Source organism: Protopterus annectens, chromosome 3.part1 (assembly GCF_019279795.1).
Source record: "Protopterus annectens isolate FY-2018-M chromosome 3.part1, PAN1.0, whole genome shotgun sequence".
NCBI lineage: Eukaryota > Metazoa > Chordata > Ceratodontiformes > Protopteridae > Protopterus > Protopterus annectens.
In genome coordinates, this window is record NC_056732.1 from 286,683,270 (window position 1) to 286,755,358 (window position 72,089).

The following is a 72,089-nucleotide window of genomic DNA, read 5'->3' on the forward strand; positions in this document are numbered from 1 at the left end:
TGACCATGGACAATAAAATCCTGAAACCTGTCCTTACCAGTATGGGACAGCTTTGTTCCTCAACAATTCCCTGGTCAGCCTAGACCACAATTCAGTCATATTCACCTTAACATTGAAGACAGAAATATCTAATAATATGTCAGTATTCAGAGATTTTACTAAGTCTAATGTACTAAAACTGAGTAATGATGTGAATAAATTCAGAATTCCCTTCCAACTGATGACCCCACTTATGCACAATCTTTTGCCTCCAGATTCTATGCATTTGTAGTTAGTTGCAGAGATGCATCTTCCCCCCTCCAAAGTAAATACAAAGCCAAATTTCAGAACAACCCCCTGTAATGGAGCCCAAATAGAAATCAGTTATGTAATAAAATAAAAAAAATGCATTGCAAGTAAAACTACATTTATCTCTCAAGAAGAGAAAATGCTCTTGCTAAATTTAACAGAGAACCCCGACCTTGATCAAATCAACCAAAGTTAGGTGTGATGTAGAAACAGCCACCTAGGTAAAGGATAACCACTGATTCTTTAACTGTGTTAGAAACTTCAGAAGCAATGTATAAAACTGTGCAGGATGAACTGAAAATGATATTACATACTTAGACTGAGAGGACATAGCCAATCCCCTAAGGGACAAATTTAGTTCAAACTTCACCTCCTTCTCCCTTCCTTTATCTCTGGATCACTTATCCTCCTCTAAACATTCCTTAGAAATCTCCTAAAACAAGTCCTCAAGGCATCATCCAAGACTAAGAGCACCATTTCCATTGGGGCTTGATAACATACTCAGCTGCCTACTGATCAGGACTTGTCAGACCCCCTACAGAATCTATTCAGTATTACTCTCCAAATGGGCTTTGTGCTGATAAATGGTGGACAGCAACAGTCATCCCCGTGCACAAAGGTTGGTGCCAACAAACCCATGTAATTATAGACCCACAAGCCTGACCATCACTATCTGTAAATTATGAACTTCATCATTATGGAATTATTAAATAAGGATATGGAAAACCAAAAAGTTCTCATCCCAAGACTATTCAGATTCATTAAGGAGAGATGCTGCCTACTTATCATGGTTGACTTTTATAAGAAGGTTACTGAAGCAATAGTTGAGGGAAAATCAGTATGTACCATATATCTGGACTTCACAAAGGTATTCAGCGCAGTCTTACATTCAAGCATCATATATAAAACCTCTCCCAATTAAATATATATCCCTATGTAACTCACTGGATAGCAAATTAACTCACAAACACAGCACAGGAAATTATGATGGGTTGTTCTACCTCTTTCAAAAGATTTATCGCTAGTGGTGTATCCCAGGGTTCAGTCCTTGGGCCATCCTCTTTGGTATTTACTTCTCTTAGGTCAAAACAAATGCTAAAAGTTTGTGGCTAACCAAGTTTGCAGATGATTACCAACATGTGCTGTCATAAACTTTTCGAAGGATACCAAGATCCTCCATGGGGACCTTACTCAAACAAATAGCTACTGTCAAAATTATGGAATAAAACTAAATGCCAAGAAATGTATAACAGTATTCTTTAGCAAGCATGACTTCCTTTGTAACAATCACATTGACAACATACCCTTGAAAGTTGATCCTATAGTTTGGAATATGGGAATCTATGTCCACAATGAACTGCCCTTTAATTATCACATATCCATTATTGTAAGGAAGTCCTTTTTCATCACACAACTTACATCTAAATGTATGGTGGCTATGTCCAGGTTTGCAATCATTTTACTGCAAAACATGAAGCAACACTTCAAGGTGCTAGGAACTTGAAAAAGCAAGTGTAAAATAAATGTAATTAGTGTAGTTTCTTTTAATATCCGCTTTTGAAAAATTTCATCAGAACACATACATACATTGAAACATACTCAATTTATACATCTAAGGATAATATAACAACCAATGAAAAACTCTGTTTTTAATAAGAACAATAAAACAATTAAAACTCCACCTAAAATTAATAAGTAATTATAGGACACTTCAATTTCCTGTTTTTCAAAAACACTTAATATTTATATGTTCATTTAAACCCGGAGAAGCATCAACCTTTAATTTTATTTGCCAAAAAACTCTCTTTTTTTCCACTTGATTTTTAGTTTTTGAAATCACCTCCCCTCTTATCAGGCAAGACCTGTTTCAGTACTGCGAAGGGAAAACTTCTTATATTTTGAACACACAATAGTATGCTTATACAAAGCATTATTATTGTCCTTGGTCTTAATAGCATACAAATGTTCTTTTATCCTATCATGAAGACACAGTGTAAGTAAAATGGACATAGTAAGCTTCATGGCCAGTTTAAATGGTGCTTCCACATTTTTTAAGTTTACTATAGAAGAATTTGGGCAAGAGGTGTCCTTTTTAGATGTAAATTTACATGGAATGATTGCATGCATGCATTCTAAAGTGAGATACATAGGAAAAATACATTTTCCAATAGTTATCTTCACTTTACAAGCAACCAGCCTTATCAAATGAAAAAGAACATTCCCAGAGACCAGTTTATCAGAGCGTCTCAGATGATTAGTGATGACAAGGTTTTCGAACAGGAAATTAAATTTATAACAGAGTTATTTATATATAGAGGTTATAACCCAACAGATTTGATTTGGACATCACAAGAGATGCTCGTTAAAAGGCACGCCACCTTTAAACCGATTCTTCTTGGTGGGTTGGAGAGCAAAAACTACTATGGAAACAGGGTAAGGTTTTATGAGGACAATTTCAACCATAATTATAATCAAGGTGTAGAATTTCTCCCTCGATGTACACTGGACATGTCAATGGATACTGATAGTATTAGACATCTGATAGAGAATAACTGGAAAATTATTAAGGGAAACAAAGACTTTGTTAAGGTTTTGGCGGAGCATCCTTTGTTTGTGTATAAAAAAGATGTTTGTCCTAAATATTTATTGGAGAAAGATGACACTAGGACAACACACTCTGTTATAGATAAGGGCAAATGAATGTACAAATATTCTAATTGTTATGTTTGTAGATTTATTTATGATGGTCCTTCTTTATTTCTGTCTGATCTAACATGCAAAGTTCAACCCAATGGTAGGTTTCATTGTGGATCCGAGGGTATAGTGTACATTGGGATTTGTTCAGGATGTGGTTGTTTTTATGTAGGTATGACCACTAGGTGTCTTCATGATAGGATAAAAGAACATTTGTATGCTATTAAGACCAAGGACAATAATAATGTTTTGTATAAGCATACCATTTTGTGCTCAAAATAAAAGAAGTTTTACTTCACAGTACTGGAACAGGTCTTGTCTGGTAAGACGGGAGGTGATTTTAAAAATCAAGTGGAAAAAAAGGGATTTTTTGGAAAATAAAATTAAAGGCTGATGCTTCTCTGGGTTTAAATGAACATATAAATATTAAGTGTTTTTTGAAAGAAAGGAAATCGAAGTGTCCTATAATTGCTTATTAATTTTAGGTGGAGTTTTAATTGTTTGATTGTTCTTATTAAAAACAGAGATTTTCATTGGTTGTTATATTATCCTTAGATGTATAAACTGAGCATGTTTCAATGTATGTATGTGTTCTGATGAAGTTTTTCGAAAGCGGATGTTAAAAGAAACTACACTAATTAGGTTTATTTTCTACTTATATTTTTGAGTTCCTAGTGCCTTGAAGTGTTGTTTCATTTTTTATTTGTTGATTTTACACTTTTGCCTCAGTTTTGGTTTATTTGTTTGTTTAATCATTTTACTGTACAAAACCAATTTAGAAAAGCAATTCACTGGGCCCACACCATAAGCTCCATAACTCCACAGGAATAACAGGACCAAAATTCTTGTGAACACACTTTGTTCCAAACACACAAGTTAAGCGCTTTGATCTCCCAAACCAAAACAGAGACTTCTTCAGACCTAAGTTATTCTTTCCATAAGCACCTCTTATGTAATAAGTGTCATTTACATTCTAGTTAATTAATTAGACAATTTACAAATTAAAAATTCTATAGTTAAATTGATCCACACTGCTCCATAAACTGACAACTTAAAACATTTATGTTAGAAGTATAAAATGTTGAAGCTTTAAGAAAAATACTATATTACATCCAGAGCTCTTTTTTTAACACTGGTGCCAAAGGAATGTTCTCATTAATACCTGGTGGTGTGTTAGAGTTTAATTTTATTATCCAAAAAAGTTCTCTTAACTCCAACCGGAGCTCCCACCACCCACCTCGGCTATTTAATGGAGCTTGTTCTAAGATCCCAAATTTAAATCTAGTGAAGTCCTGACACTGTAAGGAGTGTTTATATAATGAATTATTCACATTACCCCTTGATATTGCATACCAATGTTTGTAGATCCTTGTTCTAAGTTTTCTGTCTGTCTTAACTATATAACTGTCACACGTTTGGCAGATTGAAATGTAAACTATATCTTTGGTATCGCAATTTCCTTTGTGCAAATTAACCTTGTATCCATTTTCCTTTAATACTATAGGTTCATAGGTAGGTACTAGGCTATCAGCCCTGAGGCCTATACAAGCCCAGCCAAAAATGTACCCTGGCTTTTGCCACCCAAGAAAATTATTTTCCTGTGCCACTGTCTAGCAGAGCCACAGAGGTGATCCTCAAGGTGAATTTCCTATTTCCCATCCAATCATCAAGATTTTTCTTGAAGAGTGCTAATGAGGATCTTTGTTTGATATAGATATGTATTTTTTTCCAGATTATGGGAAGTCTCTTGGACAGAAATCTATCCCTCCAGCATATATTATTAGATTCAAGTATGTAGGGGCATTGCCTGCATATCCTACACTTGGTAGTACCTTTATCAAGTAAAGAAATTATTTTGACAGGGTATTCAAATATTGATTTTAAATTCCTCCCCATCTTGTAAACAAAGTAGTCTCATTCCCTAGAGTTGTTAGGACATCAGAATTGTCCTTAACAATTGTCCATTTTCTAGGTATAATTTCTCTCACCTTCTTTTCCCAATATCAAATGGTATTATTGTACTGTCACTGTGTTGGGAATTGTTCCTTGCCTCGTTTATAGTACCACCACATTTAGGTTCACCTGATAAGGGCTTAAATTTAGCTCTCCAACCATCCAAAATTTGAGCCGTTATGGTTTCTAATACTTTGTTGGAGTACCCTCTTTTTTAAACATGTTTGTAATAATTTCCATCTCTTGGTAGAAACTGTTGGTGTCTGAACACATGCGTGCTGCCCTAACAAGTTGCCCCTTAAAAATGTTATGCTTGGTGAATTTAGGGGTGACAGCTTTTGTAATCTAGGTAATCATTAGAAAATGTGTGTTTCCTGAATATTTTTGAAGTAGAACAACCTGCTGCCTGGTTCTTTGAGATTGCTGCATCCAGGTAGTTAATGATTATATCAGAGGTTGTGGAAGTAAATTTAAAATACAAACATATATTGTTGAAGTACTCTACAAACACTATGGGTTGGTTATCTGACCACTTCCATTTGATAAACACATCATCCAAAAATCGTAGATATGTGAACCATTTTGTAAGGAATTCAGATTTTAATAGATGTTTACCTTTCCATGCGTATAGGATCATGTTGGTGTATAATGGGGAACAACTTGCCCCCATTGCCACACCTTTCAACTGTTTGTAATATTCACCTTCAAAAGTAAAGAAATTATTTTTGAGAATAAATTCCATCCCCATCATGACAAAATTTAGCAATGTTTCATTGAAATTTGTCAAAGTCCTTGATGCCTCATAAAATAGTACAAGGCACTCTTCATGTGGAATGGATGTAAATAGGTCCACTACACTGACTGTAGAGAAACAACAATCACTAGAATACCACATTTGGTTGATTTTAGTCAAAAAATCCCCGGAATCCTTTAACAAATAATGTTCAGGATCAAGTACCCCTTTGAATAACCTGTCAATAAAGACACCTAGGGGGTGTATTGGACTCCCACTTGCTGAAATAATAATCTTAAATGGTGGTTCTTCTAAATTCTTATGGATTTTCGGTATTCTAAATGCTACTGGAATAAATGGATGTTCTACTCTTAGAAAGTTGTAAAGTTCTTCTGAGATAACCCCTTGCATAAGTGCATCTTCTATAAGAAAATGTATTTTTCTATAAGCAATAAAAACCTAATTTCTTGAGGAAGTTTGATATTTTAACTCATCTGCAAATACGCAAGAAAGAGAATTGGCATAGTGTAACGTTTCAAAAATAACAATTCCACCACCCTTGTCAGGCTTCATAATCCTGATGGTGTCAATACTTCTTAAATTTTGCATGAAATTGTGTTTATTTCTTGTTAAATTAAATGATTTTTTTATCTTAATATAATGTTTATTAGAGAATGTTGAGTGCAGCTCAGCTGTGCACACATTCTCGAAAGCCTGAATCATATGATGAAGGGGGCGGGGGTTAAAACAACTCTTCCTTTTAAGCTCCTTGTTAGTTGTGTGGAATCCTCTATCAGCAAATTGTCATGTAAACATTAATTTAAAATATAACTTCTGAGTGAATAACTTAAGTTCAATAATAGTATCCACTGTGCTTACCTTAAATGAGGGTACACATTTAAATCCTTTAGTAAATAATGTAACAAAAATCATATCAGTTTCTAAGGAAGCGTAGTTAAAAATGTAAGAGTTACTGTATTTATCTCTTATTTAGCTGATCAATGGGTATAATGCCCCTTTCAGTATGTACCTGCCCAAATACTTAACCCAACTGGAATAACCACAACACTTTTTCATAAAAAAATTCAAGAGCCTAAATCATAAAAACTATACAGACCATTTCAAAGTTCTGTCACTCTTCTGAGTATCACACAGGTTGCTAAGAGGTGATCTGCACCTTGCGTATAGAGCCTCAACAGACCCTATACCATCAGACCTACTACACTTTCACAAGTCCAATGATAGTAAACACCCAGTCAAGGGATTTAATCTCTTTTGCAACATTAACAGGACATGTTAGAGAAATAGGTATGTATGACAGAAAATACCACTGCTATGAAACTATCTTCCACTACCATAAAACAAAGTATTTCTCTTATTCTATTTAATCATAGCTTGGAGAACTAGATGGGAAGTTGTAAATTCAGCACCCCTCCTCAAGTATAGTATACTTGCCCCTCACAGGAAGAGATAGCACTGAAATGTCTCAACATATCTTTCTTCTTTCCACCTTATTCATGCACAACATCTAAAGGCTGAACAAGTGCCATAAGGATTTAAGGTTGTGCTTACATTTTTCATGGATCAGTAGTGTATTATGTACCCATGAAGCTATAACCTGTAAGTTCTGCAAAACTAGGAACATCTAATAGGCGTGTGTGCATATAGGGGAGTTGTGATGCTTTGCCCTCTGTGCATTTTTTTTTTGTTTTGTTTTGCTTTTTGTTTTTTGTTTTCTTTGGTACTTCAGACTTTAGCTGCATTTGTGGCTTGTTACTTCTCCATTTCATGTCTAGCCAATCCTCTTTTATTCTTTCATTGGTACCCTAAAACAGAGCTGGCTACTCAAAGCCTTACCCCAATCATTCTAATAACTGTCACTTTAATAGATTTGATTTCAAATTTACTGCACATGATTTTATCTTTTTTTATTTTTGATTTTATCATTTCATTTCTTCTGATTTTATTATTTACTGCTTTTATTATTATTTGACATTTTTGTAGCTATTACCTGCATTATCATTGTACCTGCAATTAGGATTTTTATTTATATAATACAATTGTTTATTTTAACCTAAATCCATAAAGATCAGCCACTTATCTCAGCCTTACCAGGCTAACTATTGACATAAATACAGTTAGATAGTCATACCAAGCTTCCACCAGGGACTCTCTGCAGCAAGTTCTTCACAAAATCACACATATTACAAATACACACACACAAAATAATAATAACTGGTGACATTAATATTGACTGGAAAAGACAGCAAAACCTGCAGCTAAACAATCTAGCCTGCAAGCTCAGCTTAAATCAACTAGACTCACGTGGAACTAGACCCACCCGTCACAAAAGCAGATCCTCAACGATCGATGTTACACTTACCAACATGCCTGACAAAATGTAAACACTGAATATACATTTATTTATTTATTTTAGTTATTGGTTTATTTATTGTTTATGTTGACTGGGAAAATTTAACTGGACAAAAATCCCTTTTCACCATAGGCCCAGAAGGAGAGAAGTCCTCCAAAAATATGCACAGAGTAAACATGACGCAAGCACTAATCAGATTCTATTTTAATTCTTCTCAAACCATAACTCCTACCAACTCACTGCTTAAATTCATAGAGATCTTCCCTCATTATGCCAAGGTAATTAACAAAGCTTAAGTCCAAGAACTACAAGATAAAAATGATTGTGCCTACAAGCCCATGTTCCAAACCATTCTTTCAAAACCCCTACATCTAGGCAACCAGTACTTATCCAGACCCCTTGTCTTCATTTTCAGCCTATCATTAGTTCCATGAAGTCCATTTCACTCAGCTTTCAACCTACTCACATTACATCTATACTCAAGGTTCCCTCACCCACAAAAGTCTCTGACTACCTTCCTATATCCTATCTAGGTCACCTAGCCAAGATGCTGGAAACAATAACACATAATCAAGTAACTGAATATGTAAACAAATATGATATTCTTTCAAACAAGCAGCATGGCTTCAGGCCCAAATACAGTAGTCTGACATCAGTTTTCTCCTTCATAAATCCCATAAACAAGATTGCAGACAAAGGACTACTCATGGATGCAATATTCTTGGACATGCTAATAAACGTGCTAAAATATATTGGTTTCTCCAGTAAGGTAATATTATGGTTTACTGGCCACCTGTTAGAAAGATGTTTCAGGTAATCTGGAACCATGTTCCTTGAAGGGTGTCCCTTGCTGTTCAGTCCTAGGATCTCTCTTGTTTTCCCTATTCATACATGATTTACCTTGGGACATTCTACAACTGCATTGCTTGCTGTATATAGATGATACTGAAATCAATAAGGCTGTTAGTAATACCATCTCCATCATCACTGAACTACAGCATGACTTCCAACTGTTATGGAACCCCGCATGGCAAAAACAACATAATAATTAGCACTTCAAAGATTAACGTCATGCTTGTTTGACATTGTTAGACAGTTAACAAAAGAAAAGAAAAACAGTAAACTGCTTATAATTGATCCTCTGTGCTCCCCACTAACAGCAAACACTTCACAGATGTACCTGGGTCTGTTACTGGAGCACATTCTGACATTCACAGAACATACAGAGGTACTGGTTAATAAAGTTAGCCACAACTCAAGATGGCATAAAGAATTTCAAATCTACTAACCACAGAAAGCAGGTGCACTATTCAAACTAATGCTCTAATACATTAGGCTGGAATATGCCTCTAGTCACCTGGGGATCAAAAGACTGAAAACAAACTACCCTAATTCATAAATCTCAATAACCCCTGGGTACATCACTGCATTACTATTTTCAAATGCAAGTGGCTACCAGTGCAAAGACATGCCTCTCTACTGGTAAATACCCTTACATATAAACTATTAAATGAGGGTCACTGTCTACCCCTTATAGAAGGATATTTGACAGTTTACAGGTTTTCTTAGAAACAGTAGCTCAGTACTTCTAAAGAGATCACCATTTATACTAACCTACACAGAAAGAGCATTCTCTAAAATCAATCCCACAAACTAGAACTCTCCCCTTCCCAACATTAGAGAATTAAACAATCTAAAATACTTTAAAACCAAATTCAAAGCACAAGATATCAAGCAGAACAAATGTTATTGCTTCCAAAAGGATGTTTCATATATTACCATCTTCAGCCTCTCCTGTCCCCTTGCAAGCTATTCCCACCACTGACTTAGTTAAATTAATGTCTATGAGATTTTATCTGACTTCAGTACTACACGACATAACAAACTGCCACATAAGACCTTCCTTGCATATACTATTCTATAATATCATGGCATTCAAACCAGCTTACTAATGTATGATACTAAAATGAGAAATAACAATGAATCATATTATACTGCAGGGGATACAACTTCAGGAGAACTTTAATATTTCTTTCTGTGCATTACTGTATTGTCTTTCCTCTGTTTTATACTATTTATTATATCCTTACTGTATGCTCTGCAAGGTACTCACTGTCTATTAACTCCTTGAAGTAAAGGCACTGAATTTTTTTCTCGTCTTGTCTTATACCTCAACAACTTACATTAACTTGTAATACTTGTCTTATAGTTCAAAAGATTTATGTAAACTTTGTCTTGCCTGTTGAGACCCAGGTTGTGGCTGAAAATGAACTTAGGACCAAATCACTTACTTTGTTAACAAAAATTAATTAAATAAGTAAATAAAGAAATATATATTTTTGCTTCCCTCAGTTCTAGCTGGCGATTGACAAGGGGCATAGGACAAGCATTTATCACCATCAACATAAAGATCTTATTGGTTATATGAATGTCAGTTTCCAGTTCAAATTAGTGCTCACTGCAGGGCAAAATAGTTAGTGAGATGTAAGTCCTATGACAAGTATTCAATGTTCTCCTGCACATCCAGGCTGTATGCTATGTTTCAATGCCAAGTAGTGAGGAGCATGTCTGCTTGACCTGGTCCAGTGGTTTGGCATAATGATTAAGGTCTTATAAGGTAGACAGTTTGAATCTGCCCTTGGGATATTGGCTAAATTTAAAATGGCCCTTCATAGGTTCATAGGTTCATAGGTAGGTACTAGGCTATTGGCCCTAGGGCCTATATAAGCCTAGCCAAAAAAGTACTCTGGCTTTCGCCACCCAAGAAACTTATTTTCCTGTGCCCCTGTCAAGCAGAGCCACAGAAGTGATCCCTGGGGTGAATTTCCTATTTCCCATCCAATCATCAAGATTTTTCTTGAGGAGTGCTAATGAGGAGCTCTGTTTGACATAGATAGGTAGTCTGTTCCAGAGTATGGGAAGTCTCTGGGACAGGAATCTATCCCTCCAGCATGTTCTGTTTATTGTGGTGACAAGGTTTAGGTCCCTAGAGTGTGTAGCTTGGATTTAACCTAGTATTTACCTATAAACCAAACTATGACAGAGACCTAATATTTATCATCAAAACCTGCCTGTGTGTGAACTGTTAACCCATTCTTGGGGCTAGTTTTTCTTCAAAGCATTTAGTTGTATTGCACTCCAGATCTGAGATTGAGGGAGTTTACAGCTGGGGTTTCCATCTCCTTTGCAGATACAATTACTATGGGAGAACACTTTTGGTATCTCGCTTTCATATCCCCACCAGGCCATGCAAGGATGTTACTTCAGACACTTCATGTATTTCCTTGTCTTCTTTGTGCTGTCATTGTTCCATAGAGGTGATTCTGGGTAATATGAGCAGTTTGTTTATTCTGTAAGGATTTGGCTTTGCTCATGTGATTATCCTCACGGCTATCATTCACAGATATGTATTGGGCTTGGAGTTCCAGAAGGATGTAACAGTTAGAGACTTGCAGTTGGAGCCATTTCTATGGTCATATTGCAGTCTCCTCTGCATTTGTGCAGCTCTACCTAGGATGGCACTCCCAGACTAGAGTCTGTTAATTTGTAGAAACGTCAATCACATAACAGCTGTTTTTTTGGCTTCTGCCATCCATCAGCGTTTGCAGGAGTTCTTTGCACAAGATGTCAATGAGGCTGTCGATGTCTAGACATAGTCTCTTAATCTGCTAGCATGAAGTTGTGTACACACAGTTTACCTTTTGTCACATGAGCCATGGTAGGATCTTGAGCTTAATGATCTGATGGGAATGTGACAGAAATTAGAGCACTGGTATCATACTCGCCTGCTGGAGAACATGCTTGCATTTAATGAACACTCTTGCGTTTTTATGCAGAGGTTACTAGGAAAAAAATCTGAGTACCTTATAAGGTCCATAAGCATTGTCTAGTTAAGTAACTTGCTTAAGGTCACACAGCAGGTAAATAAAGGTTGAGGGAATCAAACCCTGCACCCCAAGAAATACCTCTCTAATAGCTCATCGCTTTACTCATCAAAAAACTTGTCTTTCTTGAAAAATCTCAGAAGCAATCGAATGATCAGTAGCTCTCTTTTGGGTGATTATTCGGCATAGTGATTTTTCTGCCTTTGTTATTAGGCGGTGTCTGTCTGCTGAGGAATGAGAGATCCATGTCCAAACAGAGCTGTTACATATTGCCTAGATGTTTTAGGCACTGTCCTTTATCTGACTGCCCACCCCACTTCTTGAAAACAGATATTTCCTTTCAGATTTAAGAGGCTACTCCTGTTCTCAGGAAGACAGGGTTGGATGTTTTTGGATAAGTACAGACCTATTTCCAATCTACCTTTTTTCAAAGATATTGTCAAGATGTTGGTCTGTGCACAACTGGACTCTTATTTGTATGCTAGTGAAATCCATGATCTATTCTAGTCTGGAATTCAGTGTTGGCATAGTTCTGAGACTGCTGTTATAAGAGTAGTTAATAATTTCCTAGTGACAGGAGATCAACAATGTCACTCCATCCTAGCCCTTTTAGATCTCTCCTTTGCATCTGACATGGTGAATCACACTGTTTTGTGAGATAATCAGATCCAATATTGAGGTATCTTGGGTGTTGTAAGTCACTGGTTTGCTTCCTATTTCAGTAGTCTTAAACAGCAGTTTATTTTGTGAAGTCCTACCCCAAAAACATGCATGGTACACCAGGGTTCTGTTCTATGTCAGTTTTTTATTTACTCTGTCTGTTTCTGTTAGGGGATGTAATTCATAACAGAGGAATAAATCTCTACTCCTATGCTGACAATATACAGCTACAATTCTCCTTCCCACAAGACTCCACTGCACACTAAACAACATTTCCCCAGACTTAGGAAGCATATAAAATTAAATTATTGTTAGTTGCCTCAAACGTGATTCAAGCGATCTGACTGCAATGCCTGTCCATGCCACCACGTATAATTCTTAGATCCCAGTGCTGCCACCAGACATTACTAATACTTGGGGCTGGTTGGAGTTTTTTATAAAGGTGCAGAATCTAGGTGTGATATTTCATGAGCGGCTTACTTTTAAGGACCAGGTTTCTTCTATTAAAAAAAAAAACATCTTTGTTACCATCTGACAAACATCACACTGATTAAACATCCTATTCAGTTGGTTGACTTACTGATGGTTATGCATGCACTGCTGCCATTGCACTTCAACTGGGGCTACTGGACACTAAGCTGGACCAATTACAAGTGGTACAGAACTCTGACATTTGGCGTCTTACATGGGGATTTAGATATCATCACACTGAACCAGTGCTGCAGAGCCTACACTGGTTATCTCTTTGGTATTATATTATCTACAAAACCCTTATTTTTATTTACTTATCCCTTCACAACTTACCCTTATCTCAGGAAACATCTGTTCTAGTACCAGCCTGCTCGGATCTTACATTCATCTACCCCTGGATAGTTTGAGGTTGCCAGCATCAACCTGATACCTTAGGGCTACTTTCATCTGTGGATTAGAGGACAATGTCTTAGGAACCATCTGCCAGATTGGCTCAGATCAGTCCTGACAGGTGACAACTTCATGCATTTGCTCACAACTTTCCTCCTTGATTTGGTATATAAGGTTAGCACTATTCTCTATAAGTTTGTTTGTTTACTGCATTGTGCTATAAGAGTACTTTGATATAACCACTTAAGTATAGGTCCTGCGCATAAAGTTGCTGTTTATTCTACGTGTTTACTATTTATTGATTTAACATTTGTTTACAGGGAAAGTCTGATTGGAACAGAGCTTTTTTTCAGTGGAATCCTGGGGAGAAATGCTCCAGACACATGTTTTTGGAATGTGGGAGGAGACCCACACAAACACACAGAGGACATGCAGACTCTGCACAGAAGGCACCCTGGCTGAGAAATGAAGCGAAGAACCCCTTGCTGTGAGGCGACAATGCTAAACATTGCACCACTGTGCTGCCTAGCAAAGTAAAACACTAATCTACCTTCAACAGCTTTTGTAAATATATATATATATATATATATATATATATATATATATATATATATATATGTAGATACAGGAATATACATTTATGTGTATGCGTAGATAGGTAGATAGATAAATCTATCTATATCTGTCTAAACGTACATATATATAAATATAGCTATAAGTTGCATTTGCATCTCAGCATGTTTAGTTTTCACTGTTTTCTTTTCTTAATCTGAATGTTTCAGTTGAGCTGAGCCAGAAAATGGCCTTTTGAAATCAGCACTCTACCCTGGTCAACAAATGAAAATACATAATGTTGTTGTTGTTGTTGTGTCTTTCAGCTTATCCCGGTTAGGGGACGCCACAGCGGAACTCCAGTCCGCTAATGTTTGGTAGTGGATGTTTACGTGCCGAGTTACCAGCCCTGATGCACAACCTTCAACGAAGGCATGCCCATTCACGCATGCCTCCACACAGAAGATGCTCTAGCTGAGAATCGAACGCGACAACGTCTTGCTGTGAGGCAACAACGCTACCGCAGCACATAATAAATAAACAAATAAATAAATAAAACCTGAGCTAAATTTAAACATAAGTAAATGTATATCACATGTATGACTCTCATCTGCCATGATTTATGCTTAGCACTATGATTTTTGGCCCTCAGATTTAACTTTACTCCTGCTAGATTTATGATGTTCCTCATAAAGTCTGACCTGTTTATGAGCACATAATTTATTAGTTACATAAACTAAGCCTATACAAAGATTATATTCCAACAGCTACATAGGGCTTATTATCTAAAGACCTTCTGCTTTGAAAAATAACATTGTGTTCCTCTTTCTGACCATCTGCTGTGATTATTACTGGCTAGTGCTATGATTTTTAATGCTTGGAGGTTGACAGGTATGATTTGGAATATGTTCCCCTTTCCTTACTGCAGAGTCTCACAAATACGTACTCATATACTTGGAAAATGTAACTTCCTTGCATATTAGATATGTAGATACAACATACTGGCTAATTTATTTTGATTTTGCTGGGTTACACACTGTTTCATGTATGTTGTGTTTTGGTTCATGATATGCCACTACCAGATTAATATGACATGAAGTAAATGTTTCTCGTATTAGCCGTTACCCTCTTTCACTGCTCCCGGAAACTGTATTGTGCATGTATACTACATGATTTCTTGGAGCTTTTCTTTCCAGATTTCTCCCCAAAATGTGTGTCTTTCTCTCTAATAATTCAACAAAAAAAAAACACAAAAAAGAAAATGCTTACAAATCAGAGAAGTACACAGGCTCACTATTTTCTTTTAAACAAATTAAACATACAAGAAGATGTGTCAAAAAGGTGGTTCTTAAATGATGAGGTAAATGAAACATTTTAATATTAGGCTCTTACTACCTGACTGCTGTTGCTTTGTGATTATGACACTTTTTAGCATTTTTCTCCTTAAAGGGTTAATATCATACACTCACTGAATGCAGTAGATCTCATTTAACAAATGCATGGTGATCTCTTTTCATAGTCAGTAAAATACATTTTTGAAGGGAAAGATGAATGTAAGAGATCTGAAAGATGTCAAATATCAGCTCTAAATGCAACTTAGATATTAAACTAAATGCAAATGCAAAAGAGATGTAGGTTAAACTGCCTAAGATGCCAGCTACCATCCATTTACAACAGACTTCCTGCCAGCTACCAAGAAATTACAATAGACTTCCTGCCAGCTACCAAGAAATTACAATAGACTTCCTGCCAGCTATCAATCAATTACAATAGGCTTACTCGGCAGCCATCCTGTCCCACATTTATTAATATCCTGTGATCACAGCACAACTACTCCATGCAAATACATATTCACCTGTACACAGAGCACTTATTTACTGAAATATAAGATACAAATGCAGGAGTTATGTTATAAAAATACTTCACTGCATATTATGCTTCTATATTTCTCTGCATATTATTTGGCTTTATAGCCATAAACTATCCAGATTATGAAAGGGCCTAGCACAAGCCATAAAGTTTGTTCTAAAAAGGCTCTTTTCCTGCAACGCAGTATTACATGATTCAGGGACATGTTAGCTATGATGAGTAAGGACCTCATTATCTGCAATTTGCAAGTCTCTGAATCACAGTTACTACCACAATTTGCAAATCATTGCTGATCTGCACTTTGTGGTAGTTAACTGCTGTGGCAGCATCATGTAGCCATAGGCATCCTCCCCTCAGTCAGTGTCCCTGCACACAAGTGCACAGCCAAACACACACACGCGCACACACACACACACACACACACACACACACACACACACACACACACACACACACACACACGCACACACACGCACACACACACACACACGCACACACACACGCACACACACACACACACACACACACACACACACACACACACACACACACACACACACACACACACACACACAAAACAGTCCCTGCACCCGTGTTCTCTGTTATCTTAACAATCCTTGAACTAGTGTAAGTGCCATTAATGCACAAGAGTTTACAGTACTCCCTGGTGGCAAGTGCTGTCCCAATCCTCAATCCCAACATTAGTGTCAGTGGTGTTATTGGAGAAGTGTAATATCACTGCTGGCTAGAGCTTATCCCACCACCAATCCCTATACAGGTGTAACTGTTGTTACTGGAGAGGTGTAATATCACTACTGGCTAAAGCTTATCCCAACACCAATCCTTACACCAGTCTAAGTGTTGTTACTGGAGAGGTGTAATATCACTGCTGGCTAAAACTTATCCCACCACCGATCCCTATACCAATGTAAGTGTTGTTACTGGAGAGGTGTAATATTGCTGCTGGCTAAAGCTTATCCCACCACCAATCCCTATACCAGTGTAAATGTTGTTACTGGAGATGTGTAATATCGCTGCTGGCTAAAGCTTATCCCACCACCAATCCCTATACCAGTGTAAGTGTTGTTACTGGAGACATGTAATATCACTGCTGGCTAGCGCTTATCCCACTACCGATCCCTATAGACGTATAAGTGTTGTTACTGGAGAGGTGTAATATCACTGCTGGCTAAAGCTTATTCCACCACCGATCCCTATACCAGTGTAAGTGTTGTTACTGGAGAGGTGTAATATCGCTGCTGGCTAAAGCTTATCCCACCACCGATCCCTATACCAGTGTAAGTGTTGTTACTGGAGAGGTGTAATATCGCTGCTGGCTAAAGCTTATCCCACCACCGATCCCTATACCAGTGTAAGGGTTGTTACTGGAGAGGTGTAATATCGCTGCTGACTAAGGCTTATTCCACCACCGATCTCTGTACCAGTGTAAGTGTTGTTACTGGAGAGATGTAATATCGTTGCTGGCTAAAGCTTATCCCACCATCGATCCCTATGCCAGTGTAAGTGTTGTTACTGGAGAGGTGTAACATCGGGGTCTATATTAGAACATCAAAGTTTCAAAACTTCGAATGTTCTAATATCGACCCCTATTCAGTGAAAGCTGAAAATATCGAAGCAACAGAAAACCAAATTTTTTCCTAGGGAAAGAATTTGGTTATCCGTTTCAATTGCTTTGGTATTTTCAGCGCTGTGGTGGAAAGTTACGGGTCGGGTTCAGGTAAGTGTGCGATTGGGTGCAGGTTAGGTTAGTTAGGGTTAGGTATGTGTGCGATTGTGTGGACGTGAGGGTTAGGGTGGGTTAGGTGAGTTAGGGTTAGGGCGCAGGTGAGGTGAGTGTGCGATAGTGACGGACCTTAGAGTTAGGGTTTGGGTTAATGTAAGTGGATAGTTAGTGGTGTGTGTATGGTTTAGTGTAGGGTTAGGTTTAAGATTTTAGGTGTATGTGTGTGGATTGCTGTTTGTTTGGTTTGCTTGTGTTGTGTGTATGTGTTTTGGAACAGCAAATTTTTCCCTAGGAAAAAATGTGCTGTTCTGTATGCTCGATATTTTCAGCTTTCACTGAATAGGGGTTGATATTAGAACATTCAAAGTTTTGAAACTTCGATGTTCTAATATAAACCCTAATATTGCTGCTGGCTAGAGCTTGTCCCACCACCGATCTGCATACTAGTGTAAGTGTCTTTATGGAACAGGTATAGTATGCCAGATCTTTAAGGCTTTCCCTCACCCCAATCCCCTTACTGCTGTTGGTGCCATTAAGGCAAAATTGTAGTTTCCCTGCTAGCTAGAGGTTCACCTTACCCCCAGTCCTATTACTATTTAAATTCAATTAGATGAACATGGCTGTTTTGCAGCATTCATTACCATAATATGTTGAGGACAGCTATGCTAGTCTAAACATCTGAGCAATTTCCTGAATCATTCACTATGTAGATGGCATCCTGGAGATGGCTCTGTGGAGATAATACATGGATAATTAGCATATGCCTCTCCCTCAGACGGTCTCATTAACATAATACATGGCTGTGGAGCCAGCCCTATATGGTACTGCACTTCTTTGTGCTAGATCACCATACTGGTCCATGGCAGGACTGTCTCTGAATTCAAAAAGATTATTGTGATGTGTGTATGAAGGTGTACACATTGAGGTACCTTTATGAATCCACCCGTTTGTCTTGCTACTTTGATATAAAACATTGTATGTTACATATTATATAGGATTTATGTTATAATCACATTTTATAATATTATTTTGTTTACAATTTATCCTACCTTGACATGGATGAAAAGGGTCACTTGTCTAGTCTACCTTACTGGTTGATGAATCTAAAATAAATATGACATATTTGGTAGAAGTTGTTTGAATTTTCTGTGCATAAAACAGATTAGATAGAATCGACAGTCACAAACCTCAATATCTGAATTATTTGTAGTATCAGTAGTATTATTTGTAGTATTATTTGTAGTATGAGGCAGTTATTTGAATGTGTTAGCCACTAAAATTTATCGTGACAGTTTTTTCTCTGAGAGTGTAGTTTACCAAAATTAAACTTTAGTTGTGGTCCTAAATAAGTAAATCTGTATATTTTTCCATTTCTTTTTATACTGGGTTGGGGTGAGTCTTGTTCATCAAAAATGTGCATCATCACTGACTACCAAGAGCATTTTCAAGGCTGCTACCTTTTCAGAATAAACAATGCTCTTAACAGTGGTAATATTAGTGACAAAAGCTGATTTATATCTAGCATCAAATAACTTGATGTTTCCATACATATAATTTAGCTGAAGGTTGCCAATAGTACTGCTCAAAAATATTTAGGGCTGAGTAAGATGAGATGGAATTAGAAAAGGATGGATTCTTCTTCTGTCAGAAAAAAAATATAAGCTAGACCAGTAGGAAAACCAATTCAAATGTTACTCCTTCTAAGCCTCACCTATATTTACTTTCTTACCCAACCTACTCTCATCGACCACTCTACTCACTTACACACAACCTTTCACCTCCACACATCAAAATCCTACTATAATAACCAAATCTCTCCTAACCTTTATCCCCTCAGCAACAACCTATGTTTTCACTACAGACTAACCCTTCTTCATAAAACAATTACACACTCTCCATTCTCCATATCTCCCTCTAATCTTTCTACTTACTCCACTCAAACAAAACAACCCAAATACCTCTACTACCTAACTCAACTTCTTACTGCATTACTTTTATCCGGCGATATACACCCTAACCCAGGTCCAAACCACTCCTCCTCAAATTCTAAATCTATCCTAGTGAACAAAATCCCTAACCTTCATGCATGAGTACTCCATAACAAACCTGACATCCTAGCCATTTCTGAAACCTGGCTAAAACCCCATATAAAGAATGCCGAAATATTACCAGCAAACTACTCAATCATTAGATCAGACAGAACCCACAAAAAGGGTGGTGGAGTAGCTCTACTCTATTCCTCCTCCCTATGCTTAACACCTTATAACAAAGTCATTCCCCAGTTCTCTAATGCAGAACTAATATTAGCTCATCTCCAGCTGAATAAACACAAATCTATATATATAGCCTCTCTCTACATTCCCCCTGGAGATAATATCACAATACTTGAAAACATCCTCTCCTGGCTATCAACTAACATCTGTAATGAAGCTATAATCATAGGAGATACCAATATTAATTGGTCTTCCATACAGTCACCTACACACCCCCTCAACATCAACCTTTACAACTATTCTCAACTAATCAACTCAATAACTAGACTATCCAAAGACTTCTCAAATGGCAATATCTTAGACTGGATTCTAGTCTCCCATCCCCATAACTACACTGACAGTGGAACCCTTCCTGACCCCCTCAGTGATCATCTTCCCATCTTCACTAGACGTCTACCAACTCTCTTACAAGTTACTCATAACTACATAACTACCAGATGCCATAAAAACTTTAACCCTGAAGCTTTCTCCAGCTCCCTTAAATCTATTAACTGGATTCGCTTAAAAACCCTACCACTTGAAAATGCAGTAACTCACTTCAATACTATCTTCCTAGACATCCTAAATAATCATGCTCCCTTAATAACCAAAAGAATAAAAAGGAAAACCACCCCTGGTTAACAAAAAATACACTTACTACCATGCGACTTAGAGATAAAACATGGGCACAATACAAGCAAAACAAATCCACATCTAACATCAATAAATACAAAGCTATTCATAACTCAGTAAAAAAGCTCATCTCAAAAGACCGCCAAAACTACTTTATCCAACTTCAAAACAATCATAAAACAAACCTACAAAAATTCTGGACAGGTATAACTTCACTCTTAAAACCTAGCACTATAGAAAACCCAAACCCCAGCCCAGATATATAAAACACGGATCTTGCTACCCAATTCAATTATTTCTTCATAGACTCCATTTCTAAACATACTTCTTCTTTTACACTTAATAATCCAACCCCTACCCCCTCTACTCACAATCAATCTCCCCCTCCAACTCCTTTCTCTCATTCATCCCCATCCCAACTCCCTCCATTTTTGATTAAACCTACTCCTACAGAAACTAAAACCATGTACCAATGCCCCTGACAACATTCCCTCATACTACCTCAGTATAGCTGCTGATGCCATTGCCCTCCCTATCAGTATCCTCATCAATCGCTCTATCCAAGAAGGTTTAGTTCCCGAAACCTGGAAAAAAGCTTACATCATCCCTCTACACAAAGGAGGAAATAATACTCTCATCTCCAATTTCCGTCCCATAGCCATCCTCTCACCCATTTCTAAAGTCCTTGAGAAATGTATCCACATTCAACTCCTTCCCCATCTCTTGGACAACAATCGACTAACCCCTACCCAACACGGATTCAGACCCCATCATAGTACTATGACAGCCCTTCTATCCTTCCTTGAAACTGTGAATAAAGCTAGAGATTCTGGACTCATTGTATCTACCATTCTTCTCGATCTTTCCAAGGCCTTTGATACTATCTCCCATAACCTACTTCTTACTAAACTATCTAATCTAAACCTTTCTCTCTCTTCACTCAACTGGTTTAACAGCTATCTCTCCAATAGACAACAAGCAGTCAAGTGGAAAAAAGCTACCTCCTCCTTTCTGAATACCCCAACAGGTGTTCCACAAGGTTCTGTTCTGGGCCCCCTTCTCTTTAATATTTTCATCAATGACTTTTTCCACGCTATCCCTCAGGCTAACATTATACAATATGCAGATGATTCCACAATCATCTGCGCTGCCTCATCTATCCCAACTCTTTTAAAGCTAACCCAGGAAGCCTTCTCCACCACTGAAAAGTGGTTGAAAGACAACCATCTAGCTCTTAATGCTGCTAAAACCAAACTCATGATATTTACTCCTTCAAAAACCACTAACATTGATCATAAATCATTCTCCATCTCCAGCCAAAATAACATCCCCCTTGAGCTTGTATCAGAAACCAAACTATTAGGAGTTCAAATTGATGACAAGCTTAAATTCAATTCCCATCTACTACAAAACATAAAGAAAACCCACCAAAAACTTGGCATGCTCTACCGTCACAATCGATTCCTCAGCTCAGCTACTAAGATTACTCTCTCAACAACATTTCTCCTACCCTCCCTTCTCTATGGGGCACCTCTTCTTTCTAACCTACAATCCTCCCTCAAAAGCAAACTATCCTCTTGTTACAATAAAATTGCCAAATTCGCCACTTGCAACAAATCATCAACCCACCATTGTGAACCACTCCACAAACTGAACTGGTTAGAACTACCCAACTACCTCTCCTACACCCAACTCACATATGCTCATAAACTGATTTTCCAGCCATCCCTCTGCCCCGCACTCTCTTCTACCTTTAAAATGTACCACACTCAACGACATCTAAGATCAAACAATCAAAACCTCATAGAAATTCACAGACCCCTCCACCCTCCTGGACAAAACCTCCTGTCCTTCTCACTAGCATGCTTATGGAACTCCCTTCCTCCCTCCATTCGTACCATTACAAGCCTCCCATCCTTTAAAAAATCACTCCACTCCCATCTAACCTCCACATGGGCATGCTCCTGCTCTCACCCCTCATAACCTACTCTTTACTCTACTACTTTTCTCTTCTGTCATAACCTACTCTTTACACTACTACTTTTCTCTTCTGTCACTCAAAATCCCAGGTAGCATTACTCATTGGCTACCAGCATACGAACTGACTCTCCTCAAAAAAAAAAAAATATATATATATATATATATATATAGCATAGCCCATATAACCTGTGTTTTTTAGCTCTCTCTACATGTTTAATCACATGCATTGTACAAAGTTTAACTCAAATGTAATGTATATGTATATCCTCATCCTTGTGTAATCTGTATGTGGAGCTTTTCTCCCCAGGACTCCATTGAAAATGGGTTCTTTGGGCCCAATGGACTATCCTGGTTAAACAAATGCAAATAAATAAATAAATAAACTAGACATATGGGTTAAGAAAAGAGACACTTTTCCAAGCATTTCCTCCTTTATCGCTCTAAAGTATGCTGCAGTAAAGCAAGCAAAACAGTAGCTAAATCTTGCATCCATCTCCACTCACACTATAACATTGCCTTTTGGAGAGAAAAAGTAGATGTTGTCATCCTCTGGGAGGAAAAAATGCTGACTTATTTTTTCTCATGTTCTTGCTGACCATCAGCTGAACATTAGCAGTGCACCCTCCCAAATACATGTTCTTCTTTGTTTGGTTGATTTTTACCACTATAGTGGTCTGCCAGCTTAGACCAGCTGTGGCAGAGCAGGTTAATATTTTACATTAGTCTATAAGAGACAGACAGGAGATGAGTGGGTCATCTGATGCCAGCATCATCTTGCAGAGGATTTTCCTTTTAAGTCTTACCTCCTATTGATGTGTTGGTATGCATTACAGGAGGGGCTTGCAATAGCATTATGAAGGAAATTCATAGGTTCATAGGTTCATAGGTAGGTACTAGGCTATCGGCCCAAGAGCCTATGTAAGCCTAGCCAACAAGGTTCCCTGGCTTACGCCATCCAAGAAAGTTATTTTCCTGTGCCACTGTTGAGCAGACACATAGAAGTGATCCCCGGGGTGTATTTCCTATTTCCCATCCACTCATCAAGATTTTTCTTGAAGAGTGCTAATGAAGAACTTTGCTTGACATAGATGGGTAGCCTGTTCCCGAGTATGGGAAGTCTCTGGGACAGGAATCTATCCCTCCAGCATGTCCTGTTTATTGTGGTGACAAGGTTTAGGTCCCTAGAGCGTGTAGCTTGGAGGGATTGGGATTTCTTTAGGGGTAGCATGTCCAGCAGCTCTGGGTTTGACATAGTTTATATGTTAGGCTGAGATCACCTCAGAGTAGGTGATATGCTATGGAGTAAAGCTGAAGTTTTTTGAGGCGGTCAGTGTAGGGCATTTGTTTGAGGCCAGTAATCCTCTTTGTGAGGTACTTCTGTGGCCTTTCCAGCTGCTGCAGATGTCTTGTGAGGTACATTCCAAAAGGGGCATTGTACTTTATAATGGGTCTAATGAGTGTCGAGTAGAGGGGAACAATGACCTCTTTTTTTCCTGGATGAGAACCCTTTTATGATGAGGTGTGCCATGTAGAAGGACTTCCTGACTACTGTGTCAATGTGACTATCAAAGGAGAGACTACTATCCACCTGGATCCCAAGGTCTTTTATCATGCATTTGGTGTTAAGTAGATTGCTGCCTATGTGGTATTTCATGGGTACAGAGTTTTTACCAAAGGGGATGACACTGCACTTTTTGGCATTGAACTTAAAGCCATGGCTCTGACACCAGGCATCTGTCTCAGCGAGGCCCTTCTGTAGGATGACCACATCATTTGGGGACTTGACTATGGCTCCTAGTTTGCAGTCATCTCTTAACTTCATTAGCCAGAGGCCTTCTGTGCTAGCCTGTACTTCAGAGAAGTAGATACCAAACAGGAGAGGTCCCAGGACAGAACCCTGTGGTACTCCACTTGTCACTGCTTTGAGGTCAGATTCGGAGTCTACAACTTTTACAGTGTGGGTTCTGTCAGTGAGCCACTTGGCAACCCATCTTGTGACATAGGGATTTATACCTAGTTTAGTGAGTTTAGCTATAATTCCAGAATGGGGGATGGTGTTGAAAGCTGTGTGAACCACCTTACCCTCATCCACAGCTTTTGTGACTGCCTCAAAGAAGTCGATCAGGTTCAGGAGGCATGATCTGCCTTTCACAAACCCGAACTGGGTGGGATCCAGAGTTTGGAGGTTACCAATGTCTTTGTTTATGAGTTCCATGATGATACGTTCCATGGCCTTGCAGACCAGACTCGTCAGGCTAATAGGTTGATAGTTCCTGGGATCAATGGTGGCTCCCCCTTTGTGGAGTTGGATAACTGTTGCTGTGCACCATTCAGTGGGCACAAAGCCTGATGTGAGGTTATTATTGAACATGGTGCTTAAGTGGGGAGCCAGTTCATTCTGAAGTTCATGTAAAATGCAGCCTGGGATGTTGTCCAGTCCCATGGATGCTGTGTTTTTGGCTTTAGAGAGTGCAGCTTTTACCTGCGTAGTTGTGATTACAGGGACTCTGCATTATTCCTCTATAGATATGGGCCCTTTAGGGGGTGAGAGGGGGTTAAAGTTAGCACTGAACCTATCTGCCAGGATGTTGGTAATATCAGTTGGTTCTGTAATTTTCTTGCCGTTGTGCTGTAACTCAGAGCAGATCTGGGTGTTGCCATTGAGATTCTTGACATAGCTATAGAATGCTTTGTGATTGTCCTTGGAATTAGCGGCAATTCTGTTTTCATAGCTAGCTTTGGAGGATCTTATAAGGGATCTCAGCTTCTTACTGAGGCTGACCAGGGAGCTCCTCCACTCATGAGATTTTACTTTCTTTTGCAACAGTTTCTTCCTTCTGTTGTACAGTTTGTTTATGGCAGGGGACCACCAGATTGACTTCCTTTTTATGGAGGATAGTGTCTTGGTTCTGTCTGGGATAGCATGACCCATGCACTCGTGTAAGTGCTTATAGAGTGCATTTGTGTAGGATTCAGCAGTTGTAACTGTATTGTCCATCTGCATGGGTATCATGAAGTTCACCACTTCTGTCTTAAGAAGCATGAAGTTGGCTTTGGAGAAATTTTTTACTGTGGTTTCCTTAATGGGGGTGGGGCCGGGATGTAGATATCAAGGGTGATTAGCTTATGGTCAGATCGGACCAATGAGGAGTTGACTTCAGGTGTGGAACACCGGTCACTCATGTTGGTAATGACTAGGTCTAGGATATTGTTGCCCCTGGTGGGGGTGTGGATGAGTTGATCCAGGGCATTGGAGTTTATGAATTCCAGAAAGCGTTGAGCTAAAGAGTTGTTACACAAGTAGTTTTCCCAGTTAATGATGGGGTAGTTGAAGTCGAACATTATTAGGGTGTTTGGTTGAACCCTAATATTTTCCAGTACATCAAGAAAAGAGAAGTGGGAATCCTGGTGCATGGTGGGGGATCTGTAGCAAGCTAAAATTTGGATTGCAGTTTTGCCCAGAGTTATTTTCACTTGGATAACCTCGGATGCATTATGCTGAGCAGCTAGCCTGGAGGTGTGGATATCCTTAATGAATATGGACACACCTCCGCCTTTGGTGTTTCGGTCCAGGTTACATGGCTGAGAAGTGTGGTATGAGTTATAGCCTGGTAGTGCAGGGGTGCTCTCTGGAGCCTTGAACCAGGTCTCAGTCACTGCACAGATATCGATGTTCTCCATTTTAAGGAGTGCCTCGAGTGAGTGCATTTTGAGATTTAGACTTCTAGCATTGAGTTGCATTACCCTCAGTTTTTGGTTGCCTGTTCCTGTTATGGTGGTGAATTTGTTATATGAACCTTGCCTAAAAAAGGCACTATAGGGGCAGCAAGAGCCTTAGCCAGTGTCTGTAATCCCAGGGGCAACAGGTGCAGGCCTTCTGTGGCAAAGCATCATGGTCTGTCGACCATGTCATCCCAAGCAGACAGATACTGGATCTCCTTAGAATGACACCAGAAGCTTAGTCAATTGTTGAAGTCAGTCATTTTGTCCTTGTACTGCAGTATCATTCTGGGAGATGGCAGAATGCTACTCAGGGCTAGGGTCATACCTGCCTGGGCTACAAGATTGGAGAGCTCTTCCATGTCTCTTTTCATGTAGTCCAGGGAGGTACATCTCAGATCATTCACACCAACATGGACAATGACAGAGTCCTATTTGCACTTGTTGTGGAGTAACCTGAGTGTGCTAGATTTGTGGTGATACCTCTTCAAATACTCACCCATGTACTCTGAAACACTGAGCTCCTGGCACAGCAATGATATCACCACCACCACGGTCAGTGATTTTACCCATGTAATCCTAGCATACATCAATACTCGTCCCCCTAGAAGAGATGAGCAGAGGTCCCCTCATCATTCCTTTACCATTCCCTCTACCTCCAGCAGGTGCTTGAGCTCTAATCAAACTAAGGCCACTTGGGTCATCATCAAGACTTCATCCTTCAATAGCAACAGAGCTAGACATGTTCTGTTGTATAGCATTTCAACACTGGTTTATAGAAACTTATCCGAGAAAAAAAAAAACACTTTTACAGAACTTCAAATTTTGCTCTGAGTTTAGCAATTTAATATATTATTGTATTGATATGAAACCAGTCAAGTAATCTCAAAGTAACTCATCTCAACCCATCTTTTATTACAGTATTTTATCACAAAACATTTTAAAAATAAATAAAGTTCAAATAAGCAGATGTCAAGCAAAACATAAGAGGACAATGAAAGTAGGGAGGGAAGGGCAAGTGAATTAAACTCAAAGGATTTTATGCATTCATGCCAAAAGTAGAGCCACACTGGAAATTATTTCTCCAGTATTCAGTTATAGTGTGTTTTTAAGTAGTCTTAATGAACTTATGACTAGATAGTAGATGTAAACAAGCCCCCTTGACTTTTTTTTCTGATACATTAACTTATAATATGAAAGTTGAGTATATTTAGAATTACCAAATGGATATCAACATGCTAGTAAAAGCCTTATTAAAACATTACTAAAGATCCTTTTGGAACATTGTGTATAATGGATGTAAGCCAAAACAAAATCTTGGAAAATATTCAGTTTTTGTTATTGCTATTCTTAGATAAAAATACAATTTCATTTAATTCCATAACTGTAAGAATATTTAGCCGTTTCAAAATATTATTTTTGGTGGTTAGATTCTTTAGTCATTGAAAAGTTTATACCTAGATATCTGTTAGTATGAATAATCATTATATGTTCAAGTTTAGTTGAATCTGAGGAAAGAACAAATATTTACAAATATGTAAGGCATAAATAGAAACACTGAAATTTCTTTGGATGTGTGAAATATCCTGGGAATGTCAATATTAGGACAAATAAGATATACATTCACACTATATGAAAATGCTGTGAGAGGAATGTCAGTGCTGAGAGGACAAAGAACTATGAAAAAGACAAAAAAGGTATTTCTGTATAAAAAATGAAAAGATAGGGTGACAAATGCCTAGTAACATTTTGATCTGTATAGGAAAAGATAAAACTGAATTTATCATAAGCTGAGTGAAAGGATTTAGGTAGAAAAATAGTAATGTAATTGATAAATTTATCAGATAATCCAAATTTGGACAAGGTTGCAAAAATACAGTCCAGACTTATTTTATCAAAAGCTTTTGTTGCATCTATAGTCAATGCATATATGTTTGCTTCATACTTTGTACTTAATATTTCTAATGATTCAAAGTTATTGCTAAGTCATATGACTCTCTTATCTTAAAAATGGATTGAATATGCCAGCTTATAGTTGGCAAGCTCTTCTTTAATCCATTTTCAAAGAACATAGTGTAAAGTTTTATATCTATATTAATCAGAGCAATGGGCCTGTAGCCTGAAATTTATGTTCTGTTTGCTTGATTTTTAGGTATGAGAATTGCCATTGCTCTATTAAAATAAAGTTCGGATATGCCTTTGCAACTGATATAATTAAATAGAGATAAAGGATTTTAAAGGTCTGTTTCTCAAAACATTTAGAAAATTCTGAAGTAGAGTCATCTGGACCAGGTGATTTCCCATTTTAAGCTTTGATGTAGTTTCTAATTTCAGTAATTTGAACAAGACTAGCTAATAAAGATTTTTTTGAGCATCAGTTTAGGAAAAATTCATTCTTATATTTTACGTGAGAAAGGTTTTCAAAACTAACACAATATAAAGAATGGAGTTATAAACATATCTTCAGGTATTATTTCTTAATTAAAACTGAGGTTTTATGATTAATTATTCATTTTGCTCAAAGTTTGACAGAGTTTGTATCCATTCTGAGTATTGTGACGAAACTTTGTTCTTATATCATGACAATGAGATAGGTATAGTAAATAAAGTTCACTGTTAAGTATTTTTAATTATGCTTTGATGCTGATATTTCATGATTAATTGATCTTCCAGAATATGTAGTTCTTTATTAATTTTTAATTCTTTGTATTTTTTTTCTTTTTTAATACGCAGCTTTTTTGAGATTTAGTACTACCCATTGAATGCCTCATATTAAGTTTTCTTGATTCAGATTATAAGAAATCTTTATTTCCTTTACGATGTCTTTCATTTTGTAAGAATACAGAATTAAAAGTCTACTTATTAGGAAAATATCTCTTATTGATGAGGTTTTAATATTTATATGTAGTTGCATCCTTGAATGGCCAGATAATGAACATGGTTCTCTGTTAAACTCTGTGATGTATTTTAACAAATTATTAGATAACAAGAAATAGTCTCTCCTTGACTAAGTTTTATAACATGTTGAGTGATACGTGAATCTGCTTGCATAGGACTAAGGCTAGGATTCATGAATGCCTGCTCATCAGCATGATGAGCAGTGACGAGTGCATCAAGTGCAGTTCAGAGAACAGAAATACATTGTTGTGGCCATCAGGGAAACAAGGAATATCAGAATTATATGCTAATGACCATGCAATCAGCAGTGCTGTATACTAATGAAGTTAAGAAATACATGGAGAAGCACTTCAGAAATGTGTAAAACTTAGGTGTATGTGTAGTTTTACATATTGTAGCTATGGGAACCTTTCTGTGACTTACAGGGGACACAGTGGGGGTTTCACAGTTTTCTTCCTCCAGAATATTCCACCTGATGACTTGGTCCATACTATGAGGAGAAAATGCAGGAAAATCACTTCCTACATCTAACATTCTCCCTGCAGCCCAAGACTATGTCTGTTCATTCTTGCCATCACTGTCTGAGGATAAGGATCATGAACATGAGATGGGGGGGGAGAGTCCACAGTGCTGGTGCGAGACAATGCTTTCCCCATGAATACACCAAAAAGATAACAATAAAATTATCCATAATGCTTATGCTAAAGTACCTTAACCACACATTCAAATGCTATAATTTCAGTGAAAACTAAATATAACTAATGCAAGTAAGTATTCCCACACTGTGTGCAGGTGGCCATTGTAGCTCAATGCCAGATGTACCCAGACACTATAGTTGATAGAGGTAGTATAAGCATATATTGCAAAGGTGGATGTAAATATATTTAATTGGCACACCTGAGGTATCAGTAGTGTGAATCCTCTGAGGCTGCTCCACCTATGCCCGAGCATCCAGCACCACACTGTGAAACTCCTCTGAGCTGCCTGGATCTCTGCTTGATGACAGAAAATCCTCCATCTTTGTAAGCAGTGATTTGGTAGATAGCCCACCACCAGTAGCCATCCTCTCCTATGCCACAGGCTGTGCTCCGAGCTTGGCCTTGTGAATCATGTCACTCGTTCTATGTTGGGCACTTGAGTATATAAGCAAGTAACCAACACTTGAGTTTATATGGCCCTGGTCACCAACAGCATTGACATGCTCAATCAACTACCACTAGACAAGCTCATGGAAGGGCGTGCTGAAGACACGTACATCAAGGAGCCATCCATCATGGAGAGAGAGGCATGTAGTAAGACTTCATTCTCAGCATGTGAGAAGGGAGGCTTCCATGAGGAAGAACCCTTACTAGATTTATGAGCCATATCTCTGTTGTGATAGAATAAAAAGTGGATATCACATTACAACTTAACACATGGGTAATGCACCCACTTTATGTTATGGAACAAAATATATTAACATGCAGTCACTTAACAGCATGATCAAGTGAAACAAACTTTTCTACATCCTAAAAAACATAAACGACAGTCTAAGTAACAACACAAGTCCCCCAACATAGCACTAAACATAGTTGTAATCTGTGGCAATGCAACCAGCACTGTAATACGCAGATGCACCCCCTCAAAGCAAATACTGAAGAAAAAAAGAATGCCAGATGCAGGGATGTACATCTAACAAGCAAAGAACCATCATAAGCAGAGAAACAATATGAAGAATGCAATAAAAACTTATTTAACCTCCTCAGTGACAGCAGTTTAATACACTTGTACATTTAAACAATTTTCCAGTGGCAAGTATCAAGGGATACACCTCTCAAAGGAAATATACATATAAACTTTTTGCCTATTGCAATAATATAAAATTTGGTACACATGAATGAATGTTGTGTTGCCTGACCCCATGAATTATATTTCAGATGACTTGAACAAATTTCACTGAAACACTGCAGGCAGACAGTACAATGTAAATATTCAACATTAAAAATGACGAATTCTTAATCATATCTATCTATCTATCTATCTATATATCTATCTGTCTATCTATCTATCTATCTATCTATCTATCTATCTATCTATCTAGCTCTCTATCTATTTATAGTTTTTTTTTTAATGGTTAATATTTATCGATTTGATTGATGTAAAAAGATGGTCGACAAGTCTGTTTATAGGTTCATAGGTTCCTAGGTAGGTACTAGGCTATCTGCCCGAGGACATTTACAAGCCTAGCCAGAGTGTGTCGGTTTTCACCGCCCCATTGATTAATTAACTGATACTCTGTCAAGCAGAGCCAATGAAGTGATCCCAGGGGTGTATTTTCTGTTACCCATCCACATGTCAAAGTGAGTATAGCCGGAGTTTTTTCCGTCGGGCTGCATAGGACATATGTTTGAGACCAGTAATCCTCTTGGTGAGGTACTTTTGTGGTCTTTCCAGCTGTTGGAAGTGTTTTGTGAGGTACATCCCAAATGGGGCATTGTACTCTATAATGGGTCTAATGAGTGACGAGTAGAGGGGCACTATAACCTCTTTATTTCTAGATGCAAACCCTTTAGTAATTAGATGGGCCACATAGAATGATTTTCTAACTACTTTGGCAATATGATTGTCAAAGGAGAGATTACTATCTACCTGGGTCCCCAGATCTCTTATTACCTCTTCTGTATTAAGGGGGCTGCCACCTATGTGGTAATTCGTGGGTGTTTTATTTTTTCCAAATGGGATGACTATGCATTTTTTGGCATTTAGCTTGAGGCCATGACTTTGACACCAGGTGTCCATCTCAGTAAGGCCCTTTTGGAGGATGTCCGTGCCAGCTGGAGAGTTAATTATGGCTCCCTGTTTGCAGTCATCGGTGAACTTGGTTAGCCATAGTCCTCCTGTGTTTGCCTGTACTTCTGAGAAGTATATGCTGAACAGTAGGGGTCCCAGGACCGAACCTTGTGGGACACCACTTGTGACTGGTTTAGAGTCGGGCCCGGAGCCCACTATTCTTACCGTGTGAGTTCTGTCTGTAAGCCAGTTTTCAACCCATCTTGTGATGTAGGGGTTTATGTTCAGGCTGGTGAGTTTTTCTGTAATACCTGAGTAGAGAATGGTGTTGGAAGCCTTGGCAAGGTCAAGGTAGGCTGTGTGAACCACCTTTCCCTCATCTATGGCCTTGGTGACTGTCTTGAAGAAGTCAACCAGGTTTAGCAGACATGATCTGCCCTTAACAAAGCCGAACTGGGTCGGGTCAAGTGTTTGAAGGTTCCCAATGTCTTTGTTAATGAGTTCCATGATGATGCGCTCCATAGCCTTGCAGACCAGGCTAGTCAGGCTTATGGGGCGATAGTTACCAGGGTCAGTTGTGGCCCCTCCTTTGTGGAGAGGAATAACTGTTGCTGTGCGCCATTCTATGGGCACGTAGCCTGTGGAGAGGCTGAGGTTGAACAGTGTGTTTAAGTGGGGGGTTAGTTCATTCTGTAGTTTGTGCAAGATGCAGCCTGGGACACCATCTGGTCCCATTGATGCTGTGTTTTTGGCTTTTGAAAGGGCTGTTTTCACCTGTGCATCTGTGATTTTTTGGGACACTACACTTTTCCGGTATTGTTGTGGGCCCTTTTGGAGGTGAGAGGGGGGTGAAGTTTGCACTGAATCTATCTGCCAGGATGTTGGCAATATCAGTAGGTTCAGTATATTTTGTGCTATTTTGCACTAGTTCAGTGCATATCTGTGAGTTGCCACTTAGATTCTTAACATAGCTAAATAAGGCTTTGTGGTTATCTTTTGAATCCTTGGCTATTTTTCTTTCGAAGTTAGTCTTGGATGATTTCATGAGGGACTTCAGTTTCTTACTGATACTGATCAGGGATGTCTTTCCTTCTTGGGATTTGCTTTTTTCTGAACTAGTTTCCTCCTTCTATTGTATAGCCTGTTTATTGCAGTGGTCCACCAAACTGGTCTCCTTCTCTTAGAGGAGAGTGTCTTGGTTTTGCCAGGGATGGCATGATCCATGCATCCTTGTAGGTCCTCATAGAGTGCATTTGTAAAGGTTTCTGCATCTTGGGCAGAGTTATCCTTTAGCGTGGGGGCTGTGAAACTTACCACCTCTGTGTTAAGTAAGGTGAAGTTTGCTTTAGAAAAGTTTTTTACTGTAGTTTCCTTAGTTGGGGGTGGTGGTGGGGTGTGGACATCCAGAGTGATTAGTTTATGGTCTGATCTAACCAGTGATGGCTTGACCTCCGGTGTGGAACACCTGTCACCCATGTTGGTGATGACCAGGTCCAACATGTTTTCACCTCTGGTAGGGGAGTTTACCAGCTGATCCAGGGCATTTGAGTTGATGAATTCCAGGAAGCGCTGGACCTGGGAATTTGTACTCGAGTAGTTTTCTCAGTGAATGGTGGGGTAATTGAAATCGCCCAATATCAGGGTGTTTGGTACTACCTTCATGTTTTCCAGTGTCTCCAGAAAGTTGGAGTGGTGATCCTGGGTCATGGAGGGTGATCTGTAGCAGGCCACAATTTGCATTGCAGATTTGACCGATGTTAGTTGCACATGGATGATCTCAGAGGTATCATGCTGCACCACTAACCTGGAGGTGTAGGTATCCTTGATGAATACGGATACACCCCCTCCTTTTGTGTTTCATAGGTTCATATGTAGGTACTAGACTATTGGCCCTAGGGCCTATAAAAGCCTAGCCAAAGGTACCCTGGCTTTCACCACCCAAGAAAGTTATTTTCCTGTGCCACTGTCGAGCAGAGCCACAAAAGTGATCCCGGGGTGAATTTCCTATTTCCCATCCAATCATCAAGATTTTTCTTGAAGAGTGCTAATGAGGAGCTTTGTTTGATATAGATAGGTAGTTTCTTCCAGAGTATGGGAAGTCTCTGGGACAGGAATCTATCCCTCCAGCATGTTCTGTTTATTGTGGTGATGAGGTTTAGGTCCCTAGACCATGTAGCTCGTAGGGATTGGTATTTCTTTAAGTGGAGCATGTCTAAAAGCTCTGGGTTTGACATAGCTTTGTGTGTTAGGCAGAAATCGCCTCTGAGTAGGTGATATGCAACGGAGTAAAGCTGCAGTTTTTTGAGATGGTCTGCATAGGGCATCTCTTTGAGGCCGGTAATCCTCTTTGTGAGGTATTTCTGTGGCCTTTCCAGTTGTTGTAGATGTCTTGTGAGGTACATACCAAAAGGGGCATTGTACTCTATAATGGGTCTAATGAGTGATGAGTAGAGGGGAACAATGACCTCTTTTTTCCTGGATGAGAAACCTTTTGTGATGAGGTGTGCCATGTAGAAGGATTTCCTGACTACTGTGGCGATGTGATTATCAAAGGAGAGACTACTGTCCACCTGTGTCCCAAGGTCTCTTATCACACTTTCAGTGTTAAGTAGACTACCACCTATGTGGTAGTTCATGGGTACTGAGTTTTTACCAAAAGGGATGACAATGCACTTTTTGGCATTGAGCTTGAGGCCATGGCTTTGACACCAGGCATCTGTCTCAGCGAGGCCCTTTTGTAGGATGTCCACATCTTTTGGAGTTTTGATTATGGTCCTAGTTTGCAGTTGTCTGCGAACTTCATTAGCCAGAGTGCTTCTGTGTTGGCCTGTACTTCAGAGAAGTAGATGCCAAACAGGAGAGGACCCAGGACTGAACCCTGTAGTACTCCATTTGTCACTGGTCTGAAGTTGGTTTGGAGTCTGCTACTTTCACAGTGTGGGTTTCGGTCCGTGTTCTGTAGCCGAAACATGTGGTATGAGTTGTAGCCTGGTAGTGCTGGGGTGCTCTCTGGAGCCTTGAACCAGGTTTCAGTTACTGCACAGATGTCGACGTTCTCCATACTGAGGAGTGCTTTGAGTGCATGCATTTTGAGATTTAACCTGCTGGCGTTGAGTATCATAACCCTCAGTTTTTTGTTAATTGTGCTGTTTACGAAGGTGGGTTTGACTTTTGAGCCTTGCCTGAAAAAGGCACTATGTGGGCAGCAAGAGCCTTGGCCAGTATTCGAAAGCCTAGGGGTGACAGGTCCAAGCCATCTCTTGTGAAGCAACGCGGCTTGTCAAGCATGTCATCCCAGGCAGTTAGACACTGGATCCCCTTTGAATGACACCAGAAGCTTAGCCAATTGTTGAAATTTATAATTTTTTCTTTATACTGAGGTATCATTCTTAGTGAGGGCAGGATGCTACTCAGGGTCAGGGTCATAACAGCCTGAGCTGCATGATCAGAGAGCTCTTCCATGTCTCTTTTCATGTAGTCTCAGGTCATTCACACTAACATGAACAATAACAGAGTCATATTTGTACTTGTTGTGGAGTGACCTGAGTGCTTGTGTTATGTGGTTGATTCTGGCTCCCGACAGGCAGCTAACAGTAACCTGCTGCTTGTCCAGCCTAGTGAGTGGGACATCAGTGTGCCTGACTATAGAGTCACCTATTACTAGTGTGTTAGGTATGTTATTTTGCCTTCAGGGCTGTGATTGTGCGGCACACTGATTTTGTGTTTTATGTGTTGTCTGGTTTATGATAGGAAGTGCAGGTTGTTTGGGTGTCTGCTTTGGAGGTCTCTGATGTTTTTCAGGTTTTTATTTAGAGCCTCCGAGTACGATTTTGTGTATTTATGTGTATTTTTTGCCAGTGCTGTTTTAGTAGGTCTGTGTGCGGCTGGAGTTGTGGTGCAAGTGTTAACCTCCTCCTCGTGACTGTCTGTTCCAGTCTTGGGTGGAGACAGCTTAGCTTCCAGTTTGGCTGTATAATTGCATCTCTCGCATATGTTAGTATTTTGTGGTAGGAGGAGAGGGTTGTCTGTGTACATGAGGCAGTTGTAACTTTGCCTCAGGATACCCAGATTCACAAGCTGGACTAGAGAGTGCACCTGAAATTGCTTTTTGGTCATGCCTGAATAGTAGGGTGAGCTGCTTAGTCACTTGGTTGGTGAGGGGTGAATAAAGAGCCTTGTCCTGCTGGGCAATCAGTGTCAGGGTATATTACTGCTTGCTATTAGGTCTGAGCAAGTGCTGGGCTGTAAGATGCTTTTTGAATGCTTAGGTTGAGAGTTAGACTAGTTTCAAGGGAAAAACTGAAGAGGAGACTTAGTGAAGCCGGGAATAATTTAACCGTAGCTAACCGGCACTGCCTGCTGCGCAAAACCCTGTAAACATGGTTTTTATAGTAGGGAAATGAAAGAGATAGAATTTAGCCCAAAATGGCCAATAAACTACTAATTTCTGGGCTGGAACCAATCCTGCTGAGAAAGATAGGTTGCTCAAAGCTCCCCTCTCTCACAGGTGAACAGAGAAACTTCCTTCTATCTAAGTAAGGTATGGGCAACTCAGAAACTAGTATCACAGCCCTGAATTCAACATTAGCCTGAAAACTGGATTATACTAGCTTAGAAAGGAAGGAAACAAGGATTTTTTTTTGTTTTTTTGAAAAGATAAGGCAAAAACAGTAAAAAAAAACAGTAAAAAATACACTTAAAACAGCTTTAAACAACTACAAACGATCAGAAAAGGCTATCACACTTCAGTGTATAGCCTACAACAGTTAAACAAATTATTTAAACAAAAAACAACTTTTTTAAAGTGCAGGCAGTCAAATATGTACAATATGTGAAAAAAACAAGCTTTTAAATCACAATAAATGCTGGAAAATCTGTGGTTAGGTGGAAAACAGTTAAGTACAGCAAGAAAGTACAGAAAACTGATAATTAATCACTCCGAAGTCTCTCTCCTAAGCTAGAAGGCTTGTATCAATTTAAGATTTTCTAGTGCTACCCAGTAGGTTAGTTACAGGAAAGATGGGAAACAAGCACAGATGTGGTCTTTTAAACCAGAAAGTTGAAAGAGATGGACAAATTGTCCAAATGGTCAATAAACTACAATTTCTGGGCCAAGAACCTCTCCTCTCATGGTAGACAGGCTACCTAGTGCTTACCACTCCCACTGATAAGCTAGAAGGCTTTCCTCCAACACAGAAAGGCTTGTGGGGCTCAGAAGCTTACCAACATTCCTGGATACAGCAACTCTGTATCTGGACTAGGCTAGTTACAGGAAAGGTGGGAAACAAGCGCAAGTGCGGCTTTTAAACCAGAACGTTGAAAGACATGGAAAAAAACTGCCCAAACACCCAATAGCTACAATTTCTGGGCCAGGAACCACTCTTCTTGTGGTAGATAGGCTACCTAATGCTTACCACTCCCACTGATAAGCTAGAAGGCTTCCCTCCAACACAGAAAGGCTTGGGAGGCTCAGAAGCTTACAAAGAGTCCTGGAATACAGCAAATCTGTACCTGGACTAGACTAGTTACAGGAAAGGCGGGGAACAAGTACAAATGTAGGCTTTTAAGCCAGCAAGTTGAAAGAGATGGAAAACTGCCCAAACGGCCAAATAAACTACATTTTCTGGGCCAAAACTCACTCTTCCCATGGAGTATAGGCTACCTAGTGCTTACCACTCCCACTGATAAGCTTGAAGGCTTTCCTCCAACACAGAAAGGCTTGGGGGCTCAGAAGCTTACTAACAATCCTGGATACAGCAACTCTGTAACCAGACTAGGCTAGTTATAGGAAAGGTGAGAAACAGGCACAAGTGCGGCTTTCAAACCAGAAAGTTGAAAGAAATGGAAAAAAAATGCTCAAACAGCCAATAGCTACAATTTCTGGGCCAGGGACCACTCCTCTTTGGTAGATAGGCTACCTGATGCTTACCACTCCCACTGATAAGCTAGTAGTCTTCCCTCCAACACGGAAAGGCGTAAGGGGCTCAGAAGCTTACAAAGAGTCCTGGGATACAGCAAATCTGTACCTGGACTGGACTAGTAACAGGAAAGGCAGGAAACAAGCGCAAACACAGGCTTTTAAATCAGAAGGTTGAAAGAGATGGAAAAGCTTCCCAAATGGCCAATAAACTATCATTTCTGGACCAGAAACCACTCCTCCTGTGGTAGATAGGTTACCTAGTGCTTACCACTGCCACTGATAAGCTAGAAGGCTTCCCTCCAACACAGAAAGGCTTGGGGGGCTCAGAAGCTTACAAAGAGTCCTGGAATACAGCAAATCTGTACCTGGACTAGACTAGTTACAGGAAAGGCGGGGAACAAGTACAAATGTAGGCTTTTAAGCCAGCAAGTTGAAAGAGATGGAAAACTGCCCAAACGGCCAAATAAACTACATTTTCTGGGCCAAAACTCACTCTTCCCATGGAGTATAGGCTACCTAGTGCTTACCACTCCCACTGATAAGCTTGAAGGCTTTCCTCCAACACAGAAAGGCTTGGGGGCTCAGAAGCTTACTAACAATCCTGGATACAGCAACTCTGTAACTGGACTAGGCTAGTTATAGGAAAGGTGAGAAACAGGCACAAGTGCGGCTTTCAAACCAGAAAGTTGAAAGAAATGGGAAAAAAATGCTCAAACAGCCAATAGCTACAATTTCTGGGCCAGGGACCACTCCTCTTTGGTAGATAGACTCAGTGGCGGCTGGTGACTTCAAATCACAGGGGGGCTGCAGGAGACAGCTGAATGGGTGGGGTCAAGGGCAGGGGGTGTGGTCAACCAGAAAGGGGAGGAGCTATGCACAAAACCACAAAAAACTAACTTTAATTAAATACGCTGCCCTGGGTGGCAAACCATCATTATGAAAGTCCAATCAAGACAAAAATAAGTGTAGAAGAATAAAAATATTTCAATGCATTGGCTGCATGACAGCTTACTTAATATCTAGATGGAAACAAAATGTTGTGAGGCATGAAAAAATAAATTACTTTTTAAATACATTACTGGAATTCCAGTCAAAATCAAGTATAAGAAAAACCAGAAGCACTCAACTCAAACCACTTCTCCTTGCACTGCAGTTCTAATTATAATATATTCAGCTTTATTAAAGTACCAAGTAACATGCTGAAAGTAGAAATCTATGTGATGTCCCCACTTGTAAAAATGTTTCTTATCCAAAAAAGACCTGCTGCCTGACAACTTGTTTCATGGGGAAAACATGATAAAAGTAAAAAATGAAAAGCAAACAAGAAACAAGCTCAAGATACATTGCTTAAAGGATTACTGTACAGGTTATGGACCACACATGATTGGCATTCTGTTTAGTTTACGGGTAAAGTCTGTAGAGATGACTGGAAGTCTCCAACAAGTGTAATGAGCTTTTTAAAATAAAGGAATCCTGTCCTTTAATACCCAAGGCTTATACATTATTTAGTCAAGTATTCTCTGCATGGCAACAACAGAAAGGCTTTCAATGTTGGCAATTCTTTAACAGTATGCTTATTAAAGCTTACTTGCATCTTACGATCTCAGACAAGCTTACCTTATGGTCATTAAAGCATTGCTACTTAAACACAGAGCAACAGGCACTTTGAGTAATAAGCATAAATCTGAGTAATAAGCATAAATCAACAGTACAAAAATATGACAGAAACCAGACCATTCTGCAAAATCAAGGACAGATGAAAAGCCACTGTAGTACTTATGCAGTGTGTCTTCCCCATCCAAGGTAGATACAACTACTCCTTGCCTTGCTTGGACACATCCAGAGTCACTACATGGGGGAGTGGGGTGCAACAAGCATGTCACAATTTGAAATCTTTCTGGCTGACTGTGATGGCCCTGACACATTTGTCATACCTCTCAACCTCAAGAGCAAGAAATCTGGACAAAGCCATACACAGAAGTGGGACAAAGGCCCAAAAATAAGGACAATTTTTAAATATTGCTCTAATAAACTTAGAAAGATAATAGAATAGGTCTTGCATTGGTATGAATTTTCTGAAGGGTATAAAATTTGAAACTCAAATGTCTGTCATTTTCTAACTTGAGTCTTTAGTGATTTGTCACTAACTTGCCAAAAAACACAACTTTATGAAAAATGGACCAAAAATGTGATGCAAAAATATAAAATAGACACACAATACAGCTGCTACCTGTCAAAGAAGGGACACTTTAATATTAGTACTGCTACCTTGAGCAGCTGACAAAATAAAATAATCTACATGCATTTCAAGTAATCTATAACTTTGATTATTACAGTTATTTCTTAATTGTAAACCCTCCATGTTTTCTTCCAAAATTGCTATTTTGCAGAGGGATTATTAGGGGGAAGAGCAACATTTTGAGCCAAAAATTGGGGACAGTTGAGAGGTTGGCTATGCCTAATTCTATAAAGCAATTTATTTGCATGTACCTCTCAACCTGTTAATGAAGTAAATCTGAACAAGGCCAAATATATTGGGGGCACATATAAACAGTACTAAAAATTGCTCTTGTATAAATTGAGACAGTTGATAGAACAGCTCTTACTTTAACATGCATTTCTGAAGGTTATGAAGTCTGAAACTTATTATTTAGTGACTTAATTCCTAAATGATTTGCCAGAAAACTACAAATTTTATGAAGAACAAACCAAAAATAAGAAGCAAAAATCTATTCATTCTTTGAAAATCTGGACAGTTGGGAGGTATAGTTCAGCTGGGCCTGTCTGAGTTTGCTGCCCTTCCCCCCTGACAAAATAATGGTTGAATGGAGCTTCTGCAGCCATTCCAATGAACCATTACTTGGCTATTTCACTCTATTTACCATAAACACTAATGTGCATACTGCTTTACTTCTATGATGAGTTGGACTTCATTTGAAAGTTTTATTTTGTATTTTACAGCACAAACACTAAGACATCTGTTAAACAAAGCAATGCAGTCTCACAATGAAAACTTAGCATTAAAACTTCTCTGCCCTTGAAACTCACATTCATTGAAACAGCATTGAAACCCACATTCAAAGAAAATACATTTTGCCAGTGGCAGATAAAGATTAATTGTGGGCTGTTTTCAAATCATAGGCCCCTTGCATATGAAACATACATGTGCTCTTTGATACACCTTCATCATTGTACTAAAATTATATTCCTCTACAATACAGTACACTTGTTAGAGGGTGTTTTAAATTTGTTTTGAACATTTTTCCAATAAGCAATGAAACAAACCATATGCACCCATAATGGCAAAACTGCCCAGTTGAGAACATTTATCATAAAAAAGTCTACTCAGACTTCCACAGTCCACCATTATTAGTAAATATACACAATTCTACAGTCCACCATTATTAGTAAATATGCACAATTCCACAGTCCACCATTATTAGTAAATATGCACAATTCTACAGTCCACCATTATCAGTAAATATGCACAATTCTACAGTCCACCTTTATCAGTAAATATGCACAATTCTACAGTCCATTATCAGTAAATATGCACAATCTCTGAAGTAAGACATCTGAATAATTCCACATTAAAGAAATCTGTAACTAATGAAGCGGTTGCTGCTAGCAATCACCTTTATATTTCATGGTTTCATCGAAAAATAAAGTGTCTGTTGCCCCTCAGGAATAAATTGCCTATATTACATTAAAAAAATGATAAGCTAGTAATAATATTGCAAGAGGAAATGGATTGCAAACTGATAACAGACTCATAGTTAGTATCTTCACCAAGGAGAACATTCTCAGTACGGCAGCAACCACCCCTTGTGGGAGTAGAACCCACAGCCTTCTGCATCAAAAGCATGTATACAACCTGTTGTGCTACAGTATTAATTAGGTAAAGCACTAAACTTCTATTCCCCTGCAGCTCTCAGCTCCTTGTAAAATCTACTCAATACTCAACTGCATCTCAACTTCGCAGCTCAAGAAAACTGGAAAAAGCCAAAATGTATTGGGGGGGGGGTCAAAAGCCCAAAAACCAGGGACACATTAAACATTGCTTGTATAATCTTGGAAAGTTGCTAGAATAAAATGTGTTGCCACCATACATTTTACTGCCAAGGTCCCTGAGCAAAAAACAGTCAGAGTAACATACCACTACTCCACATCAGCTGCTTTGTAAAAGAGAGGAAGACTGAAACTTAAATGGCTATCATTTAGTGAATTCAGTTCTCACCATAGCTGTCAACCTCTTAGTACAACACACCTGGACAAACCCAGTAATGAGGGAATACAGCCCTCAAACATATTCAGTGAATTCAGTTCTTGCCATAGCTGTCAACCTTAGCAGAAAAACCTGGACGAAGCCAATAATGGGGGAATACAGTCCCAAAAATAGGGACAAATTTAAAATATTCATCTTATAAACTTAGAAAATTGCTAGAAAAAAAGGTTGTGCTACTATGTATTCTGAAGAACATGAAGTTTGAAATTCAAATGCCTGTCAATTTTACTGCAGACAGAACAAAAACAATTTTCAGCAGAGACGCAGGGATTAATACTGCAGACACGTCTTTGTAAAATGGCAGGGCACCAGAGCAAATCCACACAAACACAGGGAAGAGATGCAGACTCCACACAGAAGCCACCCCAACCAAGAATCAAACCAGAAAACCTATAGCTGTGAGGCAACAATACTACCACTGCACCATCAAATATGCAAGGAATTAAACATTCAGAAACCTGAAGTCTGAAATTCAAATGCCTGTCAATTTTACTGCGGACAGAACAAAAACAATTTTCAGCAGAGACGCACGGATTAATACTGCAGACACGTCTTTGTAAAATGGCAGGGCACCAGAGCAAATCCACACAAACACAGGGAGGAGATGCAGACTCCACACAGAAGCCACCCCAACCAAGAATCAAACCAGAAAACCTATAGCTGTGAGGCAACAATACTACCACTGCACCATCAAATCTCCAAGGAATTAAACATTCAGAAACCTGAAGTCTGAAATTCAAATGCCTGTCAATTTTATTTAACATTTGTTAATCAGGACAGTCTGACTTGGAACAAAAAAACAATTTTCAGCAGAGGCCCAGGAAGAAATAATGCAGACATGTCTTTGTAACATGGGAGGACACAAAAGCAAACCCACACAAACACAGGGAGAAGATACAGACCCCACAGAGAAGGAACCCCAGCCAAGAATCAAACCTGAGAACCTGCAGCTGTGAGGCAACAATGCTACCAGTGCAACATCAAATAAAAGCAAACCCACACAAACACAGGGAGAAGATACAGACCCCACAAAGAAGGAACCCCAGCCAAGAATCAAACCCAAGAACCTGCAGCTGTGAGGCAACAATGCTACTACTACACCATCAAATATCAAGCATTGCAGCATTTACAAACCACAGATATTATGAGGAACAGATCAGATCAAATATGAGGCAAAAATCTGCAATTTTTTTACAAATGGTGGTGGGTAGGGAACTCAAGTCTTTAACACCTGCATACAGGGTACAGGGCTCAAGCCTGAGGTATTCCCTACCACACCACCATGAGCACCTGGGGCATTTACGCACACACACCAGTAAAAGAAAATGCACCATACACTCAACAGTAAAAGATAATGCACCATACACTCATCAGTAAAAGAAAATGCACCATACACTCAACAGTAAAAGAAAATGCACCATACACTCAAGAACCTCTTACTGTGAGGCAACAATGCTAACCATTGCATCACTGCACCACCCTGATAAATTAATGTCATGTGCATCAAGCACATCTCAGTGACCACTGTTTATACTGCTTGTTTTTTTTTTCTTTTTCTTTTTTCAGATGGGTGCAATGACATTTTTTTCTGCCTGATTTTAATATTTCTTGGGTATATTTCCATGAATTTTACTTAAGTGATATGCTTACTGATAAGTTGTTGAACTGAATGCTGAATATGTTTTGTAAATACCTCTCTGTTGTTTTGACATTGCAGATAAACAGTGGAAAGAATTGGTTGATACAGCTGGAGAAAGTTACTGCTAATACTTTGTTAATATGCCTGCAGGTAAATTTAGTGCCAATGTCACACTAGAAGCAGTCATTGAAATTCCCAAGTTTCTTCTTCCCCCAATATTACTATGCAGCATATCTTAATTGCACTCTCGATAAGCTATAAATACCACTTGCATGGGCCCCAACAATATATGTCATCACGTAGTCAAGCTTAACCACAAAGATGAGGTACGTTTCTGAGTTATCTAAACAGCTGTCCTTAAGCCACTTCCTAATGATCTAATCAGCGTATCCTATAACTAAAAAGATCATCTCTACTTGACTCCAAGTAGACTATTCTCTATCTGTTAAACCTAGCACTTGCTCCTACAGTACTTATTACCTTGATACGGCACTCTTGTCATAGATAGTACCCCAAAAAGGCAACCCCCATTTCTGTCACCCACGTCCCCCGGAATCTTTTTCAAAGTTTTTGTCTATTCCTTCTAGCATGTCGACGGATCAGTTGCTAGTGTCCTCTCCTGCTCAGCTGGTGAACCTGGGAATTTTGAGGCAATGTTACAATTGCCTCATGTACACAGACAACCCTCTCCTCCTCCCACAAAACACAAATACATGCGAGAGATGCAACTATACGGCCAAACTGGAGGCTGAGCTCTCTCAACATAGGACTGGCAAGACCAGTCAGGAGGAGAAGGTTACCACACACACTATAGACCCAGTCTCACATAGTACCATCACAACCTCAAATCATACACATAAACACACAAAGACATACTCGGAGGCTCTGAACAAAAATCTACCAAAACAGCAGAGGCCACCTAAGCAGACACCCAAACAACCACCACCTCAGAACACAGCACCTGCAACACATAGACCTCACAGTCAGAGTGTCAAACAGTCACAGCCCTTAAGGCCAAACACAATGCCAGACACACTAGTCATTGGTGACTCCATAGTCAGACACACTGACATTCCGCTCACCAGACTGAGTAAGGAGAAGGTCACAGTAAGCTGCCTGTCGGGCGCTAGAATCCGCCACATAGCAAGCACTCAGGTCTCTCAACAGCAGGTACAAATATGACTCAGTCATTGTCCATGCTGGTGTGAACGACCTGAGACGTACCTCCTTGGACTACATGAAAAGAGACATTGAGGAGCTCTCTGATTATGTAGCCCAGGCAGGTATGACCCTGACCTTGAGCAGTATCCTACCTTCACCAAGAATGATGCCACAATACAGAGATAAGATGATCAGCTTTAACAATTGGCTTAACCACTGGTGTCATTCAAAGGGGATCCAGTGTCTGTCTGCCTGGGATGACATGCTGGACAAGCCACGCTGCCGCAAGGGACGGCTTGCACCTGTCACCCTGGGATTCCGGATATTGGCAAAGGCTCTTGCCACCCCATAGTGCCTTTTTAGGCAAGGCTCAAATTCTAAACCTACCACCCTAGAACACAAAAAGGAAAAAACTAAGGGTAATGCTGCTCAATGCCAGAAGTCTAAATCTCAAAATGCACGCACTCGAGGCCCTTCTCAATATGGAGAACATCGATGTCTGTGCTGTGACAGAAACCTGGTTCAAGGCTCCTGAGAGCACCCCAGCACTATCAGGTTTTACCTCATATCATGCGTTCCGCCCCAAAATCCGGACAATACCAAGAAAGGAGGGGGGGTATCCATATTCATCAAGGACACCCACACCTCAAGACTGGTGGCAACGCACGATGCATCGGAGACCATCCAGGTGCAATTAACCATAGGCAAGACTGCTCTGCAAATTGTAGCATGTTACAGGCCACCCTCACAAACTCAGGAACCTCACATGGCCTTCCTGAAAACACTAGAGGGGATAAATGTATCACCAAACACCATCATACTAGGTGACTTCAATTACCCTAATATAGACTGGGAACACTACTCAAGCCCAAACACCCTAGCCCAAAAGTTCCTGGAATTCATAAACTCAAATGCCATGGAACAACTAGTCACCATCCCCACAAGAGGAGATAACATACTTGATCTCATCATCACGAACATGGGAGCACAATGTTCAACACCGGAAGTATACCCCTCACTGGTGAGATCAGATCACAAACTAATCTCGCTGGAGGTCCTCATCCCACCCCTACCTGAAATAAAAAAGACCACAGTAAAAACTTCTCGAAGCCGACTTCACACTTCTAAAGACTAGTGTGGTCTCCTTTAAGGCCCCGAGGCGGAAAACAGTACTCAAGCCGCTGAATCACTCACAAATGCCTTCTACCAGCACCTGCAGGACTGCATGGATAAGGCAATCCCAAGCAAAACAAAGACTCTCTGTACCAAAGGCAAGCGTCCACTCTGGTGGACCCCAGCCATAAACAAACTCTACAACAAAAGGAGAAAGCTACTACAAGATAGAGCAAAATCCTTAAAAGGTAAGACACCCTTGATCACTATAAGTAAAAACTAAGAGCTCTCATAAAATCATCCAAAGCAAATTTTGAGAGAAAAATAGCTAAAGACTCAAAAGACAATCATAAGGCATTCTTTAGCTATGTTAGAAACCTGGGAGGAAACTCCCAGATATGCTCAGAACTAGTCAAAATGATGTGAAGATTACTGATCCTACAGACATTGCCAACATACTGGCTGACAGGTTCAGTGCAAACTTCTCCCCTCCCCAAAAGGAGAGATATCTATACCAAACGATTGCAGCCCCCAAACATTTCCAACGCCCAAGTTAAAACTGCTCTCTCCAAAGCAAAAACACAGCATCCATGGGACCCGACGGTGTCCCCGGCTGTGTGCTCCACGAACTCAATGAGGAATTAAACCCACAACTAGGACAGCTATTTAATCAAAGTCTTACCTCTGGATATGTACCCAGGAGTGGCGCACTGAAACTGTGGTCCCACTTCACAAAGGCGGTGCTTCCACCGACCCTGGAAATTACCGGCCTATTAGCTTGACAAGCCTTATCTGCAAAGCCATGGAGAGGATCATAATGGACCTCATAAATAAAGACATAGGAATTTGCAGACCTTGGATCCAACCCAGTTTGGCTTTGTCAAAGGCAGATCATGCCTTTTAAACTTGGTTGACTTTTTCAAACAGTCACCAAAGCCATTGATGAGGAAAGGCAGTCCATACAGCCTACCTGGATCTGGCAAAGGCCTTGATACAATACCTCACTCGGGTATCATTGAAAAACTCAGCAGCTTAAATGTTAACCCATACATCACAAGATGGGTTGCAAACTGGCTGAGTGACAGAACCCACAGGGTCAGAGTTGCTGGCGCCATGTCAGACTCAAAGCCTGTCACAAGTGGGGTCCCACAGGGCTCAGTCCTGGGCCCACTCTTGTTTGGCATCTACTTTTCAAGTACAAGCAAACACAGGAGGGTTATGGCTGACAAAGTTTGCAGATGACTGCAAACTGGGAGCCATAGTAGAAAACACATCTGACACAGATATCCTTCAGAAGGGTCTCACAGAAACGGATAACTGGTGCCAGAGCCATGGCCTAAAGTTAAATGCCAAAAAATGCATAGTCATACCCTTCGGGAAAAACAAGGTTACCCCTAGCTACCAAATAGGTGGCAATCCACTGAGCACAGAAGAAGTTATCAGGGACTTGGGGACCCAGGTTGATTGTAGTCTGTCATTCGACACCCATGTAGCTAAAGTAGTTAGGAAGACCTTCTACATTGCCCACCTTATCATGAAGGGATTCTCATCTAGATCAAGGGAGGTCATAGTCTCCCTTTACTCATCACTCATCAGACCAATGATTGAGTACAATGCCCAATTCGGAATGTATCTGACCCGACACTTGCAGCAGCTGGAGAGACCACAAAAGTTCCTCACCAAAAGGATAAAGGGTCTCAAAAATCTGTCCTATGCTGCCCGACTGAAAGAACTCCAGCTCTATTCAGTCGCTTACCGCTTGCTCAGAGGTGACCTTTGCCTAACATACAAGGCCATGTCAAACCCAGATTTGATGAATATGCTTCACCTCAAAAATCTAGATCCACCAGAGCCACAAGGGCGGGAGACTTAAACCTCGACACGGCTATTAATAGGACGTGCTGGATGGATAGATTCATCACCCAAAGACTCCCTATGCTGTGGAACAAAATCCCGGTATATGTGAGGCAGAGCACCTCGCTGGCCTTGTTCAAGAGAAATCTTGACCAATGGATGGGAGATCGCAAATATACCCCAGGGATTACCTCAGTGTCACTGCTCGACAGAGGCACAGCAAAATAATGGGTATAGTTCCCCATACTTAAGGGGTGGCGTAAGCCACAAAACGATGGGCTAGGCTTGTAAATGCCCTAGGGCAGATAGCCTAGTATGAACCTATGAACCTATGAACATGGCCAAACCTCAAATCTAAGGAAATACAGACCCACTAACCTAACAAGCACAATTCCAAAGCCATGGACTGTATTAAATCATGAAATCAGATTCCTAAGCTTCAGTGTAAAAATATTATCGATCTAGACTTGCACCAATATGGTTTTGTCAGAAAGAGATGATGCTCACTTAAAACTTCTTTAAGGAAGTCACCAAAACTGTAGATAGTGGCCATAACGTTCATATAATGTAAATGTATCTGGACAAGGGCTTTGGCACTATTCTCCTTGCTAGAATTGTAAATAAGCTTTAAGTCCTAAATATCAACCCTTATGTTGTGAGATGGACAGCACACTAGTTAACAGATAGACTGAACATATTTGAAATCCAGGTGTTACATTACTAAAAAAGAATGGTGCCTCATGGTAATCTTTGTGGCTCAGTACTGGGAACCCTTTTGTCCAACATGCCCTTACTTAAATAAACACACACACACCACAAACATGCGCACACACACACACCAGTAAAAAAATGCACCATACACTCAACAGTAAAAGATAATGCACCATACACTCAACAGTAAAAGATAATGCACCATACACTCAACAGTAAAAGAAAATGCACCATACACTCAACAGTAAAAGAAAATGCACCATACACTCAACAGTAAAAGAAAATGCACCATACACTCAACAGTAAAAGAAAATGCACCATACATTCAGACACACTTACCTATCCGTTCTCCATTAGATCCAAACCCCTTGTCCGTTCTCCATTAGATCCAAACCCCTTCCCGCGCAATACTCCAAAGACACGCGCGAGGATAGTTCAAATCCTTTCCCGACGACGAGACTGCAGCAATTCCCATCTCCGACTGCTGCTGTTGCAGTCCGGCCACGATGTATTCTCCCAGCATGTCTGTGCACTTTAAAGTGCACAGACGTCTCCTCGCATTTCCCTATCGGGACTGCTGGACTGCCTTGAGCATGCGCATACAGTAGACCAGTAGTCTGGACTACTGCGCATGCGCAAAGTCCGCGAATTTTGAAACTTTTTTTTTCTATTTTTTTTTTATTTTTAGTTCTTTTTGTTTTGAGGGGGCTGCAGTCCGGCAGTCCGATAGCACGGGCCGCCCCTGGATAGACTACCTGATGCTTACCACTCCCACTGTTAAGCTAGTAGGCTTCCCTCCAACACAGAAAGGCTTAGGGGGCTCAGAAGCTTACAAAGAGTCCTGGATACAGCAAATCTGTACCTGGACTGGACTAGTAACAGGAAAGGCAGGAAACAAGCGCAAACAAGGCTTTTAAATCAGAAGGTTGAAAGAGATGGAAAAACTTCCCAAACGGCCAATAAACTATAATTTCTGGACCTGAAACCACTCCTCCTGTGGTAGATAGGTTACCTAGTGCTTATCACTCCCACTGATAAGCTAGAAGGCTTCTCTCCAACACAGAAGGGCTTGGGGGGCTCAGAAGCTTACCAACAGTCCTGGATACAGCAAATCTGTACCTGGATTACACTAGTTATAGGAAAGGCGGGGACCAAACGCACAACAAGCTTTTAACCAGAAAGTAGAAAGAGAAGGAAAAACTGCCCAAATGGCCAATGAACTACAATTTCAGGGCTAAAACCCTCTCTTCCCATGGTAGATAGGCTACCTAGTGCTTACCACTCCCACTGATAAGCTAGAAGGCTTCCCTCCAGCACAGAAAGGCTTGGGGGGCTCAGAAGCTTACCAACAGTCCTGGATACAGCAAGTCTGTATCTGGACTTGACTAGTTACAGGAAAGGCAGGAAACAAGATTAGAATTTTTTTTGTTACAGAAAAGCAGCTAAAATAGCAGTAAATACAATTCAAATTGTAGTGCAGGCCAGCAGACACGAGCATGTAGCAACAATACGGCAAATACAGTTCAAATAAATGCAATTAAATTAACAAATTACTAAAAAAACAAGTGCAGAAGGCAGCAAATTAGAAGGCTGCTAACAAGCAGTAATAAATGCAGAGTAAGAGCGATTGAACAGATAACAGCACACAGGAGAGCAACTAAGACAGTTACAGTAAGAGCAGATGAATAAGATATATATATATATATATATATATATATATATATATATATATATATATATATATATATATATATATATATATATATTTATTTATTTATTTATTTTTTTTTTTGAGGGAAAGAACAGAGCAGGATTTAGAGGCTACAGGGGTTGTCCTTCCCAAATGCTCTCTTTGTACACAGTAGGAGTGCATGAAATCAGAATATGATCTCACTGCACTCAGTTGACTGAGCAAATGAGATGGGCCCAGAAGGAGTAGCAATTTCAAAGCCACCAACATTAATACCAAAACAAGAACTTCAGTTGAGTTAATATTCAGTGAAAAACACAAATAAATAAATTAAATACAATACTACATGCAAAAGAGCAGATAAAAGTCTACTTAAATTCAATTTTATGTCCAGTTGATTTCAGGTATATGTTAGCTGGCCAAAACTCTGATATTAAGCAGAGATAACTCAAAATGTACCACTTATATAAGGCAAGACAGGATGTCTTGTGAGATCAACAATTTCCTGGTAGGGGAATATTCCATTTCCCCAGGGATTGTGCAATCACAAAGTTAGCATATATTAATTAGCAGGGGAATGGAGGGGCACAGCCCTCCACATGGGGGATGCAGAGGGGCTTGCCCCCCTTCAAAAACACTTGCATTTGTTGTACTCCACTTCGGGGTATTTCATGGAGCATGCACAAAACCTATCAACATTTATTGTTTCGACAATAACATCATTATTCATGATGTCATTTGACCAACTGCCCTCTGTCTATCTATCTATCTATCTATCTATCTATCTATCTATCTATCTATCTATCTATCTAGCTGTCTGTATCATAAAATCAAACATAAACCAAGTGGGAGGTTGGCATAATGGTTAAGGTGTTTACCTTACAAACACAAGGTGCAGGGTTTGATTCTCACATGGGATAATTGGCTAGACTTAAAATGGCCCACAAGGGCTGTTGGCCTAGTACTAACCTATCCAATCAAAGATAAATTTGAAACCAATACAATTATTATGGGAAGTCTGGACTACATGATATATAAAGTATTACTAAAGCAAATCAGTTAACCAAAGAAGGTGTGTGGAGATGTCTCAGAAAATCCAAGTTTTATAACAACTGTATGGAGATAAATGATTTAAAAAACTTAACAAGAAAAAAATGAGAATATTAAAATATGAAAAATATGTGTTTCAGAACTCAAGGAGGAGCTCTCGGATTATGTAGCCAGGTGGGTATGACCCTAGCCCAGAGCAGCATTCTACCCTCACCCAGAATGATACCACAGTACAAGCAGAAAATGATTGATTTCAACAATTGGCTAAGTTTCTGGTGTCATTCTAAGGGGATCCAATATCTATCTGCCTGGGATGACATGATTGACAGACCTCAATGCTTTGCCAGAAATGGCCTGCATCTGTCACCCTTGGGCTTTCGGATACTGGCAAACACTGTTGCCACCCAATAGTGTCTTTTTTAGGTGGTGTTCCAAAGACCAAATTACAACCGTAACAGCTGCAAACAAATGCATTCTGAGGGTCATGCTGCTCAACGCTAGAAGTCTAAATCTCAAAATGCACTCATTCGAAGCACTCCTTAAAATGGAGAACATCGACATCTGTGCTGTAACAGAGACCTGGTTCAAGGCAGCAGAAAGAACCCCTGCATTACCAGGCTATAATGCATTCCACACCTTTCAACCCCAGAACTTGGACTGAAGCTCCAAAGGAGGTGATGTTGCCATATTCATAAAGCATGCGCACACCTCCAGACTGGTAGCCCAACATAATGCATCAGAGATACTTCAGGTGCAGCTAACATTTGGTAAGACAACAATTCAGGTCATAGCCTACTATAGGTCCCCAACTATGTCCCAAGACTCACACTCCACATTCCTAAGCATCCTGGAGAATATTAGGGTCCAACCTAACACTTTTATACTGGGCGACTTCAACTACCCCTCCATTAACTGGGAAACCTACTCATGTACCAGTACACTTGCCCAACGTTTCCTGGAATTCATTAATTCCGATGCCCTGGACAAGCTCATTCTTACCCCCACTAGAGGTAGCAACATCCTTGACCTGGTCTTTACTAATGGGTCTGTATCATATGAGTGGATTGCACAAATTGCAAACTCTCGTAATATTGAACATACCTGACCTTGAAGTGCTTTTTCTGAGATTGCGGTACAGTGAAGAATAGGATATTTGGCCTTTCCTCACTGTAGTGCGATCTTGGAGTTGGAATATATATTTAGCAGGGGGTGTGGGGGGCACAGCCCCCCAGAATAGGAAGTTTGAGGTCCTATGCATTCGATATTATGACCGTTTGCAATTTGTGTGATTCGCTCATATAATATAGTCCCATTACTAACATGGGTGACCATTGCTCTACACCAACAGTCAACTCTTCCCTCATTAGATCTGACCACAAACTAAACACCTTGGAAATCCCCCCCCCCCCCCCCGCAAAGGTAACCACATTGAAAAACTTCTCCAAAGCTAACTTTGGGGTCCTAAAAACAGAGGTGGCTAACGTCATGCAACCATGCAAATGGAGAATAGTGGCATGACTGGTGAATCATACAACAATGCACTGTGCGAACACATACACAAATGCATGGATCTCGCCATACCACATAGAACCAAGATGCTGTCCTCTAAAAAAAAGGAAACCAATCTGACAGTCCCCTGCCATAAACAAACTCTACAACAGAAGGAGAAACTGATGCTGAATAAGGTGAAGTCTGAGGACTGGAAAAACTCCAAAAAGTTGAGATCCCTCATCAAATCCTCTAAAGCTAGCTATGAAAACAGAATTGCAGCAGATAGTAAAGACAACCACAAGGCCTTCTATAGTTATGTAAAGAATCTCCACGGCAATACCCAGATTTGCTCTGAGCTACTGCACAATGGTACCTCCTATACTGAGCCAACAGCCATTGCCAATATACTGGCTGACAGATTCATTGCCAACTTTACCCCTCTCTCCCCCCCAAAGGACCAATCACAATACCAGTAGATTGCCAGGCACCCAGTATTACTGCTGCACAGGTTAAAACAGCACTGTCCAAGGCCAATAATACAGCTTCTATGGGACCTGACAATATCCCTGGCTGTGTTCTACATGAAACACAGAGTGAACTGGCACCTCACCTGTGTGCCCTGTTCAATCACAGTCTCACCTCAGGCTATGTCCCTACCGACTGGCGCACTGCTACAGTCATCCCTCTCCACAAAGGAGGAGTGACTACAGACCCTGATAACTATTGCCCCATTAGCCTGATGAGTCTGATATGTAAAGCTATGGAATGCATCATTATAGACCTAATAAACAAGGTTATAGGGAATCTCCAAACTCGGGATCCCACACAATTTGGCTTTGTGAAGGTTAGATCATGCTTGCTCAACTTGGTCGACTTCTTTGAGTCAGTTACCAGAGCTGTGGAGGAAGGCAAGGTGGTTCATATAGCCTACCTTGATCTGGCCAAGGCCTTTGATACCATTCCCCACTCAGGAATCATAGAAAAACTCAATAAGCTAGGCATCAACCCCTATATCACTAGATGGGTTGCAAACTGGCTCACAGATAAAACACGAAGGGACTCTGGCTGACAAAGTTCGCAGACGATTGCAAATTGGGAGCTATTATTAACTCCCCAAGTGATGTTAACATCCTACAGAAAGGTCTCAATGAGACCAAGGACTGGTGTCAGAACAATGGCCTTAAGCTCAATGCCAAAAAAATGTATCGTTAGACCCTTCGGGAAAACACATTTCCCATGAATTACCACATCAAAGGTAGTCCACTGAATACAGAAGGCATTATAAGTGATCTGGGTACACAGGTTGACAGCAACCTCTCTTTTGGCCACCACATTGCCACTGTGGTCATAAAGTCATTCTATGTGGCACATCTCATTACTAAGGGTTTTGTATCCAGGAAGAAAGAGGTCATTGTCTCTCTCTACTCTTCCCTCATTAGGCCAATCATTGAGGACAATGCCCCATTCGGCATGTACCTCACTAGACACCTGCAACAATTGGAGAGGCCACAAAAGTACCTCACAAAGAGGATCCTAGGCCTTAAACACTTGTCCTATATCAACTGACTCAAAAAACTCCAACTATTCTCTGTATCATATCACCTACTTAGAGGTAATCTCTACTTGACTTACAAAGCCATGTCTGACCCAGCTCTGTTAGAAATGCTACATCTAAAGAAATCCCAATCCCTCCATACCACATGCTCCAGAGACCTCAACCTCTTTACCACAATCAACAGAACATGCTGGAGGGACAGGTTCATAACCCAGAGACTGCCCAAGCCATGGAATAGACTTTCCATACATGTCAAGCAGAGAACCTCACTGGCCCTCTTCAATAGAAATCTTGATGAGTGGATGGGCAGTAGAAAATTCATCCCGGGGATCACTCCAGTGGCTCTACTTGACAGAGGCACTGGGAACTAAGGTCAGGTGGCACAATGTCAGGGTAATCCTATAGGCTAGGCTTGTAAAGACCCCAGGGCCATTAGCCTAGTACATACCTATGAACCTATTACATTAGAAAGCTGTGTGTTGTTTATTGAAGATTAGAAAGGTAAGCTCTTGACTAATGATTATACCATGCATGAAGAAATAAGACAATGTCATTATTTTGTTTTAAACTGACAAGTTACCAGATCCATGTCAATGAAGTAGCATCTGTAAGTTCAACAGTTAACTGTGGTGGCAGTACTGACAAGGCATCACACCAGAAGGAGCTATCCATGTTAACAATCACACAGTTCTGACAGATAACTGTGATGGCAGTACTGACAAGGCATCACACCAGAAGCAGCTATCCATTCTAACAATCACACAGTTCTGACAGATAACTGTGATGGCAGTACTGACAAGGCATCACACCAGAAGCAGGTGTCCATGCTAACAATCACACAGTTGTGTAGCTTTTCAGAAAGTTACTCTGCTAAGCGGAGTGAAAAACCTAAGGGAAGGTACCAGCACTGTTTTATTACAGAGTCGAGTGGGAAGGTATTTAAGTTTCTTATTACAGAAAGTCAGAGTTAGCTATGTTATATGGGTTGGAGACAGTGGCATTGAGAAAAAGGCAGGGGTCAGAGCTTGACGTGGCAGATTTGAAGATGTTTAGATTTGCACTGGGTGTGACAAGGATGGACAGGATTAGGAATACGTATATTAGAGGGTCAGCCCAGGTTGGAAGGTTTGGAGACAAAGCCAGAGAGGCAAGATTATGTTGGTTCGGACATGTGCTGAGGAGGGATGCAGAGTATATTGGGAAAAAGATGCTAAGGATGAAGCTGCCAGGTAACAGGAAAAGAGGGAGGACTAAGACAAGGTTTATGGATGTGGTGAGAGGACATGCAGGTGGTTGGTGTGACAGAGCAAGATGCAGAGGACAGGAAGAAATGGAAACCATTGATCTGCTGTGGCGACCCCTAATGAGAGCAGCCGAAAGAAGAAGAAGAAGAATACAGAGAGTCAGAGTAACATTATTAACTAATTGATCTCTGATTTTTAACCCCATAATATCAAGCAAAGGTATTGTGTGCATTATGAATATTACTGTTTTGTTGGTATAACTTGTTATGGCTTGTACAATGTCCCACTTAACAAGGTCCATTGATTAACATTGCTTGACCTTATGGCATTGCAGTAAAAATGCTGGTCATTGAGGAATACAGAAAAAAATTATTTTTGACTTCAGAAAAGTAAAACTGGCCAAGGATGTCTAGAAAATAAGACTGACACTTCTTACTGGATGGTCTACTTGGAAATCGAAAAGCATTCTCAAAAAAAAAAATTAGCAACCACAACTTCATATCACATTTTTCTTATGTTGAATGATAAACATAATTCTGATTTAACTATCATGATGAGAGCATTTTCAGAGCATTTCTTCTTTTTCTACTTCGGCAAATACCACTTCCATCCTGAAAACTGTATTTCTGCTGAAGCCATCTTTGATTTTGTACATGAGTTTAAATGTAAACCAGTTACATTTCCTAGCATGAAGAAATGTCTCAGGAATTCCCGCTCAAGGAAAGACTGGGTCAGTTAGGCTGTATCCTAAATTTATCATAGGTTGGTACTAGGCTATCGGCACTAGGGCCTATACAAGCCTAGCCAAACAATTCCCTGGATATTTCTTCCCACATTATTTACTTCCCTGGACCCCTGTCTAGCAGGGCAACTGACATGATCCCTGGGGTGAATTTCCTATCTCCCATCCAATTGTCAATGTTCCTCTTGAAGAGGGCCAAGGAGGCACTCTGCTTGACATGTATGGGCAGTCTATTCCAGAGTATGGGGAGTCTCTGGGTCAGGAACCTATCCCTCCAGCATGTTTTGTTCATTGTAATGACAAGGTTTAGATCCCTGGAGCGTGTGGCTCTGAGGGATTGGAATTTCTTTAAGTGGAGCATGTCCAACAGCTCAGGGTTTGACATGGCCTTTTATGTTAAGCAGAGATCACCTCTGAGTAGACGATTTGCTACAGAGTATAAGCTGGAGTTTTTTTAGATGTTCAGCATAGGGCATCTGCTTTAGGCCTGTGATTCTTTTAGGGAGGTATTTCAGCGGCCTTTCCAGCTGTTTTAGATGTCTTCTAAGGTACATACCAAATGGGGCGTTGTACTCTATAATGGGTCTAATGAGGGATGAGTACAGTGGGACAATGACCTCCTTTTTTCTGGATGAAAAGCCCTTAGTGATGAGGTGTGCCATATAAAAGGATTTCCTGACTGCTGTGGCAATGTGGTTATCGAAGGTGAGATCACTGTCCACCTGTGTCCCTAAGTCTTTCATCACACTTTCGGTGTTTAGTGTACTGCCACCTATATGGTAATTCATGGGTACATGGTTTTTCCCAAAGGAGATAACTATACATTTCTTGGCATTAAGCTTGAGCCCATGGCTCTGGCACCAAGCAACTGTTTCTGTAAGGCCCTTTTGTAGAATATCCCCATCATTTGGGGATTCAATAATAGTCCCAGTTTTGCAGTCATTTGCAAACTTTGTTAGTCAGAGTTCCTTAGTGTTGGCCTGTACTTCAGAGAAGTAGATGCCAAACAAGCGCGGTCCCAGGACTGAACCCTGAGGTACTCCACTTGTCACTTGTCTGGAGATGGATTTGGAGTCAGCTACTTTTACAGTCTGGGTTCTGTCAGTAAGCCAGTTGGCAACCCATTGAGTGATATAGGGATTTATGCCCAGCTTAGTAAGTTTATCTATGATTCCAGAGTGGGGGATGGTGTCAAAGGCCTTGGTGAGGTCCAGATAGGCTGTGTGGACTGCCTTACTCTCATCCACAGCTCTGGAGACTGATTCAAAGAAGTCAATCAGGTTCAGGAGACACAATCAGCCCTTCATGAACGCAAACTGGGTAGGGTCCAATGTTTGAAGGTTGACACTGTCTTTGTTTATAAGTTCCATGATAATGAGTTCCATGCTCTTGCAGATCAGGCTCGTCAGACTGATGGGATGGTAGTTCCCTGGATCCAAGGTGGATCCCCCCTTGTGGAGTGGGATAACTGTAGCTGTACGCCACTCATTGGCACGAAGCCTGAGGTGAGGCTATAATTAAACATAACACTTAGGTGAGGTGCCGGTTCATTTTGTAGTTCATGTAGTACACAGTCCGGGATGTCATCTGGTCCCTTGGATGCTGTATTCTTAGCTTTGAAGAGTGCGGTTTCTACCTGTGTGGCCATGATTACTGGAATTTGGCAATCTTTTGGTATTGAGATGGGCCCTTTAGGGGGTGAGAGGGGGGTGTAGTTGGCAATAAATCGATCTGCCAGGATATTGGCAATATCCTTGGGATCATTATATTTAATGCCATTCTGTTGTAGCTCAGAGCAGATCTGAGCATTGCCATTTAGATTCTTGACATAACTATAGAATGCCTTATGGTTGTCTTTGGAATCTTTGGAAATTTTATTTTCGTAACTAGCTTTGGAGGATTTTATGAGGGATCTCAGCTTCTTACTGAGGCTGGTAAGGGAGTTTTTTGCATCCTGGGATTTTCCTCTTTTCTGCAACAGTTTCTTCCTTCTGTTGCATAGCTTGTTTATGGCAGGGGACCACCGGATTGGCTTCCTTTTTTGGAGGAGAGTGTCTTAGTTCTATTTGGGATGGCACGATTCATGCACGAGCGGATGTGCTTATACAGTGCCTTAGTGTAGGATTCAGCAGTCAAACTTTCAGCTCCCGTCTGCATGGGTCAGTGCCTTAAATACATAGCTTAAATCTATGTCTGTGCTTGTATTTTCTCAGAACTCTGACAAATTGCTGACACTATCCCCTTTTCCTAAAGAGGTCTCCTGCCTCAGACCTGAGTCATTCCTCTCCATGACATTACTGCTGATCTTTTTAAAATTATAGAAGAGGCCACTGCTACTCAATTCCATGAATGTATTGGAAATTACAGTCTTGTGTCTGATCATCAGCATGGCGTTAGAAGTAGTCATGGCACAAAAATAGCTCTTTTCACTTTCATACGTTCATAGGTTCATAGGCTAGTACTAGGCTATTGGCCCTAGGGCCTATAAAAGCCTAGCCATAACAATACCCTGGCTATTTCTTCCGAGAATATTTACTTCACTGGTCCCCTGTCTAGCAGGGCGACTGACGTGATCTTCGGGGTGAATTTCCTATCTCCCATCCAATCGTCAAGGTTCCTTTTGAAGAGGGTCAAAGAGGTGCTCAGCTTGACGTGTATAGACAGTCTATTCCAGAGTATGGGGAGTCTCTGGGTCAGAAACCTATCCCTCCAGCATGTTTTGCTCATTGCGGTGACCAGGTTTAGATCCCTGGAGCATGTGGCTCTGAGGGATTGGGATTTCTTTAAGTCTAGCATGTCCAACAGCACTGGGTTTGACATGGCCTTGTATGTTAAGCAGAGATCACTTCTCAGTAGGCGATATGCGACAGAGTATAGCTGGAGTTTTTTTAGACGGTCAGCATAGGGCATCTGCTTTAGGCCTATGATTCTTTTAGTGAGGTATTTCTGTGGCCCTTCCAGTTGTTGCAGATGTCTTGTGAGGTACATACCAAATGGGGCGTTGTACTCTGTAATGGGTCTAATGAGGGATGAGTACAGTGGGACAATGACCTCCTTTTTTTTCTGGATGAAAAGCCCTTAGTGATGAGGTGTGCCACATAGAAGGATTTCCTGACTGTTGTGGCTATGTGGTTATCAAAGATGATACCACTGTCCACCTGTGTCCCTAAGTCTGTTATCACACTTTCAGTGTTTAGTGTACTGCCACTTATGTGGTAATTCATGGGTACATGGTTTTTCCCAAAGGGGATAACTATACATTTCTTGGCATTGAGCTTGAGCCCATGGCTCTGGCACCAAGCATCTGTTTCTGTAAGGCCCTTTTGTAGGATATCCACATCATATGGAGATTCAATAATGGCTCCCAGTTTGCACTCATCTGCAAACTTTGTTAGCCAGAGTCCCTTAGTGCTGACCTGTACTTCAGAGAAGTAGATGCCAAACAAGAGCGGTCCTGGGACAACCCTGAGGTACTCCGCTTCTGACTTGTCTGGAGCTGGATTTTGAGTAGGCTACTTTTACAGTGTGGGTTCTGTCAGTAAGCCAGCTGGCAACTCATCGAGTGATGTAGGGATTAATGCCCAGATGCAATCTACCTATTTGTAAATGCTGAAGACTTTACCATAGAATTTAACTTTCTAGATCACAGAGTTTCCATCACGTAGGTCTGTCTATAGTCTCAACAAAATCACGGAATACCTTAAAGACAGATTCTTCAAAGTTATTGCTATCTGATACACCTCTAGGCTTTGTACTTGGGTCACTAATATTTTTGTTTACTTAAATTGTATAATTCTTATATAAAAACGAGTGATATCCCATTATAGGAAGATAATACAGCTATCTGGGAATCAGGTAGCTCTCCTATGACCCCTAGCAGTTCCCTCAGCTCTATACTATCTGAGTTAAAACAAGCCTATGAAAAACAGGGTTCTCATGATAAATCTAAACAAAACAAATAGAATGGTCTTTGATAGTCACAAGTACCTTAACTTTTACAAATTCAAATGGAACCTTACTGCTGCCAGTGGTAAAACATTCAGCATACTTCAATCTGCAAAACATCTCAGCATTTGGCTTGACCCATCACTGACTTTTTCCAAACACATTCACAACCTGAGTAGTAAGACTAGTTCCCTGCTCAAAAGATGCCGTAAAATATCAGATCACCTGACTTACAAAGGTAGGAAAACTATTACAAAGGAATATTTATACTAAAAATGAAATATTCTCTTCCAACAATTGTTTTCACCTCTGTCAAACAAATACTTAGAAAATACAGGCAATACAAACCATTGTAGGTACAGGTAAAACGTACATCACTGCCTAGCAGCAAAATAGGCTGGCCAGCTTCTCATTACACTGAGAAATACCCCAATAATGATTGGCACACTCATCTAGTCTGACAATGGAACAAGCTTGCAAAGTGGACCAAACTAATTTTATTGAACAAGTGCTATCTCTGACAGGCAGTTTAAAATGTGTTTTTCCCTTTCTACATGAGATCATGCCATGCAATAAGCATTTCCATGCTAACATTAAGAGCTCTCTCACAGGTATATCAAGGCACTGTCATATAAATAACTTTCTCAAACAACTGTGACATGAGCTCAAACAATTGGAATAAGTGACTGCAAGCCTGTGCATTTTGTGGTAATTTTAAAGAGAGAGCATCAGAAAGGTGCTTCTCTTTTTGTAGTTTTGAACTGGGGCAAAGATGACTTATTATATTCATTCATTTATTTATTTATTGTATTTATTTACTTGTTACTGAGAAAAGTGGACAAAATCAAAATAGACCTTTTGCAGCCACAATCTGAACATACAAAAAAAGGAATAATATACTGTGATAATATGGCCCTCTGCTAGTGAACACATTTTATGCTTATATTTATATATGTGCATAGAGATAATAAGCCCAAGAGAAATAGAGAGATAGCACTATGTATGATAAATTGTAACACAGAGAGATTATGCAGTGATTATAGAATACCTGGTGGTAGAATTAAAACTATTTGAAAGAAACTATTCTATGCAAAGGGGAGCAAATAGACTAATTAACACATCTGATATGCAGAGCACCAAGTGAGTTTAATGCATTCACTGCAAGACAACCCATACAAATATTCAGCTGCATATATGGAGAGCAAAAGTGGAGTACAGTAAACTCTCAGTTAACTGGAACTCAAGCAACTAGAACTCTCAAGCAAAAAAAAAAAAAAATTCAAAGAAATACAGTACAATTTTCATGTGTTGCACTTTCTGTCCCCCCCACAGAAATGTACTTGACATTTTTAGAGTTTTTGAGTTTTAAAAAGGAATATAAGAATAAATTCCCTTTCTTCCCCAACCTAAGAACAAATCAAAGCAAACAAATAGTATAGGGTACAGTATTAGTTAGGCTTACTTTTAATAGTAACTCTCAAGCAACCAGAAACTACAGTTATCTGGCATCTACCAATCCCCATGGGTGTCGGTTAATGGAAAGTTTACTGTATAATGCTGTTTGTTTTGTTTGCTTATTGTTTGTGGGCACGTATTTAAGAAGGTATGTAAATGTTTTTTTAAACAGGAATGTGTAAATGAGTAGTTCCTATTTTGAAATTTCACCTTATCACCATATCAAAGCTCTATACCTTGAACTGAGAATATTGAAAATGCAGATTATTCCAACCCAAAACTGGCAGTATTCATAATATCGAAAAACTATAAAAGCAAAACTCTGCCATACTAAGTTGTGCATCCCAGCTTTCATTAAGGGCATGTGGCAATGGTGGACCCATGTACAGCACCCTGTGCCTCAGGGGTAATTAGCAATATATGCCAAATAGTATCACAGAAGGGAAAGGATGCCCTGCTAATAGATGGGTTTGTTTACAATATTGAAAAGTGTTATAAAAATAATAAGCAGTGGATATGTAGGCATAAGCTTGTAGATGAATACAAAGGTAGATCTATAACTTGTGCCTCTCCTATTAGTGAGGAACTGCAAAGATCAATTAGTTATTACCACCTCAGTGAGCTGACAGAAGTGGAGAGGTATGTTACCCATAGCGACTTTTGCAACAGGACAAGTACGTGCCAAGACACTCTTTGTGTTATGTGGCAAGGCACTCTTTGTGTTATGTGGAAAGGCACTCTTTGTGTTATGTGGCAAGGCACTCTGTGTTATGTGGCAAGGCACTCTTTGTGTTATGTGGCAAGGCACTCTTTGTGTTATGTAGTAAGGCACTCTTTGTGTTATGTGCCAAGACACTCTTTGTGTTATGTGGCAAGGCACTCTTTGTGTTATGTGGCAAGGCACTCTTTGTCTTATCATTGATTATGTTATCACAGGCACATCACTGGAAAATACAATGCCAAGAAGAAGGGCACTCTTACAAACGATGAACTGGATAAGGAGGAAACACTTGATAACCACTGTAGCCCATGACGTGTTACTGGAGAGTGTTGATGTGCAAAACTATCCTTTAAAATAGCTATTTTATAATGAAAAAGATGTCTGAGTCAGCTACAAATACAAGAGTAGTTGCCTTACCAACAAAGCAAAATCTGATGGATCTGTCTAGAGCAATATATGATTCCTGGATAGTACATCCATCAGCAGGGGACAGATAATGTCATCAATTAAATATGGCTTCCTGAATATGGTTGCATACAAAAGCAGTGCTCTTGGCTTTCTGCTTTATGACCAAGAAGCCCATGACTTTTCATGTGGCAATGTGTTTTTGATCTTCTAAATGGGGGGGGGGGGGGTGAACTGCAATCAGAGGATAATGCATGCTATGTGATTTTGAATTGGTAGCTATAAAGACTATTGCAGTTAATGGCAGTCTGGAGCCTAAGGGCTGCCTCCTTCACTTTGCTGAAAATATCAGGCCAAAGAATGGAGAAAGGAGATTCTGACAATAGGGATGACTGCAATTAAGAATACAGACAAGAGGCAAGATGGCTCTAGGATTTATTGGAGAAAACTGCAAAAGAACCAAGGCACTGGGAGCAAATAATTAGAGTGGAAAGGTAATAGAATGGGAAAAAAACAATAATTTATTTGGACTGCAGGCTGGAGATTACCTTCCCTATTATGGATTGATATTAGAGTATAGGCAAAGAAAAAGAAATAGGGGAATCCTGAGTAAACGACCACCACTGGTAGAGCTTTTAGTAGAATCTAGAAGAGAAGCTGCTGTTAAAAAAGGAATGATAAGTAGGGCATATAAAACATCGGATGATAATTATCTGAATCAATCAGAGGAGCTTAGGAACGAATGGGAAGAGAGATCAGATAAGTAATTCACAAAGAAACAGTGGGGCTATACGTTTGTCTCCCAAATATGCAACAAAGTCTAGAAGATTTATGATCTTTCTTTAGAAGTGTTTACACTATTTTTATAGCCCAAGTAGACTCCAAAGAATTTTTCCTCGGGTAGATAGCAAATATTAAAGGTGTGGTGGGGAAGAAAGACATGATTTAGAACATATTTTCTGGGAGTGTAATGATCTAGCAGACTTTAAAAATTCCCTGCGGGGGGGGCAAGCCTAGATGGCCAACTGAGAGCAGTGAATTTTGAGAGCTCCATAAACTAGTATAATAATATAGGAACAATTTATTATTTTCATGTTTAAAACATCAGAAATCTATAGATAAACTACTAAACTACAAAAATGTTCATGTTAAGTAACTTGGAGATGTATTGAGTCACTGAATATGAACAACTCAAGGAATTCTCATCCAGATGCTGCTTTGAAAAAATAACTACAATTGATGACATCTACCTTACAGGAGCTGGCTTTGAAGATGGATGGCTTTAAACAAATGACTTCAAAAAACTCAAATTAAATTCTCAAAAACAGACTGATACTCTTGCGGAACTATTACAGCAACACCATACAAAAATAACAAATATAGAGACTTCTCTAAATGACATTGAAGGGAGTCTCAAAGAGAAAGAATTCCAAAAAGTATTTATGCTTAAACAGAATACATGGCTGCTTAACAAAATAGATGCCTTAAAAAACAGGGAAAGGACAAACATAAGGATCTTTGGTCTGCCTGAATACACTGAAGGAAAAGTCATTATTTCATTCTTAATAACCTGGATTCCTGAATTTTTAGACTTGAAAGAGGGACTTTCATTTGAAATTGAAAGGGCACATAGAGCACTGATGAAACCTGCTTCTAACTCAACAAATACTCCACCTAGATCCACAGTTATATAATTTCTTTCATTTCCAGACAAGGAACTAATATTAAAATCTGCTTGGAGAAAATCAACTTTAAAGTACAATTAAAGCCTGATAAGGTTTGACAATGATTATTCTTCCAGGATACTAGAGCAAAGGAAAAAAAGTCTGGCCAATAATAAAACTGTTGAAACAAAACAACATTATACAATGACCCCCTATTAATATTCAAAAACGTGCACGCTGATTGGTCAGCGTGCACATTGTAAATCAAAGTTATAGTAATGGAAAAAGGTCCAGTCGCCCGGACTTTTTCCATTACTATAACTCTTTTTTTACAGCAATGGAGAATGCAAGATCTCTTTGCTTCACATTGTCTCACTATGTTAAACGAGTTTAACATAGCGAGACAGTTTGTAAAAAGCAACGGAGATTTTGCTTTCTCTGTTGCTTTTTTCAAAACTGTCTCGCTATGTTAAATGGGTTTTAACATAGCGAGACAGCTTTAAATAAAGCAACGGAGATTCTTCGTTGCTTTTTTTAAAGCTTTTTTTAAAGCTGTCTCGCTATGTTAAACCCATTTAACATAGCAAAACAGTTTGTAAAAAGCAACGGAAATCTTGCTTTCTCCGTTGCTTTTGCCCACAGCTCTGATGTACTGCGTAGGCATACGCATGCGCAGTACATCAGAACTGCCACAGAATACCAGACAGCTGCGGAAGGGCAGCAAGGAGGCATTATACAATGCCATTATTTAAGAAAAGTAATTATTTTTTTTCCTTAAATAATGTCATTGTATAATAGCAATAACCCACTTCTGGGTGTGGATAATGCTGGATTTACCCACGGTTGGCTTTGTTTGGCCACTCGGGCTTCGCCCTCGTGACCAAACCACACCAACCGTGGGTAAATCCAGCATTACCCACATCCAGGCGTGGGTTATTGCTATATTAAAGCACAGCTGGTCTTTCTAACCAAGATAAAACAATACTTTTTACCAATGAAATGAGAACCTTTAATGATTTAAAAGAAGTTACTATATTCCTCAAAAACAACATAGTGTCTAGCCCAGAAGAAATGGAATGGATGGCCCCCACTCTTAAAAGAATAAAAGAAACAAATCCTTGGACTGATGCTAGAAAGAAGAAACAAAAAACTGATTCCAAGATAGCTGTCCCAAAAAATAACTCTTAAAACTACATCTCTCAAAGTATCGACTGATATGGTACATCTCTTGTCATCTGTTTTTATTTTAAAAAAAAGAGGAGAGTTTCTTAAACAACTGAGAAACAGTAATGATTTATTCAGAATGTTCAGAGTCCAATAAATCTTCACAAACAAAGGTAGGTCAAGATTTATTTATTTATTTATTCATTTATTTATTTCAGTTTGATTACCGGGGAAGTCCACTGGGCTTGGGGGCCCATTTTCAGTGCAGGCCCGGGGAGAAAAGCTCCACATAAACAACAATTTTTTTAATTAAGAAAGAGTTAAGACACAGAAGAACATTACAAGTTAACAGGTGGCTAGAAAGTAGTCTACAAACAATATCAGATTGCTAAATTAGCAAAGTTAGCAAAAATTACTGACAATTTCAATTTGGCAAAAATGGCTTATTAAATAAAGAGAACAGAGAAAAGGCAAAAAGAAGGAAGAACATTCAGAACGTTAATGTTAGAAGCTTAAGCAAATTAGTACTTTATAAGAGGTGAAGGAGGGTAGGGGGTATGCTTAGGTAGCTTAAGCATATAGAGTAAAGAGGCTTTAGTTGGTAATAGTTTGGTATTATAGGAAAGGTTAGAGAAGAATCAGAGAGATTGTAGAAGTTAGCCTGGAGAGAAGGGGATGGATAGTTGGACTGGAGTAGGTTGGAGAGTACAGTTGCAAATCCTATTTAGATAAAGGTGAGAATGGAGTTGGGTTTTGAAGTTGTCTAGATTGTTACAGGTTCTTAGGGAGGAGGGTAGGGCATTCCATTTCTTAGCAAGGGTAAAGGATAGGAGAAGTTGACCTGCGGGGCGCTTAGGTTTTTGTACTGAGATCAGGTTTTCATGAGAAGATCTAAGGGATCTGAGGGGAGTATAGGGTTGCAGAATATTGGAAAGTGCAGGACAGTTAGTAGGATGGAATAGTAATTTGTGGGCTGTGGAGAGTTGTAGAAAGTTAAGATAATTTGGGAGTTCAAGCCAGTTTAGAGAGTGGAGGGAGGTGCAGTGATGAGAGGAGGATTTGGATTTGGTGGCAAATTTAGAGATTTTATTGTAGCATTGTTCCAATTTGGAGGTAAGTGTAGAAGATAGGTTACTATTTATATTATATATGTTAAACAAAGCAACATGTAATACAAACATAGAAGTTTCTATTTCCCCTAATTGAACTCAATGAATACTTGTCTTGTTCATTTTTCATTGTTTTTGCTTATAATAATTTAAGTAATTAATTAACTAATTCAACAAGGTACCATTAATCAGAGTTCAGACTCAAATGTAACAAATTAACAACATATATAATAACAGTAACAGTAGAGTGTTTTGAAAAAAATGCTGTCATGGAGACTAATGCCTTCTTCAGTTAAAGTATGGTTTAGAAATGTCATGTATATCCTGGTTAAATAATAGTAGCAAGCTCTTAGTACAAATGTCATCATTATTTTGTCTAACCATAGTTAATATCAATTATGGCAGATATCATAGCTTCAAGTGCTGGTTGATAAATCCTGATATGGTGTGCGTGGATGCAAACAATGAAATATAACTTCTGATATATCCAGTAAAATACATTGTATTATAAATATGGTAAATAGTATTACCATCTATTTATATTAAGTAATACGTTTTGAAAGACTTCATCAATAAGGGTGAATATGTTAAATAGCTGTGTGCTATAATCTTTTACTGAGGTTTTATATACGATACATCCTACTGTACTATGATTGAATTTATTGTCATCTATCTTTCATGTAAATATTAATTGCTTATACAATAAGTAGACATTTATATTGTAATAGAATTATGTCTTATCTACAATAGTACTATATCTGTTCAAAATAATATAAATATTGATTATTCCTATTATAAATATTCTCCATATGATAATTCAATTTATGGAGCTCACATGTACTGGATTTTCAAGGCATGACTGATAATCTGATGGACTTAGATTTAGCCATCAGATTAGGAATGATTTTCATTCCATGGGTAGTGCGGATCTTAGTTTTGTTAACATTTGTAAATTTAAATTTATTATTTCACAAAAACATTTTTAGTATGCCTGACCAAAACAATACTTTATTGGTAAATACTCAAAGTATAAATCTGATAATTTCCTTTAAAAGCTCAAACATATACTTTATAGTTATCAGAAGAGAAGGCTTACTAGTCAAAATAAAACAAAAAATGCATAGTCTAAATAACCTAAGATGGATTTAACTTTATTATCTTTAAATACCAAAGGCTTAAACAATCCTAGCAAGAAATCAGATCTACTGAAATATTTAAAACTGAGTAAAGCACAAATTGTCTTCCTTCAAGAAACTCATTTCAAAACAAATGACAGGTACAAATGGAATACTAAGGAATATATGATATTGGTGCAATCCACTTATAAGACAAAGACAAAAGGGCTAACAATTTTATGGAAAACAAATGTGATTAACCCAGAAATCATTTATAAGTATGAAGATTAAGAAGTATGGCATTAGTAATAGTTAAATGTAATAACAGAATATGGACCCTAGCCAATCTATACTGGTTTCCAGGCATTGGAACAGGAACTGTTAAAAAACACTTGGATTTCATTTCCAATAATTATAAAGGCAACTTAATATTAAGAGGAGATTTTAACTGTATATTTGATATTTCTGAAACAACAAATAAAAGACCACTGCGTACGTCTGCTGTATAAAAAGCTTTAAACAAGTGGGTATAATAATTTCATCTTGTAGATACTTTCAGATTTAAAGAAGATAAATCTTTGTTATTTTCCCATCAAGATCACAGATTTGCTACCCAAACTAGAATAGATAAAATATTTGCTGCCCATGATTTACACTCTAAAATCATTAGTTTCTCAATCACTCCCTGTCCCTTTTCAGACCACAATCCATTGATATTAAAACTTCAAAATTGCAAACCATTAATCTTTAACTCCAGAATTCCAGCATATATAACAAAAATTAAAGAGTTCAAACCCTGGTTATTATCTTAATTACAATTCTTCTTATATATTAATTACACCACAGAGATAAATAAAATAATGATATAGGAGTCATTAAAAGCTTACATATATGGTAAAACCCTAAGTTGGTATAAAAAAAAAATCAGAGAATGAGATTCTGATTTATTAGATCTACAATCCAAACTTTTGTCAGTAAAAGCTGAAAAAAAATCAAAATCATTTGAAGATGAAAAAGAAAGTAGAAGTATTAAACAATAAATACAACAAAATTCTAACACATTAAACTGGTTTAGCTTTAGAAAAACTAAAAATTAATCCTTTGTCACTTCTCCCAAATATCTACATAATTTATCCACAGGAATCAAAATACAATCAAAAGCTAATAACATTAAAAGTATCTTCCATGAAAAGAAAGGGAAAAATGTCTCAGATATAGGTGACATTCTTGACGCATATAGAAATTACTTTATGGAACATTTCTGAAAAGAAAATATACATATCAATCAATTGAATCTAGATGAAAAATGTTTTAATCTAAAAAATACCAGACAAATTAAAACTAGATCTGCAAGCACCCATATCCTACAAAGAAATTACAGATACAATAAAATAGGGTAAAATAATAAAGCAGAAATCCAAGCAGTCGAAGAATTTATTATCTCTAGCGCCTCGGCCACAGTTAGCCTTCAAGGCTAACTGTGGCCAAGGCACTAGAGATAATAAATTCTTTGACTGCTTGGATTCCTGTTTTTTTTCATTTGTGGCAAAGCAATTTGGTGCTGTGGCTTTGCTCTTTGTGTGGTGTTGTATAAAATAATAAAGCTCCAGGTATAGTTGGCATAATTATGGAAATCAAAAGCAACACAATCCTGACACTCAAAGGAGGTGGAAAATAAATGTCTTTACCACAGCAAAACGTGGAACCAACAGCTTTATTGCATGGTTCCACATTTCGCTGTGGTAAAGAAATTTATTTTCCACCTCAGTTGAGTGCCAGGATTGTGTTGCTTTTTGTTTACTTGTCTCTTTGGGCACTCTTTCCTCCATTTCATTTTGATAATTATGGAAATATATTTTTTTCCTTCAAAGGTACTATCACTCTTCCATAAATCTCAATTAGAAATTCAGTCACAAGTTTTAATACCACCCTTTTGGAGATATCCTTTAATTGCCCCAATCCTAAAGGAAAACAAATACCCAAACCTCTGCACCTCATATAGACCTATATCATTATTAAATAATGACTATAACATATTTATGACAATATTAACTAACAGAATGAAAATATCACTATCCAAAACAATAAATAGTGATCAGACTGGATTTATATATCATAGACACACATGACAATATTAAAAGGATCATTTCTCTCATAGATTATGTTAATAAAGAAAATAAAGAAATAAAGATATAAAGAAATCCTTTGATTCCCTAAATTGATGACATATTACTAGCATTATCTAATACAAAAGAGACATTAGAAGAATTAGATATATTAATTCGCAAATTTCACATGACGTCAGGACTCTATTTTAACAAATCAAAATCAAAATGTTTATTTTTAAATAAAAAAGAACTGCAGGCTAAAGGGATCACATCATAGGGAAACAAGAAATTGACTTAAAATATCCAGGAATTGAGTTATGCAAGGATAATAATGAATTAATCTCAAAAAACTACAATAATATCATGAATACAATTAACATCTCTGTGGAAAAATTGAACAAAATAATATTAACATTTGAAGATAGACTACAGTTAATAAAAATTATTTTACTGCCCAATATTCTATATATAGCCTTGGCAATGCAACTGTTACCAGAAAGGAATATACTTAAAGAAATAAATTCATGCCTAATACAATTTTTATGGTTTCCCAAAAGAAACAGAATAGCTTTAATACATCATATCAGACCATGGAAACAGGGAGGATTAAACTTTCCTGATATAGAAACATATATAGAAGCATCAATATCTAAAACAATCTCAGAATGGATAAGTCCAAATTACTCTGCAAATTGGCACATATTATTTATTAGTATGCAATATAACATAACTAAACTCACTAAAACTCTTAGGATTAATTATTAAATTGACTCATTTAGGAAAATTATTAATGCAAATATAGATTTAAAAATCTGGTTTGATCTTTTATCACCATTTATAGTCACAAAGAACTTTCCACATAAAATATATAGAGAAGTTATTAATTCATGGGAACAGAAAGGATTTGTTTGTTAGCTCCAATGTATCAAAGAACTAAAAGTTTTAGATATGCAAGTAATAAAAATAACATACAAAATTCCAAAACAGGACTGGCTAACTTTACAGACTATTCTGTCATATTCGCAAGATTTAAGTAGAATAATTAACAATTCTTCATTTAAAGAAATACCTAAATTCATAAAATACATATATGAAATCATATATAATGACTATGACATGAGAAACAAAATATTGATAATCTATAAAACTACACCCAAAACCTCATATTGAAAATATATAACAAAATGACACTCGATACAGTTAAGTGAAGATAGTAAAACAAATATCTTATTATCGATAAAATATACATCCTTTACACAATACTGGAAAGTTTTTAATTGGAAATGCTTGCATAGAGTATTTTTAACCCCAGATAGAATCAGTAAAATTAGTTCTTCCATAAAAGAAATATGTTGGAGATGTGAGCAAATACACAATGCAGATTGGAACCACATGTTCTTTGATTGTGTTAAAATTAAACCATTTTGGGATGGTATTAATAATTTTCTACAAGCTTCATTTAATGAATCATTTTATTTAAATAAAGCTCTTGTATTATTAAATGTGAACAAAGGTCCTCAATTGAATAGGTCAGACATGTATCTAGTACGGACTATACTTGCAATTTCAAGGAAGTGTATAACAAGAAGACAGAATACAAACACAATACCAACTTTGGAAGACGTCTACAGCCTACTGAAGACTACAGCATTATTGGAAATTAAAATTAAAGAACTAAATATTTATCCAAAGATATTTATCAACAATCCTTGGGGAAAAGTCTTATCGTTGATTGACACTATACAATAATTGATCAGATACTCTGATAATGGATTGGACATACTTATAAAGTAACTGTATACATTAAAATCTGTTATAGTGTCAGGCTAATGTAAATAGTGTACATAGTTATTTAAGATATTATGTATAAATACTATGGAATCCATTCAAATATATTTGAAAATTAAAAAAGAAATTTGACAAGAAAAATTTCCTGCAGACTGCTCTATCAGAAATACTGGGTGAGCAAATTGGTATGACTAAGGAAATTAGTTTCTTTTTTAAATATGTTACAGAATCAGAATTGCCTAGTCATAATAAGGCCTTGCTGAGTCTAATTATGGTAGCTGCCAAAAAAAGCAGTT